Source organism: Thalia democratica, chromosome 5 (assembly GCF_965202585.1).
Source record: "Thalia democratica chromosome 5, ktThaDemo2.hap1.1, whole genome shotgun sequence".
Lineage (NCBI taxonomy): Eukaryota > Metazoa > Chordata > Thaliacea > Salpida > Salpidae > Thalia > Thalia democratica.
In genome coordinates, this window is record NC_139169.1 from 45646270 (window position 1) to 45707217 (window position 60948).

Below are 60948 nucleotides of genomic sequence, written 5' to 3' on the forward strand. Positions count from 1 at the left end.
TAATCTTTTGTTAACAAAAGATTAAATCTTTTGTTTGAACAGTTATATATATATATATATATATATACATAAATTACGATGTACAGTATAAATTTTTAACAAAAAAGTAATTAACACCTTTTCAAAAAATGAATATATCTAATAAACCTTGTTCTTTTCCTAAATTGCTTAAAATGTAAAAGTAATTTGTTGTATTTCCATTTTAGGTTTAGTTTAATTAAAAAAAACTTAATTATTTATTCTTAAGTGTTGTATATATTGGTTAAATTAATCTTAAAAAAGATAAAGTAAAACTATTTTAAACTTTTATGTTTAGTTTCTGCTTTTTAAATTTTATAATATCACTTAAATTTGAATAAGAAAAGAAATAAAGTAATAGAAAATCGTTTACTTAATTTTGTACTAATCGTTTATCAGTTTAAGATAATAACTAAACACATTTATAAAAACGGTTTTAGTAAAACTCTACAGTATTTTATTTACTAAATAACAATTTTTTTCTAATTTTTACATTTTAGAAAACTTGAAAATAAAATAAAATCAGTTAAACAAAATACTCTTCCTTTACAATGGTACTTAAGGTGAAGTTGAAAAACGCATTGGAATAATTCTACTAAAAATATATTTTAACAAATGTTTTACTTACTGTGCAGTTAGATAAAAGCAATGTAAAATTTACAGTTTTTAGAACGATAATTCAGCTAAGTCTATTAAAATATCTAGTTTTGTAAAATACAAGATAAGACTTGTTGTATAGTTCATAACAGGGGTCGGCTAACTACGCTTCGTATAGCAAAATTTTTGGCCTGCGATGTACATATTCGATAAAAGAATTCTGAAAAACATGAAAAATTTGTTTATTTTTTAGTAAAAATTAATAAAACTGCTATTGTTTTAACAGTAGGAAAACTGTAAATTCGCTTAATAATTTTACATTGCAAAATCGCTTATAAACAGTTTAGTTTTTATTATAAAGTGAAACTTTTCAAAGTTTTCAAAAAAGTATCTCACAAAAGACTTGTCCAATAAGTCAGGCTAATTACTTGTGAAACCTCTTTTATTTATAACAAATAGTTTGTAAATTTATATATACTTATTAAAACTAAAACAAATCTAAACAAATGAAAGCCAAAAATCTGTTATGAAATACTGAGTTTATGTTTAAATTGCATTTTTAAAAAACTATTGTATACTAACATAACGAAAAAAACAAATTTAAGCTTTACTTTTTTTATGAAATCACTCTAATTTGTACTGTTTGCAATATCAAATTTAATTTAGAGTTTTATAAGAAGTATACAAAACTTTTGTTTAACTTTTTGAGTTATACAACCTATTCATATTAAAAAACTAGAATTCAAAAGTTGTTTTGAACTATTAAAAAGGCAAAGATTTAGGAAAATTTAAAGGGAATAATTCAATTAGTTTTATTGTTATGTTTAGTTGAAATACACAATGACTAAAATGATAACAAAAGAATAAAAACTAGCGTTCTTAAAGCCTATTGTGTCATCTATATTTTATATGTTTTAATGCTAATAAACAAATCTGAAACAAAATTTTCTCTAAAAGCATATGTTCTTACTATTTCAATTTTTTAATTATTTACTTTAACATATAGTGTTTAAGTAATATATTTTTTAATTTAAATAAAAGAATTAACTAATTTTTTAAAGTATATTATTTTATAATAGGTTTATCAACTAAAAACAAAAAATATCAAAACTAAATGGTTTTAAATATAGCTTGAAGTTGAATAAAATTTTTAGAATTCAACATGGTTATGTAACTAAATATTTTCAATTAAAAATTTAGCATTATCAAACTTTATTATATACAAAACATTTGTTTAAATTACACATGAAGTTAAAGTAGCTAAAACATTTTGTTAAGAAAAAAAATCTCGTTAATTTTCGATTTATTTATTTTTTAATTACTTTTTTTGTTTTTTGGAATTTATCAAGTTTTAAATGAACTTAATTTATTTCAATTAACATTTCATAAGTGCGAAAATCTTTAGGTTTAAACATTTTAAGTTTTGTTTTGATTAAGCTTGTAAAGTATAAAAAAAATATTTTAAACCAATTTAATTAACAAAAAGGGTAAGCAGCAACACATATAAATTAAAGTAAAAGATATGTACTACGAATTAAAAAACAAACACAAAAAGTTTTTATGCAAAAATTAGCACTGTACAGAAAAAAAGTATTTTATAACTATTTACTACTTAAACTTCGAAGCTTATAAGTAAATTACAAAACATAATTTAAAAAGTTATTGTATAAAGTAAAAATAAAATAAAACAGTTGAAGAAAGCTGAAATAAATATTGAAGAAATTACTATTACACACAGCATAACTTAACCTTTGAGTAAACTTTCTTATCAGTTAGAGTATCTGCTCTGCTTTATTCAAAAATGTTAAAACTTAAACACGACTACGGTTTGAAAAAATTAAAAATAGAATGATTGGTTTAAATAGAATTTTGTGGTTTAAAGCTGTATGTAAAGCAACCTATTTATATACTCTAATTTGGTTTTCTTTCTATGTACAATTTTAATCGACTATCAAAAAATTGAATTGACAAATCTTTTAAAAGAATCGGATTCCATCAAAAACAGTATTTGGTTTTGTGCTTTATCAAAAATAGATGGATCATTGTCCTCAAAAAATTTTAGGATTTCCTTTTTTGTTGAATATGATACATTTACCTGTTTTGAAAAGTAAAAAAAATTGACACGAAATCTAACAAAAGATATAAAGATGTAAAAAAACTCAAATTTTTATTGTTTATAATCAGTTTTAAAACTACAGTTAAAGTTTATGAGAATATTTGATTTATAACAAATAACTCTCTACATTCACATGAGTTTGTTTAGTTAAACTTAAAAAACAGCTTTTAAATGCTATGTTTATTCAAATGTCACAGCACAGAACAATCTAATTCTCCTTCAAACGCTCCAACCTCAGCAGAAGTTTGTTGCATCGGTAAAAAGTTACAAAAAAAACAGCTAACCTCATTAGGCGCGTCTGCTCTAATGTACATGTTGTAAATTTCATTTCCCTTTCGCTGCCTTTTCTCATTGCATTTCAAAGTTCTGTAACCTTCAACTTCAGACCAGAAATCGATATTTTCATCGCTGAATTCTTTTTTCAAAAAGTGCTTGAAGGCTTCATGTGATTCTAAGAAAGAAATGCGTATTTATTTCGAGCCGTGTTGTTCGAGCTTGTAACAAATTTTCGAACAAAATATCAAAGCTTGTTAAAGTCGTGACAGATTTCACCAAAGTTTAACAGCTTGTCTTCGAAGAATAACAAAGTTTAAGCATAATCTTTTACAAAGTATTTAAAATTAGATGGATTTATTTTTGTGTTTAAAATAGTTCAAGTATAAAAACTTTATAATCCAAAAAATATGACTAAACATATTTAACCTAGTTTAATACTTAAATGAAAAAAAATTATTACCGTCTTTAAATTGAATAAAAAAGATTTTTTTTGAAAAACCTTACTTTGATCTCGAAGTACAATTTCTAGTTTTGGAGTTGATTCACCATCATCGGATAAAGATTTTAGGCTGTTTAAAAGAAAAAATAAAGTTATTTGATAGCTAAAACTCTTCCTTACAAGTCAACAATATATTAAAATTACTTAAAAATATAATACTAAACTGATTTTATAAAAAGATATGGTTATATTTACTTAACTTTACTTCAAAAATATGTGTTCAAAAAAAGTTAAAAACTTTTAAATACACTAAATAATTCCTGAATCTTTATCCATTTTTTATTATTAAAAAATATATTTTATTTATTTTTTTTTAAAGAATATTACTCACTGTTCTGCAATAAACGATTTGTCCAATGACATAGAAGTGTCAGGCCATGTGAGGCATCTGTTAATTGACTTATTTACTGAGCTTTTTTTAGAATTTTCCGAAAACGACTTCTGTTTTATTTTTTCTCCTCTAGTTATAAATTTTGAAAATCGACCGAATACTTTACTACTTTTGCATGCTGAATTTTTCTTTATTATATATTTAGTATCTAATTCATATATTTCTTCTTTGTCACTAATATGCTTTGATGAAGTACTTCCACCGGAAAGGCTGTTGTTTTCTTTTTTACATGGTAAGGAATTTCGAATTTTTGCCTAAAAAATATTTTTTCTAATACTATTTAAATACAGGTTAGTGCTAGTTTTTAAAGTACTGTAACTACTAACTAGAAGTATATATAGATTTAGTGATCGTGTATTTCTTATAGTAAAGGTTGTTTTTATAATTTTCCTTAGTGATCGTAGGTATTTGTAAAAAACACTACCAATGTTATTATGAAATTATATTTTTTAAATACCACATATAACTGTTTGATTTGAATTATTAAATATTTAAATTAGACATACCACAGTGTTATCGTATAATTCTAAGCTAACTCATACCAACCAGCTGTTTTCCAAACAATGATACGGCTGATGGCTCGGTGTGACTTGTGTTTGTTGGACAGGATGAAACCGTATCGTCTGCGATGTAAAACATTTTGCTACTCAGCTTGTTCGGATGCCACTTGAGTTTTTCTTCACTGCTGCTTTCTGGCAAGTTCCATGCGAAGTAGCTGCTCGAAACAGACGACATCTTGCTCGTATTAAAGACTAGATGTTTTTATTTCAGTTTATTTATTGTTTTGCTTAAAATTTGTTTACTATATTAGTTTTCAAAATATGAAAGAGTTTTATGAAAACTGAAATTAGCTTTGTCTATTTTCGCAGCAATAAAAAGAGTAATATTTTATATATCAGAGTTTTTCTTTTTTCCCTTTTTCTCTTCTACTTTCTAAAAGATTTTTCGCTGAATATTTTTGTTCTTATATTCTTCTGCGATGTTCTATTTATCGAAGAAAAAAAAAATTATATTCGATAAAACTTTATAAAAACATCAAACATCAACAAAATACATTTTTTCAATACTTTTTATGGTTAAAATTTTAGTAAAACTACTCTAAGAAAATTACTCGTTTTAAATTAAAACCGAATAACTTAGAACTACTAATTATGTATTTTTTGAATGCAAAAAATCGTAATTGCAGCTTATTGAAAATACAGCTAATAATTGAAGGGCTAAACATTATAACAGCAGTTAAATCTTTTTTTTAATTAATTTGAACTGTATACTTCTTTGCATTAAATAAACGGAGTTAACTTAATAATGTAGTTGTGCATTAAAAAACATATAATACGTAAAGTTACCAATTTGTAGTTTTTTGGATAGTAAGTGTTTTAATCAAAACGACATCATTAAAACTTATAAATTCAAGTATTTGTTTATAAAAGTAAAAACAGAATCATATCAGAGATTGCAGTAGAACAAAATTAATATAATCGTTACTTTATTTATTTGCTTTACTTATATTAGATACCTGCTAAACATATTTTGATAGTGTTACTTACACTAAAACAAAACACAGCACGGTTTCTTAAGTTATCAAAATGTATCTTATACAACCAGATTTTATCTATATGTACATTTTTTATACATTTTTAAAGAAGTAATCTGAAACGTATTCTTGTTGCAAAACGTATAAACATAAATACCAAATTAAAAAAAATTGTTTCTTTTTAAGCAACTTAACTTCTTAAATTAAATTATTACTTAAAAATAAAAAATAAATTTTGTTCAGTTTAACTTAATAATTATATTTGTTTAAAATACACTACATACTACATATGTGTTTAATTAAATTTTATAAACACATACAAAAATAAAACTTTGTCAAAACCTTAATATTATACTTTTGGTTATAACTCTAGCAATTTTAAGTTTTAAGTTATTAAAGGAACATTTTTTGAGTTTGTATTTATTTATACTTTATTATAAGATAGAGTTTCTTCCAGTCAGCTTGTCAGTTATAAACTAATTCAGAAAAAAAAAATTAAAGCTAACAATAAACAAAATGGAAAAGATCTTATTAAATAAAACAGCTTGGCTAATTAAACTTGTATCTAATAAATAAATTTTATAAACTCAATTATAAAAGTTATTATAATATTTAAAGCTACTATAAGATGAACGATAAAGTTAAATTACAATTATGATTTAACTTTTAATTCATGAACATTACTTTGTAAACTATAGATTTAAACGAAACAAAAGAACAAAATTTTAGTTAAACTTCGTTTTACAGCCAATACTTAGTTAAGCTATTAACTTAGTTGTTTTTTTCTTTATAGTATATTCTATCTATTAAGTTTATATGTAATTTTAATTAACTAATAACTGGCAAGATATACTGTAAAATATGCTTTTAATAAAATAGCGTTGAATAAATTCTTAAACACTTTATCATTAATCAGTTATAAAAATCAACTTATATTTTATAGCAAATAAACAACTAACTTACTACAAAGCATTTAATATTTCAAAAATATATCTTCTCGGTAGTTCTAAAAGAAATTTTTATACATAAAGTTTGATTTTGAGATATTTACTAGTTCGTAAAAGTTAAATAATCAAAAACAATTACAAATTAAAATAGTGTTTAATGAGCACAAGTTTTGTATAAAATAACCAAAGCACTATAGAAAAGTTTAAGTTTAAAATGCTTTATAACATTTATATTACAAAATCATTAAAGTTATGTTTCTTAAACTCCTACTAACCGAATAAGAACAAAAATACGTACTAATCCAGTTTTCATATTAAAAGCTAAAACCGAGATACACTTTATAAAATTTATAAATTTGAAAAAAGATTATTTAAAAGGTTAGCAAAACAACTATAATTATTTTTTAAAAAGGAAAAAAAATATTTCGTAATACTAACAAATTTATCGATCGATCGGTTCAAATAATTTAGCTTAAGTACTTAAATTATTTTGAAACTGCTTTATATTGAAAGACTGTTATTATTTTTTGAACCTAAATAGTTTGTTATAAACATTATTTAAAAATCAAGTCGTTTTAGATTCTGAAAACAAATTAAAACTACGTCTTAAATATAAATATTTATAATCTGTTGTAAATTAAATTACATTTGATTTGAAGTAACAAAAAGTGTTCTATAACTTTGTTATTAATTTTGATTTTTACAATAGTTAAAAAACTTCTTTAACCTTAAATATATTTTAATATGAGCAAGTTAAACTTCTGTTAGTTTAAGTTGCTTTTATTAGTCATAATAATTTTTCTGACTATAATAATTGATTTATTGTCTGTTTTTGTTAATAAAATAGAAAACAGATTAAGTTGAAACTATGAATAATTTTTACATGAAATAGTATAACAATAATGTTATTTTTAAGCAGGTTAGTGTTTTTAATAAACATACATTCGCTTAAAAAAACTGAACTGACATATTTAAGAGAAACAAAAACAAATTATAAAGTTAAAATAAAAAAATGATTTCAAGTACAGTTTTATGACATAATTATGTTATATTACCAATATCTAGTATTACATTTTTGTACGTTAATTTATACTTTAAATTAAAATTTTCAAGTAAGTTAGCTGTAATGTTATAATTCAAGGCAACCTTAATAAACCTTATAGTACCTTAAACTTTTTTGTAGTTTCTTAATAATTTTCTTTTAATAAAGCCTTAAATAAAAAAGAATAACTTTAACTTTTAATTATCTGCCTATAAAACAGGATCTCCAAACTTTTTTCAAAACTCCCCCATTAAAGAAATTAAAAAGCAATATCCACCTTCTAAAATATTTCTCAGAAAATACCATTAAAAACGCCTAAGACCTTTTTTTTTGTTTTTCATCATCAACTTCAGAATATCTAGTGTAAGTTTCAAATTATGACCTCATGACCCCCTGTTGCCCCTTTACTGCTCATGGCCTTAAAGGAAAATAACACTTTGGGAAACCCTGGTAAAAAACTTGTTATTTAGTAAAAATAAATCTCATATTCTGTTGAATAAAATGTATTATAACAGTCCATTTTAATAGGGAAAAAAGTTGATTTGTAATAAAATCTTGACTGTTAAAAAAAATTTTCAAGCAGAATGACGATTAAATACCTGTTGTAGAAACATAAGTTTTAATATATATATGTGTTTTATTTAGAATTTTAAATAGAACTAACAAGTTGAGTAAAAGTTTGATTTTGTTCTTAAATTCCAAACTGTTTAAGTTCAAATTGCAATTATGTTTTAAATTTAAACATTAAAGTAATTTTTCTCTCAAAATAATTGATATTAAAAGCAAATTTTAAACCAAAATCGATTATAGATATTGTAAAGTATTAAGAGTCAGTACAAAAGTTAAGACCATACCACACACACTGGACTGAAAACTAAAAGTAAGAACATTTATCATAAAGATATAAGACTATAAAAGTATATAACTGTGCAATATAAAAATGCTCAAACAATAATGTGAACGAGGGTAATAAGAAAATGTTCAGTTACCAAACGTTTATTAATACAACTAAAGTTTCGCTACGATATGGCAGATCTTCAGGTAAAAAGATTAAACGAGACGGTCTGAAGCTGTTTATACATATAAAAAGATAGAATGGTAATTAGAGGTGATTAGTAATACTTAAATACTGTATAAAATAAAATAATCTTAGTACTTATAATTGCTAGTAGGTATTATTAATACTTATTAACTTTTATTGCTTTAGATCGTGTCGTTTAATTACTTACCTGAAAATCTGCCATAGTGAAACTTTAGTTGTACCCATAAACATTTGGTAATTGACAACTTTTTAACTACAAAAAGTTTTTAGACTAAAAATAAATTGTTTGATATCCCTAGAATATTTTTGAAAAGTTTTTCAATACAAAGTTTTCTAACTTTATAAAATAAAAACGAGTACTGTTTTTATTACATTGTGTTGTCTAAAAATAGTTAGTAAAAAATAGTTTTTATTTTAATGCACCAAATACTGAATTTAAATTATTTTTAATTACTTCTGTTTTCTAACATCTTGTGAATACTAAATTGTTTTAAAATACAAAATAGCCCTGGTTTATAAGAAAAAATTTACAAAAAGAAAAGAAATAACATGTATATATACTGGATAATTTATTAAAACGTAAATTTTCAATGTTGAATAGCTATAACAAAAAAAAATCTGGCTTTAAAGTCAATGGTTTCTAAAATGTTTGAGGTCTTACTTTGATACTTAAAACAAATGTTAATTATCTTATCTGATACATCGGGAACCGTTCAGTTCCAACCCGCGCACAATTCTCACCCGCTTAATTCCAGCCAAAATCAAATCTAACCCGATCAAATCCAACCCGAATCAAATCCCACCCGATCAATTCCAACCCAAATCAAATCCCACCCGATCATTTCCCACCCGCACAATTTCCACCCAAATCAAATCCCACTCGATCAAATCCAACCCGAAACAAATCCCACCCGATCAAATCCCACCCAAATTAAATCCCACCCGATCAATTCCCACCTAAATCAAATCCCACCCGATCAATTCCCACCCAAATCAATTCCCATCCACAGAATTCCTACCCGTTCAATTCCCAGTATATTATCAAACCCGATTATATTTATTCTTGTATGAATTAAAAATTTTAATACGTTTGGAACTCACATTAAATTTTTTGTTTTTGTATTTTTAAAAATAATTTGAAATATGAAATTAGTAAGGTAAAAACGATTTTTTCTATTTAATCTAAAACTGTTACTGTTGCTTATTTTATCATGTTTTTAGTTTAATGTCATTTTTGTTTGTTAATAACTACGATAATTAAATAATTACGACTTGCGAGCAACAGAAAGTTTTACTGTTATTTGTAAAATGTTATCATTGTTACTAAAGTTTAATGCAGATCAGGTTTAAATAATAAATAAGTTTTAAGTATTGGAACCATTTTCTATCATGGTAACTAATTTATGTCCAATTATTTTTTTTGTACGAGTTGAAACAATTGACATTGATACTTAATTATATTTTAGTTAAAACAACAAAATAATATAGTACTGTACAACATATTTTTCTTTAATTAGAACTTTGGAATTTGAAAATTATATTAATGCTTATTTTATTAAACTCTAGACCTAAATTACTTTTGTTCGTTGATTAATAGATTTTTTTAAGTAATTACGGCCGGCAAGGAAAATTGACCTATCTTTTGTAAAATGCTTTTCCGGCTAATACAATTCAGTCCAAATCAGGTTCAAAGCAAATTCAAGTTTTTTTAGTATCCGAACTATTTTTTATAACAAAGTATTCTACAGTAACTGATTTATATCCAATTAAATCTACCTTTGTAACGCCTATAGAGATTAATATTGCTCGGCATAATTCTTTTTAAGTGCAATTTTTGGAAAATATTCTGTTTTATTAAGCTTAATGTTTCATATTTCTTTTTTAAAACAATACTTCCCAAGTTTAATTTAACAACAATTTAAAGTATTTGATGCCTTATAGAATAACTTATTATTCTATAAGGAAATTGTTATAGAAAATAACTTATTATAGAAAAATTGGTCTTTTTAAAAAAATATTTGTTATTTAAAAAAGTTTATTTCGGTTGTTATTCAATTTTTTCTTTAAGTCTTAGCTTTTTACCAACTAAATTAATTGTGTACTATATCTACCTAAAAATGAGCATACTTTGATTGTAACTATGAAGTTATTTCTAAAACATATGTTTTATTATTTATCTGGAATTAGATGAGTTAAAAAAAAATTTAAACAACTAATAAAAAATTACAGTTACACAAAGACTGATGTAAATGTTTAAAATAATACAGGGTAAAATACATTTGTCTTACTGTATAATTTAAAATCAAAATAATCTAAAACATGTTTAAATGCATATTTATCAACTGTCTTTTATGCTTTTTTTAAACACCTCCTAAAAAATATTATAACTTAATATCTACGGCTATAGGACTTTTAAATATTGGTTTTTAAACATGTATGTTAAAAGCACTTTCAATAAATTCATCTTCATTAAAAATGTAGTATGAGAATTAACCAATGATTTATAACTATAAATATTATAATCAATTTCAGAAATAAAATAATTTAATAACTTGATTTGGATGGGATTTGATTCGGGTTGGATTTGATCGGGTGGGAATTGATTTGGGTGGGAATTGATCGGGTGGGATTTGATCGGGTGGGATTTGATTCAGATGGGAAATGATCGGGTGGGATTTGATTCAGATGGGAAATGATCGGGTGGGATTTGATTTGGGTGGGAATTAATTCGGGTGGGATTTGATCGGGTGGGAATTGATTCAGGTGGGATTTGATTCGGGTGTGAATTGATCGGGTGGGAATTGATCGGGTTGGAATTGATTCGGGTGGGATTTGATTCGGGTGGGATTTGATCGGGTTGGAATCGTGTTGGTGGGAATTGAGCGCGGGTCGGAAATGTTAGTATACCGATACATTACAGATCAATGTTCATCAATACACACGGTAGCTTTGTGGAAAAACATAGAACTTGCTTTAACGTTAACTTTTTCAAGTTTCTGCAATTACGACTGCCTAAAAAGTTCCAGTAAAATAAATTCGCCACTTATACGACCCTAGAGCTTGTGATCTGATTATCCATGTATTACTTAAAACTAGTAAAAAATTGGAAATAGAATTAATAACAACACGCTTAAACAGATAAAAGAAAGTTTATTAATTTCATTTAAGGAGTAGAATTGACGAGGAATGAAAAAATAACAAAATGAAAAGTTCCTAAAATAATGTATAAAGGAAAATAAATTCTGTCTTTGCACTCCAAGTTGAGTATCTATCTTTCGACTGAATTTAAAGTGCGAACTTAAGCGGACGAATTTTGTATAAAGACTAAAAAAAGCCTTTAATACTTTTTTTTCTACTTAAGTTAAGTTAGTTTAACGTTTCTCCGTAGATAAAAAAATCTGTCAAAGAAACAGTCATGGCTCGTTAATTTTTTTTCACGGCATCAAGTACATAAAAAAATCAAATGACTATTTGAAAAGAATCTTATTGAAATAGAATCCTTAGCTAGAAACTTACTTAATTTTTTCTCTTCTAAATAATTAATAGTTTCATAGCATTTGTTAACTTTAAATTCAAAACTTGAAATGTCAACCACGTAAAAAAAACCTCCTTCGAAACGATCTAGACCAGGGGTCGGAAAATTGTGGCCCGCAAGCACTTTTTTTTTGAATGGAATGCGGCCTGCGAATATGTAAATGTGGCCCGCTGAGAAAAATACAACTTAAGTCAAGTTTTTTTCGGTAATTTGGTCTAATTTGATTAATTTCGTTATAAATCCGTGTATAAAAAAATTGCACGAAGGAACAAAATTGCACGAGTTAAAAAAATTGCACGAGTGCACAAAATTGCACAAAGACAATTTTGCACGGGTTAGATTTTTTTTTTATCTTTTTATTATTTTAATTATTTTATTTCGTTTTTTTTTTACTTTCACTGTTACCCCTAACCCTTACCCTCGGTCAGTACCTTTTTTTTAATTATTGTTATTATTTTTTTTTATTAGTTGTTTTTTAATTTTTACTATTACTGTTACTCCTAACCCTTACGCTAGGTCAGTAACTTTTTTTCTAATTTCTTTTATTTATTAATTTTTTAGTTTTTTTTTGGTGTATTTTTTTTCTGTATTTTTTCACTCTTGTGCAAAAATGTAACTCGTGCAAAATTGACCCTTCATGCAAAATCGTCTTCGTGAAATTTTGTTCCCTCGTGCAAATTTTGCTTCGTGCAATTTTGTGCACTCAAGTAATTTTGTTCTCGTGCAATTTAGTCCCCTCGTGCAATTTTGTCTTCGTGCAATTTAGACCCGTTCCCGAAAAAGACAGATTAGCATTCCACTAGGGTTTCGTTTCTAAGTTTTATAGTAACTTTCTTCTTACAACAGCATACTATTATTTGAAAAAAGAGTCTAAAGAGTGGTTGGATTTATTAAGTTAGTTATATAATACCTATTTAGTAAACAAACTAGATGCAAATGTTTTCCATCTTGTAAAAAATTATTGCACGGTAATTAAGTAAAATATCGTTTCTTTACGGTTTAGGCTTTCTTTAATATTTTTGATATCTAAGTTTCTTTTAAAGACTTTTTGATTTTTTACTCTTTGAAGTTTTCTTTGCACTTTAAATTAAGTCCTATGTACACTAATGTACAAAGATGGTCATATTTTAAACCACTTTTTATTCAGTATTTAAGTTAGATTAAGTTTAGTTTGTTAATTGATTTCTAACATTATTGTTTCTACATGTAATATCTAAGTGTGTACTGACACATTAAATTCAATATATATGAAATAAATTAAGATAGGTTTTGTTAGGTATACTTTTTCATTGTTTAAACAATGTTTTTTGGCAAGTTTAGTTAATTTTTATGCTTTGCATTAATATACACAGTTGCTGTTTTTCGCAACTACCTTTATATTACAAACTAGATTTAGGGATTGCAAACTTATTAAGTTTGTACATTGTTAATCAAATAGTTCAAATTCAAGGTAATAAACAGCTAAATATTGCCACACACCCAGACTATGACTGATTTAAGACTTCAAACTTCAGGCCTATTTAGTCATTTTTTCAGTTTTTGGCTTTAATTGCTTTTGTGTACTAAAACAGACTAGTTTTTAGTCACTCAGGTTGCTTTTTTTTCTTTAAAGAATGGCAAGTTAAACTTATGGTGTTCAATTCACAGTGTTTGTTTGAATTATAATATTTATTAAGTTTTAAGTCTTGCAGTTGATATAATGTGAAATACTCTTTATATTAATTGTATACATATAAGCGTGAACAATCAGTGTTGCCAAAAAACTTGAATCCCGGAAAAGCTTGGAAATTGACAACTTGTGCTTAAAAAGTCTGAAAAACCTTGAACTTTAGAAATTTTGAAAAAACTTGTAGTTTTAAACAATTCTTAAATCTAAAGTAATGAAATTTCGATTAAACACAAAAAATCTACCATATAAGTATTTTAATATTAAATAACACATTTAAAGTAGTTTAACAGTATTTTTTTAATATTTGTATACTTTTTAAGACAGTTTTTTTTACCGTTAGTTTTTATAACAATTTTCAGTTTTAGTTTTACTTTATATTAAAAATATAAGCAAAAATTGTACTTTCAAAAACTTTATATTGGTGCATTACACCTTTGTTTTTAAAATGTCTTTACCTGTTGTTGTGCTTTGCATTGGAACTAAACCTAAAAGTTCTTCTTAAATGTCAAAGTCACTAACAAATCTTTAATAAAAATTCTCAGATGAGCATTATTTGTTGTATCAGTGCTCTCATCTTAACAGGATTAATATCCTAATTTTATTTATGCGGCTTTATAATCTTCAGACGTTTCATAAACACAACTTCTTGTTGTCATTGAAGAAACAAACAAAAATGTTTTACTATCACCAACTTCTTTAAAACAGTTTAAAAATCTAAACGGTATCTTCTTTATAGTAATTGATTTTGATACTTTATAACTTGCTAAAACATTTTTTCGATCAGTCTGTAGTTACTAAAGACAATCATGTACTTTGTTAGAATTAATTTAAGCGATTTGTTTTTTGTTTTATTTTCGTTTCTCGCAATAAATCTTAACTAATGTTTTTTTTAATTCTTATGGCTCGTTTATATTTCAAATTTACTATTTTAAACTGCACTATTTTTATTGCAGATAAAAATTGTTATAATGCGCAATAAAAAATAAGTTTTTCTACTTAATTAATGGCTAAATAGATTTTTATACTTTTGTTAAGAATATTTAAGAACTTAATTGTCCATTTAAGCTGACATATAATATTTCTTTTTGCTTTATATTTATTTCACTGTTATCAAACTCGTTATATTTTTATTTTATGAACTTTGTTTTAAACAGGGTTCCGAAACAAACAGGCTAGTTTTAAATATGAATTCTCAGACTAGGTTTTAGACACTTTTTAAAAACTCAGGTGTCTGTGAAACTTTTATTTTAAACTCTTTGAATAAATCTTCGAATTCTGAGAATAGTTTTTATGATTGTAGAGTAGTTTACTTATTATAACTTTTTTTTGTCTACTTATATATTATGTACTTTTTTTAATGATGATATTTTAGTTAGGTATTTAAGCTTGATTAACAGCAATTTTTCGCTTTTTCAACTTTTAATAAACTTAGGCTGGTTTGATACAACTCAGACATTTTTGCTTTTACGGTGGCAACCATATAAAAAACTATTCAACTACTAATAAGGTATTTTATTAAAGTATTCAAGCATTAGTTATGTTAAAGAATTTGTTTTAGATTTTCTACGATACAAATAGGTATCAATTTTATTTAGTTAACTAATTACTGAGTTTTTTAAAGAGTGCAAACTATTTAAGAAGCAAAAAATATTTTCAAAAGTTAGTATGTACTTTTAAAAATGTGAAAAAGTGGTTAATAATATAAATAATGTATAAAAGAGACCTATAAGTAATTTTCAAGCTCGGTATTTATATAGATTTAGGTTGTAAGTAAAACAATATGGATATAAAGTTTAACTTATTAAGTGTTTAAGAAAGTACATAGTTTATTAAGGCTTAAGTATATTAATCAATGTAAGTTTTATTCCAACAAATATTGATAATTTGAATGGGCATTCTATGTGTAGCTAAAAATCATTTAAGATAATAAAAAACTAAAGTAAAACTTTCTCTAGTGTGACTTAAAATAAAACCATAAGTTTACTTAAATGTCACTAAAACTAAAACTGCGACCGGCGAAGCTTTTGGAAACTTGAAATTTGACCCGCGAGCACCTACTGCCTGCCGACTTCTGATCTAGTTTCAGGTAGTAAATCTAAAAAAAGTTATGTGTTGGAAACATCACTAATCTTAAAAAACATATCTAAGTTTTCCGCTATGTATAAAGTTGAAGAAAAATGAAATAGAACTTAAACAAGAGAATATAGCTACATTTTATTGCATGGTTGAGGATGAATTTTTCAAGTATTACGCTTCTTACAACGTTTCTTTTAATAAACTTTTTAAATAAACTAATTATATAAGCTTATTTAAAATATTATAATAAAAAACTAAAAACAACCATTTCCAGTATATGACAAAACAAGTTGCTATGAATGCAATCATACTGCCAGAAACAATATTGAAAAATTGCTTTTGGTTAGTTTCATAGTATCAACTTACTACAAGAAATTTAGAGTATTTTTTGCAATGAAAACTATCTGCTTGTTTAAAATACTAGTAGTTTTCTTTAATCTTTTTTAAATAGAGGTTGAGTTTTAAACTGTATGATATTCCAACAGATCAGTTGCAGCAGTTGTGAAAGTAACTACCATTTTACTTGTTTGGGATACAGATCGTACTATTTAGAAATAATTAAAAACAGCTCTTATTTTTTCGCTATTGTAACTATGTTAACCATTAACTTTTTAATTTTGTGTTTTGTTTTAATTCTGAATAATTTTAGTTAAGAATTTTTTTTATCATTTTAATTATGTAGCATAGTCATTAAAAATACATTTTTATTAAACTAAATACTTAACGTATGACCAAATAGAGTAATTTTTTGTTTGATTAGAGTTGTTATTAAATGTGAAATTTCGTTATTTTTTTGTTTTACTTCTTTGACTCATATATTTAATGTTTTAAACTAACATTTTGGTAAATAATTTGATTATACTCAACACATTTTTTACATAAATGTTTTAATCTTTGCATTTTTTAAAGTATCGACTATAGAGTTTTCGTTTTTTTTTTAAATTTAACTGTGTTACAATTTTAATTAATTTTTAAACTTGGTATTAGTAAATTAAAAAAAAAGTATTAAGCACTTCTCATGTTTTGAAAATGAAATAAATTTATTTTGTAACTGCCAAATCATCTAATGTTTAAATTTTTAATGCTGTATTCATTCAGTTGGTATTGTAATGTTAAGTTTATGAGCACTAAGTATGTAGGTTAAAACTATATGATAATTTTTTTGTGACGTCACTTATAAAATTTTTAAAATAAAAGACTGAATTGCAAAAAAAACAGACCTTGGTGAAGACGCCTATAAGATTTTTAAAGACCAATTTTGACTCTTTGTAGTAGAATTAGCTGATACAAGGTTTTTAAGGCGACAATTGACTTTTTTTGACGTCATTTAAGAAAAAAGTCTAAATTAATAGTTAAAAACTGAGTTGCAACACTAAAGACTTTTAGAAAGACACTTATAATATTTTTAATGACCATTGATGACTTTTTGTAGGAGAATTAGCCAATAAAAAATTACATCGAATACTTGGCAAATACTACACTACATGCTGCAACGTCTAAACATTAAGATTGATTTACAGAGTGGTCATTTGCATTACCGTAATCAACTTACAATGTTGTCGAAAATTTGTAAAAATGATTTTATACTATAATTACGTAACATTTAGTTTATTAATTTTTTTACTCGTGTTTATACCTTGTTCTTTTTTAATGAAAGCCTTGCTAAAGAAAGCATGTAAAGCGCCGAAATAGGAGAAAATTGTTTTATATTTAGAATTTAAAGTTATTTATAATAATGTTTTAAACTATATATAATCTATAAAAAGCGGTAAAACACACTGCAAAGCTAAAATAACTGCACAAAAACTGTAAAGTACTTTTATAAATAATTGGATTCGTACGAGATATGCTAATGTAAAATCAGAAAAATTAAAAAAAGTTTACTTTAGAAATATACTAAAAAAATTTGAAAAATATTTTAATTAAAAAAAAAATTAATGGCTACAAATGAGCAGGAGCTCATTTATTTTATTTATATTTTTTAATGCATAAACAACGGAGGTAGCTTTTTTTATACACATTGAATATCGGTTTCTTACTACTGACTGTTGAACGTGAGTATAATAAAAAAGACAAATAAAAAAAACTGGTAATTTCAGTTCCTGACAATGGCATGCTGCTTATTACAGCTCTTATAAAAGAAAAATTTATTTTATTTGGAAAAAGTTTTAGAAATTTTACGTAAACAAATATTACGATAAACGGTTTATAAACAAACTAGTTTAATTAAGTTGAACAAATCTATAATGTACAATATTCTAGTTATTTTGTGTTTTTTTTTTATTTGCTCTTTTTTATGTTATTGATTTTATTTTTGTTAATGTCTTCATTGTAGAGCCATAGTTTTTTCTTGTTATTTCATTCTTTGAAAATGTTTTTATCTTTTAAATTTATTAAGCTGCATAGTTAATAAACTTATTATTTTTTCGTCAAGCTTTAATTTGGCAAAGTATTTTCCATATCCCATACAAATAGTTTTTTTTTAAGCTTTTAACTCTTCTTTATAGTTTAATTATTTTATGTTGTATCGTTTTTTATTTTGTTACAGCTTATTTTATTGCTCTTTACTATTTATATTTAAATGTTGTGCTAGTTGAGCTAACGTAAAATTTTGTTGCGTTGTTTTTTTCTGTTGTGGATTTGAAAATAAAAGTAAGTAGTGAGCATTTACTACTTAATTTTTTATTATTAGTTTCTGAAATTGTTTTTTGTTTTTTGAAATTTAGATTGTTAAATAGTTTGTTGTTGTTTTTTAGTTTTTGTTAGATTTTTTTATACGTAATTTTAAAACTTTTTAAATGTATTTTTGTTAAATACTTTGTTATATGGATTGGTTACGTTGAAGTGTTTATTGACTCTTTATAATTTTTTTTTGTAATTTAATCGATTATATTCGTGGTTAGTAGACTGTAGGGCTGTTTGATAGTGTTGTTTTATACACTTGAAATATTTTTTGTTTCTTACAAATTTATTTAGTCTTTTGTATAGTTGTTTAGAGATTTGTCGCTGAATGGTTTGGTTAGTTGCTTACATAAAAAAAGTCTTGTTGTAATGTGACGGTGTTTCCTCTAATATTTGCTCAGTCAGTAAAATAAAAAACGTTTTTTACATAACTTTTTTTTTAGTCATTAAAACTTATTTATTGATATACTCTTATTATTGTTTGGTAAGTTGGGTTACAGATAAGAGTATAAATAAAAAGGAAAAAAATAACGTAAAAGTTGTACCGTAAATGGAATGACGCTCGTAAAAAAATAAGCTTTTAAAAAATTCTGCTTACTTAGCAAATATTAGGGGAAACACTGTTACATTACAATCGGACCCTATAAAAAATGTCAGAATTTGGTATCAAAAATAGAATACATGTTATATTTTAAGTGTATATAAGAGATGTCTAGAATATCAACTTGTATTAGTTCTTCTTCTACTGTTATTTCGAAATCTCAATTACTAAAGTTTTTCCCCAGTTCTATTGTTGTAATTTTTGCCTTTCATGGTAATATATTTTGTAAGAGTTTGATTAAGACACAAATGTTTAAGTAAAACAAAAACTTAATTTTCATAATTGTTTAAAAGAAATTAGACACCATTAGAATAAATATTTATCTGACACAATTTTTTAATTATTTTATAACGATTGTTAAAACGTAACTAGCATCTACACTATTTTTGAATGAAAATTTACATTTACTAAACGTAAAACGTAAATAAAAGTTTAACTCAATAACTTGAAAAAATACTTATCATTTTCTCTGCAAATTTACATTATAATACTTAGGGAAAAGTTTTATTTCTATTATTTTGGTATCAGTAGCTTGTTTTATATACCAAATCATTAATAAACCATAATCTTCACAAGGAAAGCAAAATGACATGGAGTTTGTTTTCATACAAAGTCAATAAAAAAAATGTAGTAATTTTGAATAGTCAACTATCTGAATCAATATTTTATACAATCTTACTCGTCCAACCTGAATAGTTTGGAAATATTAAAGCAGATAATCTTACTTTAGTGATATTTGAAGATTTTTGTTTAAAACATTAAAGTTTTTATAGGTAACCAAATGGCTGATAATGTATAATTTTTCACCATTTTATAGACCACAATACTGCTGTAGAAGCGTTTAAATCTTTTCTGTAAACGTGGCATAAAAATTGAAAACAATGTTGATTTATCTATTAAGATAACTTAATACTAATAAGGCTAAATTTGTAAAATTTTCAACTAGGGTTAATTAAGTTTTGACTCTAATTTGAAATTAATTACTTTAAAACTAGAGATATCTAAATGTTTAAAGAATACTCTAATAAAAATTTAGGTTAATTACCTAGGATGATGTTGCACCAATATCATGCTGAATTTATTTTATATTCGATGTCCATAATTTTAGACTAAAAATTTATATTTCTTAAATACATAAATAAAATTAAATTTATTTATCATAAACTATTAAAACTTAAATATTTTATCGATTTTGTTTTACAGTATAAAGCAAATATATCAAAACAATAATTTACATTGATTACAATATTGTAAAATAAAATTGATTTAATACTTTAATTTACAATTAATAAATTTAATTCTTACTATGTATTTATACAGCTTGTTTGAAACATAGTATCATTGTAGATTAAACACATTAGGCTTAAAACATTTATTTTTATCCTAAAATCATGGTTATAAGACATCCATTATATTATAGTTTTAGCTTGATATTGGTGCAACATATTCCTTGGTAATTACCAAATTTAGTACTATTCTTAAATTATAGTAATTAATAATAAATAGTAATTAAACATTAATAGTTCATTAAAATATATAAACAGTTTTTAAAATAATTATTTAAATTGAAAATGTCAAAATTAATTTATGAAAATTAAAGTATCATGCTGAAAATTGTGTAGGAATGCCCATAAAATAACTAATGTTTTTTTAATAGATTAACATCAGTTGGTGTTTTTGATTGAAATACAAAAAAAGGTTCTAAAAGTTAAGTTTTTAATAAGTTCAGCTGTATTTAAAAAAAAAAATCCTTAATTAAAATTTAAAAATTTTATCTCAATATTTATTAGTACATTAAGATATTTTAAGGTTACTTAGGACAGTTTTAGTCACTCAGTTTAGTTTTGCTTTAGACTTTCAAAATAGTGGCAACCCTAATTTTGCTAATTATAAAAGTATTTCAGTTATTTTTTTAAGTCTATATTTTTGTTTAATATCAGTGAACTAACATAAAATATTGACATAATTTATTGATGTTTTTCAAAAGATATTTTAAATAATTTGTTTGATACAGAACCATAATAATAAAAATTCCTGGTTGAATTTTGCCCTAAACGTTTTGATTTTTTTCTTTTTTACTGGTTTAAATGTTATATGAGTTTTTGCTATTTTAGATGCACAAGTATTGTAATTAAAAAAAAAACAAGGTGGCTGTTTAACCTAGAATTTGATAGTTTAAACAACCTGTAGTTTTTAAAAGTTTTTGCATGTAAGTTTATGAATTTTGTATGTAATAAGAAATAACTGTTACATTCAGAAAAAAAAAACTTTCTAGAATTTTGTGTTATAAAACATATTTAAAGTACCATTACAGTATGTTTTTAGAAACTTTTTTTTTAAATATAAAAAAAAATTTAAACCTTTTAAACCTTAAATTAAACTGAAATATTCTTACAGAAAAAAGTAACAAGAAAACTTAAACTTTCAAAAACATAGAAGTTTCTCAAAAAACAGTGGCCATTTTGAAAACAAAACTTTTAATACTTAAATGCTATAATAACTTTTTTCTTTTTCTGAATAAAAAGCAAAGTCATATAATGTATCTTTTGGATTGTTTTGGTGTCGTTTTTGTTTATAATCTATCATTGAGGAGGGCACTAAAATTTAGATAAAGACTCCTTTAGTAAAAGCATACATCTTTAAATGATATTTATGATACTTTTTCCTATTTTGTTATAATTTTGGTAATTGTTTTAACAAATAATAAATATAAATTAAAAACCACAAATGTATAAGATAGTATATTAGTTATGATTAATATTGTTTATTATAAGAAAAAAAAGCTGTAAAAAAAATTAGTCCATGTACCTTGTGTACTAAAAAACCTTTCGGTTATCAAGTTTAACACCAGGATACAGTTTAATGTCATGTCCAGGACAATAAACTTGAGGTAACTTACAAATGTTAAAAAAATGCTTTCTTTAACTATAGGAAAAAAATATAAATGGTTTTAATAAGTTGTTGGTTTTTAATTTTTGCTCATTTTAATATATAAGTAGTTTGGTTTAAGATTTTTTTAAACAAAAAAACTTAAAGTGTTTTTACAGCAAAGTTTGTAAAATTTGTTTGTTTAAACTAATAAAGAAATTGTAATGATAACAACTTTCACTTAACAAAAAAAAGTATGGCATCACGTAGAGTTAATGCAAACAGGAAGTACTTTGTTGGTAACATGGTTTGGGTTGAAGATTCACTTAATGTTTGGTCCCCAGCTCGAATAACGGAAATTGTGACAGAAAAAACAGTTAGACTGTACTACTTTGAATCATCAAAGATGTCCTCAATGGCAAACTTGAAAAAGATTCACAGTTTGATTACTACAGAATGTGGAGAAGTTGACATAAAAAGCAAAGATGTCCAGCGAAATCTAGTTAAGCTTAAGACTCTATCAACTCCTGTTATTTTATACACTGTTTCAAAAGCCTATCATGCTAGTATTTATTATCTTGGTCTTGGACCAGGAACAGTTTTGGCAATAAACCCTTTCAAAGAAGTTGAAGGTCTGTTTAATAGTATACAATCTGATTTGTACCATAAATCTTCCTTGTCTGAACTAAGTAAACTTCCACCTCACATATTTCTTGTTGCAGAAAGAGCGTTTAGACATATGAAGTCTGTGGAACCAAGCAGCAATCAGTCAATAATCATCAGTGGTGAAAGTGGTGCAGGAAAAACGTGGACTACTTGTAGTCTTATGAGATATTTTGCAAGAGTTTGCAACCCAGATCAAAAAAGACTTGACATTACAAGTTCTACTTGTCTGGAAAGAATTGAAGACAGAATTTTAAGTTCTAACCCAGTTTTAGAAGCATTTGGAAATGCTGCAACTAGGAGAAATCACAACAGTAGTCGTTTTGGTAAGTACATAAAGCTTCAGTACAATAGAAAAGGTTTAATTGTGGGAGCAACCCTTGATGTTTACATGTTAGAAAAGACACGGATATCTAATTATGATGTCAATGAATGCTCCTTTCACATATTTTACCAGCTTTTGACTGGGTGTACAGAAAAAGAAAAAATTAAATATATGCTACCTCAACATTCAGATTTTATTTTATCAGAGGACAGAGATCGTTACAATCAAAGTTATGCTAGTAATGCTGATGTAGTTTTTCAGTCTGGTTCTCCTGTAGTAGGCTTAGCTGGTGAAGGAGATTTTCGTAAAAGAATTGCTAATTCAATTTCAAAATGTTTAAATGATGGAGTTGATTTTGAAGTAACAAAAAAGTCTATGACTTCAGTTGGAATCACATTAAAAGACCAAGATGAAGTTTTTAGAATTTTGTCAGCAATTCTTCATCTAAAACAAATTAGTTTTGAAGAACCCTTGGAAGAAGATTGGGAGTCTGGGCAGCAACCACCTTGTAGTTTCACTTCAGAATGTTTAGAGAACATTCAAGCTGTTGTTGCGTTATTAAAGCTTCAAATTGATGATCTTAAAGAAACTCTTACAGTGCGAAAAATACAAGCTGGCAAAGGTGGAAAGTCTAGTCATAAAAAGAAAAGAAGAACTGTTTTTAAGCATGCATGTACTGTTCATGAATGTGCTATTAGAAGAGATGTTTTAGTTAAGCAACTGTACCAAAATCTATTTTTATGGATTGTCAAGCAAATTGGTAAAGATTTGTCAGTTGTAGATGACAGTCAAGTAACCAACTTCATTGGTTTACTAGATGTATATGGTTTTGAATCATTTAATACCAATAGTTTAGAACAACTTTGTATTAATTATGCAAATGAGAGGTTACAAAATTACTATGTAATAAATTTCCTAAAACTTCAAAAAGATGAGCTAGCTCAGCATGGAATAAAATGGGAGGGATTGAAACTAGATGAAAATGATAACTGTTTAGAAAGTCTTCAAAAACCTCACTTTAGCATATTTTCATTTTTAAATGAAGAATGTCGTTTAAATAGAGAGGATGGAGTAAATCATTTTCAAAACAGAATTGACGATGCTTTTAAATCAACTTCATTTATAAGCATTCCTAAACTACAGCAAAAAGGAAAAGTTCAGTTTGCTGTCAGGCATTTTGCTGGTTTAGTAAACTATTCAGTTGAAAACTTAGTATTTAAAAACAGAGATGATGTCCCAGCTGGTATATCTGAATTAATAAAATCTAGTAAAAACATCTTAATAAAAAAATTTACTCTAGATAGTAATTCTACAAATGTACACTTAAGTAAAGGTAAATCTTTTGATACAGTTTTATCACAGTTTAAAAGATCATTAGATAAGCTTTTGAGTAAAATGTCATCAACTAATTGTCACTACATTAGATGCATTAAACCTAACACTAGATCATTGCCTTTAATTTTTGAACCAAATTATGTAGTAGAGCAATTAAAAGCAAGTGGGATTGTTGAAACAGCCCAAATATGTAGCCTTGTTCACCCACATCAAGTAAGCGTAAGCAAATTCATCAATCAGTTTTCTTTTATCCTCCCACAAGACTTGCTGGTTTATGATTTTGTAAATAGAACGCCTCAAGAAAAAACTGAGATTATTTTAAACTTTTTCACTAAAAACATAATGTTCAAAAACACAATGATAAATAAAGATTTTGAGAGATGGAAAATTGGCAATAATCATTTATTTTTAGTGTCAGATTTGTATGAGCAAATGATACAATACAGGGCCAGAATTACACACAAAAGTGCATCTATAATTCAAAGAGTTTGGAAAAAATATTTGCATATTAAAAAATGTAAGGCTGAACTTCAGAAAAATATTGCAAAGCGAAACATGGCAGCTTGTGTTATTCAAAAATATTTCCGCATGTTCTTGATAAACAGACAATATAAGGCAATTTATACAATACAAAGAACTTGGCGGAAATATAGAGCACAGAAACAACGTACAATAATTTTAAAAGCCCGTTGCAATTTTAGAAACAAGTGTGCTTTAGTAATACAAACTGCATGGAAAGAATACATTCACAGAAAAATGGATAAACTACAAGAAGAAATGCTTGAACTTGTTAATTTAGATGAAAATAATAGTTTACTGAAGCAAATGGAAGAAAGCATAGTTTCAAATTCAAGTGAAAATTCTTCTAGCAGCTCTTTTGTTAAAGTTAACCTGCAGTCACTGACTTCTGACTTAAGTACACAAAGAATTTACTTCAATTCTCCCCATGCTAGAATGATGAGGCCTTTTTTGTTTTATTTTTTTAGTTCTTCTTCTGTTTCCCCAATGTTGAAGAAAATTGGATCACTTGAACAATCTAAAGAATGCAGTTTGCACTACAGCAAGCGAAACAAACAATGGTATTTGTCTTTTTCAAAAACTGAAAATGCAGTAACAGACAATAATAATATTTTGCCTTTTGCCAATTGTATACCTGTGAATAAACTAAACTTTTAAATATATTTTGCAGTTTAACAATTCGAAAATAACTAAGATCATGGACTTTCACAACTATTTTAAATATTTTTTTTAGTTTTAATACACTTCGTTGTATTAAATAGCCAAAAAGTTTATAATTTTTAAATCATTGTTAGTTAATTTTGTTAACTTATTGTTTGAACTATTTTACACGTGATTGGTACTTAAATAAAGCTCTAAAGAGTTTACTTTAGAAATAATTTAGAATGAAATAAGAATGGTGCTTCTTACATAAATTTGTTTAATTTTGCCAAAAATTTGTTGCATGGCTATATTATTGTTATTTTTACTAATTTCTAAGCCTCAGTTTTAGTTCTAAGAATGCACATTTGTTTTAAATGGTATACTTATAGTTTTTATTACTTATAAAAATACACACTACAACTTTTAAAAGTTTTAAAAATGGGTTAAAATATATTTTTTACAAAACATACGTAGCTTTAAACTATTCAAACACTTTTTCACTTTAAATTTTGTCTACAAGTTTCTTATATCTGAAGTTTAAACAATTGTTTTTATTACAGCTTCTTTTTTTCAACTTGTGTACTTATGAAAAATAGTGTTTATTTGAAGATAATACTAAAAGCATAATAAGCATTTATTAGTGCAATTTTTTAAAAGAAACATGATATGGGCTTCTATTTTTATAGCTTAAGTTATATAATGTTTTGAACTGCTTTATATTTTTAACAAATTAAAATTAAATAAAAGTTATAGCTTTTTAAAAGAAAATAGTATAAGAATGGGTATAAATACTTGGGAAGGTTAGTTGGAAAGTTTTGTGTTTAAACAACATAGTATTAATCAAAGTTAAAAAAATAAATTATTAAAACTACTAGTAAAATTTTATTTAAAGTTATATTTGTTTTATATTAAGAACTGATAATTTGCATTTTAATATTTATGTGATTTAGCTTCAAGTTGTTTTATAGTTTATGATTTTTAGGTTAAAATTAATTTTTTTTTTTAAATATAAACATTACTGATTTTTGTATTGTTATTTATTATTATAAGTTTTTATTAGTTGACTTGTGTTAATCGAGTTATGTTTTAAGAAAATATTACTTAAGATTATAAATTAAAGAGTATGTTATATGTTTTAACTATCTTTACTGATTTTATTCTATTGAATATTTGTTCACACATCCATTTTTCAGTTTTACAAAACTTTTATGTAACAACCTTATTTTATAATTTTTTTTTAACAATTTAAATATGTTTATTACGGTTTTTATTTAACAGATTTGCGCAGAAAGGCTCGTAGTTTGGAAAATGAACTAGACATGAAACTTGTTTCGTTCAGTAAATTAGGCTCCAAGAGATCAAACAACCATAATCGTCGGAATTACCATGCTGGTGGAAAAAATGATGAAACAGAGTCATTGCTTAATTCGAGCAATTCCAACCAACATATGATTGATACAATGGCTATGGAAATTGAACAACTTCTTACTAAAGTAAACCGAATTCTTAAATTTTTAAAACTATATTCTTTGAAAATGTGAGTTTTAATATAACTATAATAAATAAAAATGTTGATTATTTAAAACAAACTAAATAATACTTTACACCTTCAAAATACATAAGTATTAAATAAATTATCACGATTTTTATTTATTACTTAGGTATTTTGAAGGTGTAAAGTATTATTTAGTTTGTTTTAATATATTATTTTAAGAACATTTTTGTACAAAATCGAAAATCTGTTTAATTTAAAAAACAATTAGTTTTAGTTTTGGATTTGTATTTAAAATTTTGATATTATTTATGCAGTTTTTCATTAAAAAATGTTGTTGATTTTATATTTGTTAATGTTTCCTAATTTAATTAATTTTTAGTATGTGTACTCAGCTGTCTACAGTGTTCCCACTTCCCTATAAGTCTCTATAAATTTGCAATATTCTGAAAAATTCCTAGATTCCTAGAAATGATTGAAAATATGTGAAAACCCCTAGAAATTATGTTTACTTGATGATTGAAATTTGAAAGCCAAAACAGTGACACAGCATGGTGTAAATACACGTAAAAAATTAATTAACAATTTGACTATTATTTTTCAATTAAAATCTATGCAATCATAGTACAAAACTGTGGCTCCGTTGAGCGACCTAGCGTATAATTTTTTTTTTTTAATATTAAATACAATTTATCTAAAGTTTGCTTATTTAACTAAAATTAGAACTCAAAAACCCTCAAACTTTCGTAAATTTCTTATTAAGACTATGCTTATAAATGGTTAATGACATATTTTACTTAATGTACCTTAAAAGTATGTTCATAACGTTTAAAATTAATTGTTTTTTTTTGTTGATAATTTACCTATAAATTTGCTACATTTAATACATGTATGAACCCTGTGTCTATAAATTACTCACCTCGTGGTTACCTTTACTTAGATAAGCAGTTTGTCAATTATTTACTTTATTAATGAGTTCAAAGTAAATGCTTAAGTAATGAGTTTCTTTTAGTTATATCCAATGCAAATTAGTAGTGTTCTATTGGATCAAATCTGTATCTGGCCAGATCTAGCTATAGCTTGCTGAGATCCAGACCCAACTAGATTTTAACTTGATAAATATATTCTTTTCTGTGCTGGGGTGGACCTTAAAAAAAAAATGTCATATGTGTTTCTGGTTGGTTCGGAATTTCAATTAAAGTTCTAGTTATTGCCTAAAACTTCAAAACCAACCTCTTTTGCGCCCATACCAGTTATTACCCCGCAACTTACACCGAGTGCCTAAAAAGCAGCAGTATCAATGGTACCGTGGTTTGAACTATATTAAATGTGTTAAACAAAAAATAGTATATTCTACAATTATATTACATACTGTTGTTAGTTTTAAGATAGTTTAATTTTTGAACACAATTGAATTTTATATAATAATCATGTCAACAGCTAACTGGAACTAATGATGAAATGTCAGAAATATCAAAATCAGGAAACGTATCAGGACCCACCATTGTCCATACTTTGACAAGACATCGTGAAATTTTACAAGTAGTTATTTTTTTCAAATGCAACTTACATCATTCATAAGATAATTCTTAATCTTAAATTACTTAAATATTTTATAAATTCAAGGCTTGACATAGTGTGACTATTATTGCTTTACTGTTTTTGTATAACTTTGCAGTATAACATGTTTGTAGTTATTATTTATGTAATCAGGCTACACTTTTAGTAAACATAAATTTTTCGATGATGTAGACTAGTGGTCGGCACGGTGTACACTGGTGCACACTAGTGTACATGAAATTTGTTTTAGGGTGCACGAGACTTTTAGGGTGCATGAAACTTATTTTGGGGAACATGATTTTTTTTCGCGCAGAAACTAAATAAAAGCTTTTTTTTAATCTTCCTACATTTAAGACATATTCAACCTTTTATCTAATTGACCATTTTGTTGTTAATAAAACGACCATTTTTGTACTCTCCTAGTTCTATTCTGTTACCTTATGTAAAAATTCTTCCATCCTTAGCCGCCCAAAGAAAAACCGAAGTGAGCAAATCTCATAGATTCTTAAAACAAAATAAAACGGTTAGTATTCTTTAAATGTTTAATTTCAATAACTCTTATTGTTTAAAAGCGTTTAGCTACATAAAAAATCAGTATATTAATCAGCTTAATCAACTGATATTTGACAAAAAATTAGTTAGGCCAAAAAAAGTCAGTTATGTTTTACTTATAATAAAATTAAAGTATAGGAAGGGTCAATAATATCAGGGCTGTCACATACTTAGCTCTCTAAGAATAATTAAGTCCACTTTTAAATCATGAAAAACCTAGACTAACTGAGGCTAGTTTTAATATACTTACAAAAACTCAGCTTGACTGAGACTAGATATAAATTTATTAAAAATCTTGAGTTTAGTTTGATATCTTTTAAAAATTTTCAACTGTTGCTTTACTTGAATTTTTTGAATTTGTAATTAATTATTAATATTTAAATAATTCAAGATCTATAAATGTCTAATTTTCTTTGTAATTTAGATTAGTTTTTTGCTTATATATACCACTTTTTTAAGATTAGCTTGTGTACTAAGTCTAGTCTTTAGTCACTCAGGCTTATTTTCTGACTCAAAAAGTGGTTAACATGTAATAGTTTCAAACTTACTTGTTAAATTTTAAATACTAAAACTCTGGTTGTTGTAAAAATTATATCATCAATATTATAAGTTTATTGAAATGGATAGGGTAAACTGGTAATTTAAAGCTAGTGTGTAAAAATTAACTGGGTGTTACCAAATTATTAGTAAAAAAGTGTTTACATATTCTTAAACACTAGCGGCGCTAAAGAATGCAAATTGGGGTGCACAGAATTTTAATTTTGTGATTTAGGGTTCACGGATTCGAAATAGCGTGCCAACCACTGATGTAGACTACCATTTATTTAAACCTACTAGATATTGTGAGTAAACCTAGAAAAATTAAAATGTTTATACTTATTAACTTTATATTTGTACGCAAGGGTGGAGAAATGGAGCAAAACAAAAAAACAAAGAAAAAAACTTTTCATAATATTATAAAACTAAAAAAAACTCTTAATTTTTTTAAACAATTTTTTTACAAATGATTTGTTATAATTGTATTGGATTTATCTTACTAAAATGGTTATAAAAAGTATCAAACTAAGGGGTTATTAAATACTTGTAAATTCTCCGCGCCTCCTAAAAAAAACCACGCGTTACCACTGGTAGTATGGTATTTCATACATTTAAAAAAACATATACTTTTGTAGATTAAGTAACTACACTCATACCAAAGTAAGTAAAATTGTACATCTACTACAATTTTGTTTTACTTTAACCATCATTTATAATATTTAGATGTGAAAAACTAAGCTATATATAAAAAATATTGAATTCAAATTTGTTAACATTTGGGTTTTAATTAAATTAAGTGATGCCTTGTAAAAGTTTCGTCCAGTTAATATTAAAAAATATAATATAATTTAAGTACAGTTTCAACAGGAGTGCCACACATTCAGGACAACTCGGAATATTTTGAAAATCTCACGATAACACTATAACTCAGTTATTATGATTTTTTTGAAACTCATGCTGACTCAGGATAGTTTTGTTTTATTTTTTTAAACTTAATTTTATTTTCAGACTTAGAATGACATTAACTTAATCTGGTTTCAATATTTTGTTAATTTGTTAAATTAATTTTGTTCAAGAACTTGATTTTGAAATAATATTTTTTTTTACCGCAGCTAGCTTTTCACTACTCTTAGATATAACATTATGTTTACACCAAAGGCAAAAATTTTTAAATAATTAAAAGAACTCAGGATGGCTTAAGATAGTTTAAGGTCACTCAAACCAAGTTTTTATCACTCAAATAGTTTTTTGACTCAAAGAGTGGCAACCCTGTGTTAAACATAGTTGTATTCTTTACATATATAAATGACTTCTTATTGTTAATAAAAGTTTAATTAGTTAATAAAAACTGGTGAATTTTAAAAACTAAACGTTTTGTTCTCTTTTAGTCTTAAAAAGTAAATGATACCTATTTTTTATATTGTGCACATGACAAAGCGAAATTGAATGTGAAGATGCACTGTATAGCAATATTTCTAATTTTCCTTTTAACATTAACACTTTAATTTAACTATCATTTTTCTAAATAGGACTACAACAGAGAATTTAGAAAAGTTCAAAAAAATATTAACAACAACATAGAAAGAGAAAATTTACTTGGATCTGTAAGAAGGGATATTGAGTAAGTTTTTTTGTGTACTTGGTTATTTTTTTTTTAAATATAAAATTTTATTAAATTGCTTAAATTTATCTTTAAAGTAAGATGAGTTATCTAAAACGATACAAACAGTTTCCATTGCCAATTAGATTCTTTAAAATTGTGTAATTAAACTAATTATCTAGAAGAAAATGGGTATTTTTGAATTTGATGTTACTTGATAAAATCTATGAGTTTAAGAAAAATTTAGAATAGAATTTTGTCTATATTATCTAAAAAGATGTTAGTGTAGTTTATACAAAAGTATTTAAATTGATAGTCTTATAAAAACGTAAAAGCTAAGTAATTTTCAATAAGTTCTTTCTGATTACTTAACATGTTTCAATTCAAAGTTTAGATAGGGTTTGTCAACATTTTTTTTTTTGGATTTAATGCACAAATATTTTTCCTGGTATACTTATAATTTTCATTTAAGTTTAATTATTTTACTAATAATAAACACTGTATATGTTTGTTATCAAATTTCTATGAATAACTATAGCTGCAATCACAACATTGTATAGTTTACGTTAATTTTCCAGTTTAAGTTTTAACTTTTATATATACTAATTAAATTACTAAATACTAAAATATGCATAAGACTGTAGCAATAAATAAATAATCATTCAAAACAACAAAGTAAGTTGAAGTATTTGGAATTGTTTTGTTTTTATTAAACTATAAAAAAACCTATGTTTTGAGCTCAAAACTAGTTTTTTTTTATAAAATTCCCTATTTAACTGGTCAACGCTTTTAAAATCCTATTATTGGTAATTTTACAATTTTCAGCATTTCTTTTTTATTTTTTGCTTAAATGAGTTTGCATGAGTTCATTAAAGTCTGAGTTTCTCCTTTAGAAATATTGAATTGAAAATAAGCATGCACTTTCACATCATAGGAGTTAAATTACACATAAAGTTTATTTTAAAGCATAAATGTAACATACGGTATACATTAATTAATAAGTTTAATTTAAAATAAGCTTTATTATTGAAAACAGAAAAGCTGTTATTTACGCAATGTTTATTTATTCGACTAAAAATTTTTCGCTGCTTATGAATATGAACAACTCTGCGGAGTCTTAAAGGTTTAAAAGACATTATAAGAAAATTATTCAAAAATTGCGCAGAATAGGTATTTATGTGTTAGGTTTAAAGCCATAGGGGTCCATTTTGATTTTTATAAGTAAATCTTATTTTGTATAAGCTATCAGACATTTTTTATCCGCTTAACATAATTCAACCAATTTTGAGATATAAGCAATCAAAGTCAGTGAACTAATTAGGTTTGTTACAGTTGGCGCAAACTAAAAACACGAAAAAAAATAATTTCACTAATCTATCTTCTCATTTTTTAACCAATCTTCTTCAAATTTTTAGAGTTGATTTTCACTAATAATATATTATTTCCATTACATTTTTTTTGAAAAGTAAAGATATAACAAAAAAACAATTTGATTTTTTTAAATATATTTTTTACTTTTGTTTAAATCCATCCATTAAAAGTCTTTTAAACGTTAAAAAAGAAATGTTTCTTGAAGGTTTGAGTTTTATAGCTCAAAAAAAGAATAAGGAGATAAATTTTAATAAATTTTTAAATTTCCTAGAAAATTGACCCTAAAAAATTTGCGGTCTATACGTTTGTATTGGAATCTTTTTACAGAAACTTCTATTTCTCAAAAGTTTATGATCTTTTTTATATTCTATAAAAACTGGCTTGTAGTTTATACTTAAAGCTTTTGTATAAGAGCCAATCTTACTTTTTATAAAAAAAAACCCTCCTCCCTTTTTAGCCTAAACTACTATAATCATATATTTTTAATTACAAACATAATAATATTTTTTAAATTTATTTATCTTAAGTAAAACCTAAATTTGTTATTAAAAATAAAATTTTGGATTAAAAGTATGATTTGTAACGTTAAGTTGCTTAAAGTATAACTTATTAATGTAAGTATTAAAAATTAAGTCATAAAACTAGAAGTTGTAAAGCATACTAAAAAAGTTCTTAAAGTAACATACCTATAAACTATATTATATAAGTTTTTAAACAAATATGGATTTATTTTATCATTTTTTGGAAACATGTAAAATAACGCAACAGTATAATTATAGTAACTTTTAAATTCATAGTTCCTTTTCATCGACTTAACTTGAAGCTTACTTCGAAAATGTCTATTAAAACTACTATAATAGTTATTACTATTACTATACAGCTTTCATAGACCAGTCAGTTGTAAAAGATTTAAGTAAAAAATTCAAAAATTAGTATACTATATGTATACTATTTTTTTAATCTTAATGTAGTAGATTTTAAGAATCTTTTTAATTTCAATTTTATTTAATTTAACTTAAATCGTTTGTAATTTATAAACATTAAGTTTCACCTTGTATTTAAAAAGTATTGACTTTTTTTTCAGTGCATACAAGAGTGCTAATGGAGTTAATAACAGAAGAACTGAAATGTATTTGAAAGAACATGAGCATCTTAGAAAGTTTGTTTAAAAATTCTTACTAATCTAGCATATTTGAGGAATAATTTTACATTTTTTAAAATGCTTAATGTTTTATTCGTTTTCGTAAATTCCGTTGTCAAGTTATAAATTTTTTCAAGCATAATATTTAAAAACATTTTAAGTGTATAAAACTATTTTAGATTAACTCAATTCAGTTTTTATAATTAAATTATGAAGTTAAGGTAATAAGGATGTTTTAATCAGTTATCTAATATTTTTAGTCTTATATTGACATATAATGAACATATATACAGGGTTGCCAAAAAATCTGAAAACCTGTAAAAACCTAGAGTTTTTGACCAATTAAATATAATCAGTAATAAAATTTCGATATGACACAAAAAATATGTCATATATATAAAAAAAAAAGTTATCATCAAATTTTTTTTTTATTAAAAAACACATTTACAGTATCTTTTCAATGTTTTTATACTATTTAACACAGTTTGTTACCATAAACTTGACTTTAAACTTAAAATAGACCCAAAAATGTGTACTTATAAAAACCTGGAACAAATTTTGAAAACCTGGAGAAAATTTGCCAAAAATATTTGGCAACCCTGTATATATTGTTTTAGATTGTATAAACAAATTAATGCAAGGTAAATCTGGCATAACATGTTGCCTTGTTTGTAGACTATTTACATTATGTTTCTTATTACAATTTAAATTCTGTATTGTACTATTAAGCTACTATTTTTATTTGATTGTAATTTATTAAGCTATCTTTAGATACATTTGTTAATTTACATAATAATTTTTTTGTAATGTTTCTTAAACTAAGCAAATGAAATTTTTCAACTTAAGTAGCTTTAAAAGGATTAGTTATGTTTTGTTTTCACAGTTTATTATTAACAAAACAATGTTGCACTCTCTGATAAAGGTTGACTCAGGCTAGTTTATTCAAGTTAGTGGTAAGTTTAATTTTATTAAAGAATTAGTGGTAAATTTAATTTTATTAAAGAATTTAAAAACTGCTGTTTTAGTCCTCAAAGTTTTTCTAATCTTATAGAGTTTTACACGAGCTGTATTCTAAACTTTTCATTTTTTTAAATTTTTTTTTTCATATACCTTGCATTTATTTGTTCAAAAACGTTTTTCAGATTTATTTGAACAACTGATGATCTCTCGTATCTTAATATAAGAGTGAAACATTGTTTTATTTATAATAAACTGTAAACATAAAAAATATTTATTAGTAAATGTATGAGTTTAATTTTTTGAACAAGGTGTATATTTATGTTAAATTAAAAAAAAGTTTAAAATGTTAAAAGAATACAGATAGGGTCTACAATAAATTTAAAAAGAAAAAGATACTACTATATATGTTTCAATCTCTTTAACTTATATATGTTAAACGTTCAAACTGGTATAAATGATTAATAAATTACATCTCTAATGGTAAGTTAGTACTCAAATTAAATTGCAGTATCTGTTAATATTAAATGTTTTTCTCTTATGTTTTTATAGTTTTGAAAATTTTACATGTAGTAAAAAGTTTATAATTTGTATATCTACTTTTTTTTGGAAATTAAACAACATTTTTAGTAAACTATAAATAAGTTTAAATTTTTCTGCTGATGATTTATCTTGTAACAAAAAGAAATAGTATAAGTACTATTTAGTGCTTAATCGAGCTCAATAAACTCATATCCTGTGATACATAACATTTAAAGATGTAACGTCATTTAACGTAGTGCGTCAATCTGTTTTTAAAGATGAAAAAAATTTAAAGCAAGTTTTAAAATACGGGTGATTACATCCATTGAAATTTTGGTTGGTAAAGTAATCAACAATTTAATGAAATACTAGTTTAATATCTAACGTTAGATATGTTTAAATCTTTTATGTTATGATCTTTTAAATTAAAAGTCTAAGTTAAGGGGTCTTCAAAAATAAGTTTAAAACGACAAAACAATTATCTACCAGAAGGTCAAATTAATAAAGATTATGATTGTAAAAAAAATCAGAATAAATAAGAGATAATTCATAACAAAAGCCATATATTAGTAAGTTAAAAAAAAATTTTAACTATGTCTGACAGTATTTGGAAAATGATTAAAAATTTGTAACTACTAAACAGTTTATAATTCTGCATAATAATGTTGTGCAAGTAGATGTTAAATTAGTATGATGCAATTTACTAATTTATAGAACAGCTTAATTTTAATTGATCGTGTAAGTTAGGTTGACTCAGGCTAGTTTATTTAAATTAATGATAAATTTAGTTTTATTAAAAATAATTAAAAATCATTGTTTTATAAAGATAAAATAAAAACAAAAAATTAATGAAACTGATTTAGTCTAAAAAGTTTTTCTCATCTTATACAGTTTTACACGAGCTGTATTCTAAATTTTTACTTGGTAAATTGTTTAAATAATTATGTATAGTAAATTTTTTTACTAAAACATATTTTTGTGTTGATTCCTTAAATAATCTGATAAAAAAGCAAAAAAGATAACTAAAAATTTACTTTTTTTGCAGTTCAGATAGACTAGCAGATCAAGTTATTGAGTAAGTTTTGTTTGTGTTTTCTCAATGCTTTTTTGTTTCACAGAATTAAAAAACACAATGTTTTTGATAACTTTTATTGTAATTTTTAATAATGACATACTTAAAACTTTGCTTTGAATTTTTTTTTCTTTTAAAAAGCTATTTTTATTATTTTAAGTTACAGTTTATTTATATAAAATAGAATTGCTCAAGCAACAAAAGAAAACATTGGAAATCAAAGAAAACTGTTTAGAGGAATTACCAAAAGAATGAATTATCTGGCCAGTAAGTATTTTTTTTACTAATAAATAAGTTTAATTAATCTTTTAAATGTGTTTATTTATAACAATTCGTTCTTTGATTTTTATTAAAAATATTTTTTTTTGTTAAAAATGTCCCTATATTTATAAAACTATTACTATAAAACTTGTAATTTTTAGAGCTAAACTGTACCAACTCAGCTTTAACTACATTCTATCAGTCTTATATTTCTAGTTAATATAAGGGAAATTGATCTTTTGAAATTTATTGGCTTTAATAAATATTTTGTGGAACTCAAGTTTTTTGAGCTAATATATACAAAGTTGTAATTATAATTTTTTTGTTTTATTACATTTTTATTAATCGTGATTATCAAAATTTGAAACAAGCTTTAAATCAAGTATATGTAAAATATCCATTAACCATTTGTTACTATCTAAATAAGTTGAGTGAAAAGTTTCAATTATCAAAACTATCTTTATGACTTAAAAAACAAAAGTTATACAACCTTACAATACTAATTCCATTATTCACAATGTGCCATTAAAATGTTAAAAAAATTTTAACAACATCGGTTTTAAACAACATTTTAAAAAAAGAATCGGTTTAAAATAAAAAGTATAAAACAGACAGATTTCCAGCAATCAACAGCTTAGTGCAGAAAGTGAATTTGCGCAAAAGAAGAGACACGATCATATTAGCCGGGGTAATCAGCTTCTGCACAATATTGCTACTTCTCTACGCTCTACACTAACTTTTATCTCAAAATGTTAATATGGTTAACCTTTTATATACGCATTTCTGCTTATGTAAGTATTTTTGATTTAAGTCACTGAAAAACTATTTTTAGTAATGTATGTACTACACAGTTTTTATAAAACTCTTAGATTATACAAAGGTATTCAAATTCGCGTTTCTTGTTTATTATTCTTATATTTTTATTTAATTTCAAAAATATTTTGTAATTTTCTAGTTATTTTTAATAGTTGCAATAGTACCCTTATTTAACAATTCCTGCTTTTTAGAAATTTTTGTTGAGCAATTTATTAACACAAGTTCAAAATAAAACCTAAAAGTTATATATATAAATAATTTTTATGTCTGTTGTTATGTTAATTAACTGCAAGATTTGATTATAAATGTTTGTAATGACCTAATTTTAAATTAAGTTTATCACAAGTATAGCAGTTTTGTTTAAGCAGAATTACCACAAATTGAAAAAAAAAATTAAGGAAAATATATTCTTTTGATTTGCCTAAGGCATATAAACTAAGTTTCTTAATCTAATATACACTTTTCTTCGTTATGTAGTCGAGCTAAAAATATTGAATAAAATTGTTATGTATGTGTATTTGGTATAGCATTTACACTTAGTTTTGATTGAATGATCTAAAAAGTTTTATAAAAGATGAGTAATGCCATAGATTTACTTATACTTTCATGTTTTTAAGAGTCGTTTTATTTTTTCAATATCGCTACGCAATTTAATGTTTTGTAAGTTTTTTAGTTTACAAGATTCTACTATTAAACAATTCTTTATAAACTACTTAAGAAAATACAGATCAATATTTCAAAGTTTAAAGAGACAAATTGTTATATAGATATTTAGTTTGAAAAAACCTTCGTGTATGTACTAACAACTACAACACATATAATTTAAGTTAAAACAGGTTAATAAAAATAAAAAGTGTTTTAATTTAAAACAGTCATCTTTGTGTAAGTTAGAATTTACTAACATTTTTATTGATTTCTATTTGACAATATTTATTATTATTATTAAAAATAAATCAATCTAAGTATGAGAGATAAACACTTATTTGATTTTTTACGTTAACTTGCTTTTAATTAAACTAAAATAGGATTAACTTATAACTCAAGAGCAATCAGTACATGCTGTTACTAGTATTTAAACTATCTAAGTTTACAGTTCACATAATTTTTGTAACTATTGTAAATTTAATCAGAATGTTCGTTAGTTTTAAAGTAGTTCAATAAAGTTATGCAAATTAAATATTTTATTTACAACCAGGTTTTGGTGGCAAAAACTTGCGACCTTTTCAAAAATAATAAACTGCAGTTTAACATTATTTAAACAAGCTCTTTACATTTCAGTAAGGTTGAGCAATCTTTTTTAGTTAAGACAAATAACTATATGAGTATTTTGTCATTACGATATTTTCGAAAATTATAGGCTTATAAAAAATTAAATTAAAAGTTGCACTAACTTTAATCCATTACCACCATTTCAAAGTAACAGACAAAAATTTAAACGTGTTTTGGATAAGCTTCTTAAAAAATTTTAAAGTAATTCTTGGTATAATTTTTTAATGTAGGTCACGAATTGTTTATATTGTAATGTAGTTTGAAAATCTTGTACCAAAAACTATGTTTTCTTTTCTTTAACTAAAGTATTTTCAGCAGTACTTTTAGTTAACGTTATACTTAAAAATATATATCTTATGAAAACATTATTTATCTGCCTTACTTTGCATATCAACTCGGCTAGTTTTTTTAGTGTTATTCTTGAGAAATATATTAGTTTTTAGTATTATTTATTGAATGATAAAAGAAAAGCGCTCAAAAAACTTAGTCCAAGGACTTGGTGTATGAAAGAATTTTTCGGTTATCAAGTCGTACACAACAAGTAGTAAATCTACCGGATGTGAATCAAGGTTCGACCTTATTTGAATCAAGGTAGTTAAGGAATTTGTTAAATTAAAATAAACTTTTATTTTTTATTTGGTTTAAAACCTACAATAGTAATAAGAAAGTTTTTTAGTCGACGGGTTAGATTTACCATAAAACCTTTTGCAGGGCCGGAAATATTAAAAGAAACTTGAGCCTTGTTACTTTAAAAAGTTAATAATATTTTTTAGATCTTTAAATGCCTATCTTATTGAAAAAAAAAAGTAAAATCACTAAAGCAAAAAATACGTCGACGTTTATGCTAAGCGGGGCATGTCTAGTCCATGGACCGTAGGTATCTTGCATGCCCAAAACTATTAGTTGTAGCTAAAAGATAAATGAAATTAAATAAAAGTACTATGGTTTGTTTATTTTTAGTTTAATCAATTTATTAAAATATATGGTTTAGACAGTCTCAGTCTATAGGTATAATTCGGCGTACAACTAAATTTTTAGTGATATAAACTTAAACTAAAAATAAATACAAATATTTATAATTTCTAATAAATATTTGAAAGAATGATATATTTTTATTGATAGTAAACTATGGTAATAGCTTATATTTACTAATTTTAAAAAAGTTTTCAACCTATTTCAGTATTAATTAAAAAAAAAGGAAACAATGTAAATGTCCACACTTAGAGTTTATAAAATAACACAAAATTTAATGGACTAAAAAGTGTTCATAAATAATAAACGCTAAAAAACGCAATTGAAAAAACTACTGATACTATTATAATATTTTTTTTGTACGTAACAATGATTAGAAATTTAAACATTACTTAGTCATAAAGTTTATAAATAATGTCATTTTTTTGTTTAGAATTTTAGTAGATATGCTTACATCATTTAAAAAAAGTTTTGTTCCTAGGTTTATAAGTACTATAAAATATTCGATGCTTTAGAAAACATATTGTGCTACCCCATAAAAAAAGCCTAGTCACGTTTCTGCATTTTGTACTTATTTAGTTTTAATAATGTATTCTATTTGTATAATTAATTTTTTTCATTTGGTTTAAAGGTTTTACTGTTTGTGAAAGTCTAGACCGGACAAATCCGCTCTACTAGAAGTGGTCCCGCACCTTGCCCACCGGTTAGAGAAGTTACCCCTTTTATAGAATATAGAAAAAAATATATAAAAAAAAACTTTTGTGGCTAAGAAAATATTAAAATTCAAAACAAAACTTAAAAAAATATAGTAGTTTTTTGTATATCATGGAAAGAATGAATTAAAATAACTATTAATCAAATAATATACATTTTTTAGACTCAATTACGAGTTTTACAAAAAATTCCAAGTTCAAGATTAACCTTTTAATTTTTTTTTGTTAAATTTTTCTATTAATTTTTTAAGAGCTTGGAACGATTTAAATGAATTGGTAAGTTTACAAATTACATTAATTATATTTTATAAAAGTACAAAAACTGTGTATTTTTCATGCTTGATAGAGTACTTGTTTCTTTCCATGAACTCTTTGCTTTAAACTTAGTGAGGTACTTTATAAATACATACGTATTTTTAAGATAACTACCATTCATCGATATGCTGGATATTTTATAAAATCTGAATCCATTCAGATCCGAATCTATTTAAAAGAAATAACTGGCCGAAACCGAAACTAACTAAAAAATATTTTTAATTAAAACCCTTCAAGGAAATTAGCTAGATCACTAGATTTTTAATGTTTTTAAGTTACAAAATAATCTTTATAACTATTAAACTTATATTGTTAAACATTAAGACTGAAAGAGTATGGAATTATAGACGTTTAAGCTTAGACATAGTAAGGTTTTGTTTTGCAAAGTTAAAAACTTTCAAATTTTTTTCCTTGTTTTTTTTTGTATCTGATCGTATGTGTTATGCTTTTTACAAAGTTAAGTTTTTGTAAAATAAGTATTTTAGCATGTAAAATATACCTTATTAACAGATTTTTTTTGGTACTCTAGATGAAATAATGTTTTAAACGCGTATATGCTTGCTGTATTTACAGCTTAGAGTCGTAATACTCAATTAATAATAAAGCTTTGAACATATTAGGTAAATCACTTTAACGGATACTTGTTGAAGCAATGTATTACTACGCAGTAAATATTTAAATTGCAAAATTATAGTCCCAAATACTGAAACTATTTTTTTTTGACTGTAATTCTAATTAAAAACAGGTTTTAATAACATAGATAGTGTAAACAGTACAAAATAGAATTTTATTTGATTATTGGAAGTTTAGCTGAGAAGTTAAAAGTAAAAAACAAGAACGATAAATATTATTACAGAAAACTATTTTATAAATATATGTACTTAATAAAATAACTTTATTTAGAAAAAAAAAAATTTCTAAACATATGCTAGATTTTATCATAAAATCTTCTTTCTACAATAGTTTAATTACAACATTAGGTAGTTTTCATTTTTTGCTTAGCTATATATTTATATGTCCTGGACAAGACATTAAAAGGTATCCGTGGTGTACGACTCGATAAGCATAAGGTTTTTTGTGCACCATGTCCTAAGATCAAATATTTTGACCGTTTTTTATCGTTCAATAAACTATAGTATAAAATAAATATTACATAAGCCTTGCCATTTAAAAAAAAACCAGCATAGTATTTTGACCGTAATATCAAATTTTTTGGTAATAATTATAATACTGTTTTGTCAGGTTTTATAAATAAATAAACTGTTGTTATGTATCAGTAAAGTATAAGTTTTAAGTAATGAACGTTTTTATTTTTATTTCTATACCGTTAAAAAAGTCTAAGTACAGTGTTGTACTTAAATTTATTTTAATAAAAAGCATTTTAAAATTTTCATTTATGAAAAACAACTGGTTATTCAAAAATAATGATTGAAATAGAAAAAGTCGAAACTTGTAACACTCAGTATTCATTCAACAAAATGTCAAAAACAACTTCAAAATACTCTATTTAAAGTAAAATAGGTGGTTTTATAAAAAAAATTAACATTATTTCAGTCTATGTATACAAAACAGAGCTAGTAAACATTTATAAAAATAAAATAATTATTTGCTTTTATTGTTAATTAGAAGCAGCAGTCCAAGTTCTCTCCATTTGTAAATGTTGTAAGCTACGATTGCATGCCAAAAATTGTGAGAGTTTCCAATGTAGTCAAACTGTCCAGGTAAAATGTTCTCGGGAAACTTGTAGAGGTACAAGAGAGTAGCAAAAATAAACCACAAAAAGTTGCGTGTCATGAAAGGTAAGACCAAGTAAAGTTCGTTTTTATCTGCAATGAACAACCAGCAAGCGACTGGAACGAGACAAACTAAAGCGATGATGGAAAAAACTGCGTTTCTAACATTTGGACTGCTAGTCATTGTTTTCCTAAAGACAGTCACGGTCATAAGGTACAATGTGAGCGCAGTGGAAACTGTAAGTTTGTAGAAAAATAAATGCTCGTGAAGCATGTAATAGAGTAGTAAAGCAGTACTGCATAGCATAGAAATATAAATTCCATTCAAGTCTGCAAAAAAGCAGTTGCAGTGAACTTTGTGGTCCATGTGACAGCTGAAAGAATGAAAGACAATTGAAGTAGCCAAGCAAACAAGGGCTCCAAAGTAATATACAGTAAACACTAAGTTGTCCTCAAAAGAGCCTCCAAGGCTTGGTATTAAGGAAAAATTATCGGATACAGCTAAAACTGATAAATAAAAAAACGGCAAAACATGCGTCCAAATATTCATTAGCTCATTAGAGACACAAAAAAGAGTTGTAAAACATTGTTTAGTGGTCTGACGTGCAAGATAACCAGACAAAATGTACTTTTTTTGCTGAAACCAAGGTACTTCGTTTATACTGTACAAGTTTCTCTTATTCATCGGCTTAACTTCTTATGTCTTTGCATGTATTTGATAGGTTATTAAAAATCAAGAAAAGCAATTCTGTAAAAAATCAAAAAATCAACCAATCAGTTTGTTATTTAAATAAAAAAAACCTCGTAAGATATACTTAAAATCCTACTCAGAATAAACCTTTTATTTAAAATATTTACGACTAGTCTTTTAGCTAAATGTTTTATACTTTATATGAACAAGTCGAACTATTTTGTATGTGCTGTAGTTCGTAAAAATCTAAATACAATTTTTGCATACTAAAATAGTAGCTTTAAAATTCAATGAAAAAATTAACTTACAATTGTAATAAAACATTTCATGAAAAATTTCCATGTAGATTTTTATATTATAGACTTATTCAGTTTTGTTTTGAATGTGCTAACTATTATTTTTGAATAAATTGTTGCTTCTTTTTCTGTAAAACGTAAAGCTTAAAAAAATTTACACTGTAACAAAAATAAAACTTTATTACGTAAGAATTAACTTATTATAAAACATTACCGTAGGTTTAAAAATTCGCTAATTTTTTGAAGTAGCATATCTGAGCTGCTAAGAATACTAATAAAAACATATAATAAACCAACCTATATAATTAAGATTTAATAATCAAGCTAATATATTACCCAGTAACAAGATTTTTTCTTGTTAAACCTCGTGAAAAAAGTTTTGATAACAATTTGTTTAAATAAACCTTATGAAGTAATATTTATTAAGAAATTGTTAATAGCATAGTTTAATAAATATACAATTACCAAGAAAAAGAGTTTAATTTACGATTTGAAAACAAAATTTTGTGTTAAAGTAATATTCATTTTCTAAAGTTTTAAATTACAATTGACTTAATTAGTTTTAAAGTTAAAGAAGTGTATAGCGCAATTTTTAATCAAACTCCAGAGCCGATCTTATATAAACAGTTTACTTTGTTTCAAGATAAAATAACTATAAAAAGTAATACGTAATGATTAAAATAAAGACTTGAAACTTCTGTAAGCTAGTTTAAAGATTAAGTCATTACTTTTATATTGTCTCTATGCATACATTGCAATGATTTATTATAAACAAGAGTATTGTGTACTTTTTACTTTAGAAATTACAATAAACGTTCTTGACTTAATAATAAGGAGATTAATCAACTCAAGTTTTTTATTATATTTTTTTTAAATTTCAGTTGATAAACAAGAGTCTTACAAAAGAAGTTTGAAAAAAGTATCAAATTATAGATAATGTATTTAAATTCTTAAATGCATTGTTTTTGTTACATAACTTTTTTATAGCAACAATTAGGTTAATATTTGTCTTGTATTATATAAGTATCGTATCAGAAAGTTTAATTTGCAAACTTGTTTTTATAACAAAGTTTCTTTAAAATAAATTAATAATGAATAGCTCAAAGCAGTAAAAAATATTAAACTTAGTTTTGTATGTTTTTAGAATCGTAGCATCTAGTTCATATCTTAATTAATTTTTTAGTATGTGCTAACATTTTATACTTAATGCTTAAAGTGATTTTTATTAGCTTATACAAAAGTTGTATCACTAAAAATGATGATAAGCATATCTATTTATAGGCTCATTTTCTTGTAGTGCTAAATTTTAAGTTATAGATACAAAAGCTCCAGATGAAAACATACATATAATGAAAGACATTAAATAAATAAAAATTGATATAAAAAAAGTTACTATGCTAACTTACAAACAAAAAGTTGCTTCTTGTGTTAATTTTTTTTTTTTTTAAACAAAAGTCTTAATAACTTACCTCTATATATGTCATAATTTAAACTTTCTAAAAAAACCTAAAGCTGGTATAAAATATTTTAGATTTAAACTTAAACTTTTTCTTAAGCTAGTAAAAAGACTAAGATAAACTTTTCAAAAAATAAAAACACATAAACCAAGTAGTTTGTTAGCAAGTTTTGGTCGTATTACGTATTTAAAATTTTCAAGTTTTACATTTAAGTGTTAAACAACAACACAACTAACTTTTAGAAAACTAGTTCAGAAAAAAAAACTTTTGACAAAATAACTTTTAATATAAAAATATCTAATAGTGAGCTTTACTATGTAAAATAAACTGCTTACTAAACTTTTTGTTGTGTGTAAATACTTTGTCACACTTAAAAACATAATTGTCATAATTTAGAGTAGTTTTGTGAATAAGCATGTAATTTGCATAAGCACATTCTTTAGTTAAGAAAGAAGTTCATAAAAAAATATGTAACTAACGCGTTTATGCAATAAATTCTTTTCTTTTTCGTGATTATTGATTGTATTTTATTAATTTTATAGCACAAAGTGCTCAAACTTAATCAAAACATCGCAAACGATAAGTATTTAAATTTTAAAAATGTTGTTATATTTTACCAGCTTAAATGTGTTTCAATGCTAGTGTAGCTAATTACTACTTTTATAAGCTGTAATAGTAGCTACTGACAAACTATAGTCAATAGTTATATTAGTTATTTAAATTTAAGTATTTTGTATACATAAAATTAAAGTTTTAGTTTATATTAGTGGTCTACTGAAACCACAAATTCAAATAATTCTTATAAACCAAGATTCGGAGGGATATTTTAAATATGAAGGTTTGGCCGGATTCGGATAATTTAAAATGTTTTGAAAAATTAATGTTAACTCACAATACAAATCTAACTTTGTTATTTGTATATTTCCTATTATTATAATCTAGCTCAAAGATGTCCATTATGTTGTCCTTTATCTGCCCAGTATTCAAATATAAAAACGTATAACTAGTATTAATATTTCATTAGTAATTTTTTATTAGCTATTAAAATATTTCAAATGTTTAACAATAAAGACTTAATTTACATTATTTTTTCTTTAATGGATTTACCTAAATTAAAATCGATTAAAAGAAGTTTTTGTGACCCGCATAATTAATATGTTAAAAGTATGCCGTGTCACTTATTTGTTAAGAAATTGAAAAATTGAATTCGGATTTCAAACTTTATAGAAATAAAAACGAAAATTAGTGTATTGTGAAGATGAGGAATCAAATGACTTAGAATCTATCATTATATCTTTATTCATCCAACTAAGGAATACATATGACAGTAGTCACAGTTAAAAATTTACTTTTGGATATTTCATTAAACACTTTTGTAACTTCTACAGTAAAGAGAAAATGTTTTAAATGTGTGCAAACTTATACAGTGTGTAAAATTTAAATCACTATTCAAAAATATGCGAATTTGTTTGAACTTGAAAGTTTGTTAGGGCTTGTGTCTTTTCAGAGCATTTTGTTTTAATTTTAGAGTGACTATTTTTTAAATTGTAAAAGTTTTTTTTCTAAAAAAAACATATGCTTGTTTTGATTAACTGGATCCAGAACATTTTTTGAATTCAAGATTTGCATTGCTATTTTAAATCAGGGTTCGATAGATCACTACATTAATTTTTTTTTAAATAAATATATGCTTTTATATGACAATTTAGATCAATTTTTACCGAACAAAATATATACAAGGTTGATAATTAAACAACTTTCTTAATATAATTTATAAAAAAGTTAAAGTGCATCTATTAGATGAAATATGAAAAATAAAATAAAATCTTAACTTTCTCAAAAATAAAAGAATAAAGAGTTTTTAAGCAATCGAAAAAAAAGTTAATTATTTTCAGAACTTGTATGAGTCTTAATATAGCTAGAAAGTTCTTTTAATTTTTGACAGACTATATTAGTCTGAATATCACAGAACTTTTTTGTCGATTCTGCTGTCACTGACATATATTGTTTATTGAACGAAAAAAAAGGGCTCAAATATTTGGTCCAAGGACCTGGTGTACGAAAAACCTTTCGGTTATCGAGTCATACACCAGGATTAAGTTTAAAGTCATGTCCAGGACAATATATTTTACTTATTTTATTAAATGTAAAAAGGTAAAATATTCTAAGTCTCAACAAGCTATTAACTTAGAAGTTATCTTAAATTCTACTAAAGCATAATTAGATAATTAAAAGATGACTGATAGTTTTTTTAAACAAAGTCTAAGGTTGTATAGTAAATGCTTTTTTAGTAGCGTTTTGTAGTAAAGCTACGAATTGAAAAAAGATTGAGTTTAAAACTAGTCTTGACTTAAATGGTAGATTTTGACTTTAATTTTGATTAAAACTGTTTACTAAATGATATTGCAAACTTTACATAACTATCAGTGGCGACGCGTAGTATTTGTTTTAGGGGGTGCAGACAAAGTACAAGTATTTAAAAACCCTTAGTTTATTTTAATTTTTTTAATTATTTTAAAAAAGAAAAAAAAAACTACTACAATTCCGTTTTTGTTTTGAATTAAAAGTTTTGTTTGGAATTAAAACTTTATTGAAAAAAGTTTTAAGTGTTTTATAGTACTATAATAAGGTTTAAGTGTTTTTAGCTGTAGCTCAGTCTGCTCTAATGCTCCACACAACGAAGATAACTATCGTAAAAGAGGTAACAGAAAAAGAATTTTTTAAATTTCTAAATAATGTTTTAGATTTATTGTTGATGACTTATTGTAATAGTTAATTACATAAAAACTGAAAATTTCTTAAAAGCAATTAAAAAAAAAAGATGATAAAATTATAAGAACCTTAAAAACGTTAAGCTAAAAAATATCTTATGAATTAACCAAACAGCTCTAACATAAATCAACATTTGCGAAAAATTATATCAAAGGTGCACAATGAAGTAGATTCAAAACCTAGACGTTTTTTTTTATTGCAGCAATCATAAAATTTCAAAACTTTATGGCTGTTGTTTTATTTATGAAAATAAACAGTTTTTAAAACCTAGAAATTTATTATATCAAAAATTTGGCCTAAAAATTGAAGTTGAAAACATGAAAAACTGAATTACTTATAAAATCCATTATAGCTGATGTTGATTACATTAGACAGTTATAAAAAGACTAGAAGTGCTGACTTTGTTTTATATAACCCAATGTTGCCATTTTCTTGTTAAAAACACCTTTAATACTTACAGTTTTTTATAACTAAAAAAAATATGGATTTTTATATCAAACTTTAAAATTTGCTAAAAGTTTAAAGCATTAAAGGTTCACATTAAAATAAAATATAAAAATTATAAAGTATCTTATATAAAATATAAAATAAGTCTAATTTCATTTTTTTTTTTAAACAAGATTTTGTGATTAAAACCTTGCTTTTTAAAATCATTAAATTTTAGCTCGATACAAAAAAAAATACAGCAGTTTACTACAAACCTTAAAATAAAATACTTTAAGTTTGTTTACAAGCTTGGATAAAAATATTTTACTTCCACCACAATTAAGTTATAAATTCATCTTCTAACATTTATAAACAAACTTTGTTTTTGCAGAACTTATTGATTTTTCTTTAAAAAATTCTTTCATTTATTAACTTAGTTTACCACTATTTATGAGTATGTACTGTATAGTTTATATATTAAATCAACCTTAAACTATAAATCAGTCTCAAAAAAACTCAAGTTTAACAAGATAACTCTACTTCTAAAAATAAACTACAATTTATATAATAATTGTTGAGTAATATTACTAATGTATATCAAAGTAGCTTGACGCAGCTTACAAAATCAAAAACAATGTTTGCATATCAAACAAAGAAGGACTATTTACTTAGTAACTATGCATTTTCAGTAAAAACAGAATTCCGATTAAAGTTTGTAGGGGTACAATGTACAATTAGATTGTATAAACTTACGAGTCTAAACGGAAATAAAGCGTAAATGAGTAAACCAATAGAAATTTTTTATACTGTTTTCAAATACTTTGAAAATTTGATATAAACTATTTAAATCGTTAAAAATTATAAATTGTTTAATTTAACTAAAAATATTCTAAAAATACATTTAATTGTTTCAAATAATATTTCCTTATGTTTACTGACAGCAGCATACTCTACTAACTTTTGTATTCATAAAAATTAGATGTTTGACGGAACAAATAACAAAAGTTTTTAGTTGTTTTAAAAACTAATTATACTTGAATAAAATTTAAGCTTATTTTTTGAAAATTATAACTAGCACTAACCATGATATAGAAAATTTAATACAATTAACTTTAGTACGTTGAAAAAAAAATTAACAGATATATTAATCTGTATGTGTGTATTAAAAATGTTTTTTGCTGCTTCTTATTGTTCGTTTGAAAACTGTTGAAATTTTTTTTTAATATTATTAGTATTAATAATTGAAATATGTTATCTAGCATTTATTAGAGTATCTTATTTATTTACTCTTAATAATTTTTGTATAGCTGATTATTTTAAAATGAGAATGAGTAGGTTAATAAACTTACTTGATTTAAATAAAAATAAGAATTAGTGAAAAAGGATCTATAATCAAAATTTTGTTTCAGTTTGAAAACTTTTTGTAAATATGCAGAAAAATATTTAAAAATAGTAAATGAAAACAAATTAGAGAAAAAAAATTAATTAAAACCCTAAAATTTTTGTTTTAATGTTTTTGTTTAATATACATATTTTGAAAAGTATAAGAACATCAATTTTTCTACATTAACTGACAAATTACTCTCTGTTTTAAACAAATAATACAGTTTCACAGAGTTCTGTAGAAAATGAGTAATGCAAAGTAGAATAGAATAGAAAGAAGATAAATGTATGTACTTTAAAATAAAGGCATAATCATGTTAAATTAATATTATATGTTCGTTTAAATTAAATTGTCATATTTCAATTGTATTTTTTTCTATTGAAAACATTTGTAAATACATAAATAAGTAAAACTGCATCATTTGTAGCTGTTCAATCAAACATGTTTGCTTTTAAAGTTTTTATTTAATTGTTTTAAAGCTCAATTATCTTTTCGAGAAATATTTTACAACGAATAAAGTCAACTCGTTTTTTATGCTAAAAAGTCTATAATATAAGTTAACACAAGCAAAGTGTTTTGATTCAATCATATGTTTTTACTTTTTTCTATTATGCAATGTTTTATTTTGCGTTTGCTTGTAACTTTGTTTTATGTACTCTGTTTGTAACTTTATGTTTGTAGTTTAATAACAAATGCTAACGACATAAACTAAGAACTTTTTAAATACAGATTTTTCTGCAATATTTGTAATAAAAAAAATATGAGGTAGTTTATACAATATATACTCCTTCAAACTATTAGTTTAATTGTTTTTATTAGAAAATATATTATTAAACAATAAGTAATATGATTTGGAATAGATTTTCTAAATTTATGAAATCAAAAGGTTCTTATATTAAAAAAAAACTAATGTAATTAATTTCTTTTAGTGAAAAATTGTTTGCAAATAACTAGTAGACATGCAGAACAATAGTCATACTTATTTCAGTAAATTGCCACATAATTGCTCGAGCATGACGTTTTTAATCAAAACAATCAAAGTTTTTTTCAGTATTCTTAATTGTTTATTTCTATTATTCTGACAATTCTGCTATATAGCCACTTTACTTGAATAGTTTGTACTATGTAGATCAGGGTTTCCCAAAATTATTTTTCAAATTGCCCCCTTTGAAAAAACTAAAAAGGCTTTTGTCCCTCCAACAAGACTACCATTTAAAAGACCAAGGACTTTTTTATTTATTTGCTCTTCATCTGCAAGACTGGAACTCAAGAATATCTAGTGTAAGTTTCAAAGTTTTAAAATCGCCCCCCCCCCCCCTTTCGCCCCTTTTCCTATTATTGTCCCCTAACTTATTAAAATCGCCCCCAGGGGGCGGTAAGGCCCACTTTGGGAAACTCTGATGTAGATTGTAGGTTTTTAAAAACATAACAATATAAACTAAACTTAAGACTGCTAAAGTCCAATTTTGCACTATTAAACAATGCTTCTAATAGTAACATAGTTTTGTCATATTTTCGATAGAAAAATACATTAAATTTTGTGATTTTATAATAATGCTATATTCATAAAAAAAAAGTTATTATTAAAAGAGCAATCAAATATAAGGTAGAACTATAAGTAAAGTTTATCATAACTTATTGGTGTAGAAGTAGTTTAAACCCTGTTTATAAATAATATTTAATCATTAATTTTGACCAATAAGTTAAGTTAAATTACTGTTTTTAATAAAATTAAATATAAGTATAAAAATATTTTACAAAATATAATTATATTATTCAAAAAAAAAATTATTCAAGGAATTGTAATGTAAAGTATTTTAAAAGTATAACAAAAAAAAACTTGAACCAATACTGGACCAAAGCAATATGAATCAGTATTCATAATCAATAATGTTTTGTCTCATAGACAAAGTAATTATAAACAATGTCCTAAAAACATAGAACAATATTCTCATGCTACTTATTAATGTAATTCTTTACTGAATATTTCTATACAAATTTTTTACTTAAGTTATAATTGTCAAAAATGACCCATGTATTATAAAAAAACAGTATTTATTTTAGTCCATAGTTCATTAGTTAAATTAGCAGCCAGTGGTAAAAGACAATATTGTTTATAAAGTTTTGGTTTGAATAATATGTACTTAAAATTGTTTTATATGATTATATTCTTTACTTATAATTCTACTGAGTTGCCACACCCTCAGACTAATCAAGATGAATCAGTATAGTTTGACATTTAGAATAAATCAAGCTGACACAATCTAGTTTAAATATTTTTTTCCAATTTTTAGGCTCTTTTTTTGACTTTTTACTTCCTTTTTCTTTATTTTCTTTTATACTTTGTTATTGTTTAAGTATTTGCATATATTCAAGCTTTATTAACTGTTTTTTCATTGGCTCATCTTGTTCTTTTTTTATAATTTTATAAAAAACTCAGGCCAATTACGGCTAGCTTGATGTAAGTAAGCTAGTTTGTTGTTGCTAAGGCTGGCTCTTTTGCCTCAAAGAGTTTCAATCATTTTTCTAAAATAATACTTATAATTATCTAGAGTGAATTTATTTTTTTTTAAACCCAACTTGTATAAAACGAGTTCAAAAATTTAATATACTTTTATGTTATTTCAATGTACTTACGCTTTTGTTATGTATTTGTTAATTAATGTATCTAAGTATTTAAATTTAAAACTATTTCATCCTTGTCTCTTACTAGTTTTTTAAACTTTTTAATAAACTCATGCTAGTTTATGCTTATCTAAGCCAACTTTTTCCCGTCAACCCTTCACATTTATTGCAGTTTTATTTTTGTTCAATCAATGTTTATAATTGTCCTAGAGTTTTTTTTAAACTAAGATGTACAAAGATAAACAAATACACATGATTACTCCAATTCTGCATAAATGCTATTCAAAATACTCAATGTTTATGTTTTTAAAGAATCTTTAGAAATGGTATAGTAGCTGTATAGAAGTAGCTACTTGGTGTTTAAAAGTATTTAATAGAATTACCTTTTTTAGAGTGTTAAAAACTATAGTTAGTAAATAATAGAACAGGGTACCCGATCAGTAAACCAGTGTTTCCACAAAAAATCCTGGAAAAACCTTGAACTTGACAACTCAGGCTAAAAAACCTGGAATTTGAGAAATTTTGAATAAAAAAACCTGGAATTTTGAACAAAAACCTATAAAAAACCTGGAATTTTAAACAATTTACATGTTATCAATTATTTACATGTATTTAATTTGAAATTCAGAAAACCTGAAAGAATTTTTTTTAAACCAATAGCAACCCTGGTAAACTCTCTTAGGGAAATAAGAATCTTTATAAAAGTACTAGCTAACTTTGCAAAACTAGCCTAGTCTTAAAAGTATTGCTCAACCTGATAATTAAGCTGTTTTTATTGCCCTAGGGAATGAATTTCTTGTTAAAATTTGAGTTTTAAAAGTGAAGAATTTTATTTTTTTGCAAAGAAACATACTAAACTACTTTTTATTAGCCTTAGTATAACTAATAACATGGATCGTGAATTTACTAGCCAGCTTAACCAATTTAAGAAAGAATGTGAGGTATTCGTAGAAACTGTTCACATTCAACCATTACAAGAAAAGCTAATAAAAATCATAGTTAATAAAATAGACAATGATGATTGTAAGCTTGACTTTTGGTATTATGGTGAGTTACTTTTTGTGATATATACTACAAAATTATACTTCAATAGATTATTTATAAAATTAATGTAATAAATCATTTTATTTTTTAACATAACATCAGGGTTGCCACACATTCTGGCTACTAAATATAACTCAGGCTATTTTGAACTTTTATAAAAAACTTCTATTTTATTTTATTTATTTTTACAAAACTCAAGCTAGTTGAATACTTTTTTTCTAAAATTCAATTTATTAGAAGTTTTTTGTAACTGATGATCACTGGTATTGTTACCACTGTAAAAATGTAGTTTTGCAATAAATTTAAATCACTAATAAATCGTTTATTTGAAGCTCTTTAATTTTCAAATTTAGCTAAGTTTTATTAGCTTCATTGAAATGATTTTAAAAAATATAAAACCCAATTTATTTTTCATAACTTTGTATACTTTTTTTTTAATTATATTTTTACTAAGTCATTGTTTTAATGTGTTGGTATTAGTTTGTATTTAAGCTTGATTATAGTAATTTGTTTTACTTTGTGTCTAATAAATTCTTTTTTTTTTTATAAACTCAGGCTGGCTTTTTTTTCTGCAATAAATATTAGGTCTGTAATTTATTTTTAGTATTAAAAAGTTTTGTATTAAGTAATATGTTTTTTTTTAATAAACTAAGAGTTTTTGTCTTAGGCATAGAAGACAGGTTAGAGTACACCTTCCCAAAAATTTATGAGTTAAGTAAAAAAATAGAGGAAGATGTTAGTAAAAGAGAAAATGAAAAGTTATCTACAATAAATCAGATGAAGTACATTTGGAATTCCTTCTATGATGCTTACAGCATCTTACTTTCAAATGGTGTAATTAAAAAGGGTAAGTATTGTGATAATTAGTAATTTGTAGAACTATCTTGATCTTTTTAAACTTTAAGGACACACTTCTGTATGGAAAAAATGAATCTTTATTCTCGTTTTTATTTATAAATTGTATATTTTTTGAGTTTTTTTTTTTTAATTGTAAAAAAATAAAAATTATAAGAGTATCTTTAAATCAATTTAGTCAGGCACTACTAAAGTACTAATATTGAGTCGTACAAAGTTAAACATTTGTTATATTTAATTTTTTGTAATATAAATAGCCAAAACTACAAAAATTTATGTATTTTTTTATTTTAAGTAATTGTCAAACTTATACAACAGAAAAATTTTATTAGACATTTTTATTTTAAATTTTATTGTTGTCTAAACTATAACTTTATAAGTAACATTATTGTTTGTAAAAACAGAAAGAAAAAGTGTTTCATCGAATTCAGTAAAGAGTAAAATGAAAACTGCCCGTGATGTTATTAAAAGGTTAGTTGACTCTATCCATAGTTCTTGATTGATTTTTAATTATTGTTAACATATAGGTAGCATTAAACTTTTAAATATTTGTAGTTTAGATCAGTTATGTTTTTTAAGGGGTCATTTCTTTTTTTTTCAAATACATATAGGTGAAATGAATTAAATGAAAACTTTCTATATGTTTTGAAATTTTTTTTAGGATAATCTAAGTGAATATATTTTGAGATTATGTAATTTTGTTAAAGCTTACCATATAAACCTATATACAGCATTTTTTTGTGAACTTTGTAACAAGCTTTAAATTAGTTCTAAATCTATCTAAACATGTATTTTTTAAGCTAGAGAGATAAAATTTTGAGAAAGTGTTCCTTTAAGTAGTTAAAAAGGTATTTAAATATAATGAAAATTGTTTTTAAAAAAAAGTAGAAAGAGGTAGATTGTTTAAAAAAAGTCTTTTTTTCCTGTTTATTTGCACCTTTAATAAGGAACCTACAAAACTATCAATTTTGATCGTTTATATTTCAAGAATTACTATGAATTTCCAAACTCTGTAAAATACATGGTTGCTTATCTATTGAGGTCAAAGTAAGAGAAAACTTGTTTGTCTTTTTTTAAATTTAATAACGTTCTTGCTTATTTATACCCTTTTTTAAACTTCAAAGTATATTTTGAGATAAAAGCAATCAAATTTAGTGAGTTTCATAGATTTTTAATGGAGGTGCAAACTAATAAGACAAAAAAAAACTATTTCAATAAAATTTTACTTCTCCTTGAAACATTTTAAAGCAACTGTTTTAAAAACTTATTAATCTAGTCTTTTTAAAATTAAAAGAACAGAGTTGCTAAAAAACCTCGAAACCTGGAAAAACCTGAAATTGGAATATTTAGGCTAAAAAGCTGAAAACCTGGAATTTAAACAATAAAAACATGTTAAGTAAAAAAATTTCGATTTGACACAAAAATCTATCATATAGATGAAAATTTTTTCTAATCATCAAAAATGTTTTTCATTAAAAAACACATTTAAAGTAGATTTACAGTATTTTTTCAATGTTTTTATACTATTTAACACAGTTTCTTACTTACCTTAAACTTAAATTTGAACTAAAAATAGACCCAAAAGTTTGTAATATTGAAAATCTGGAGGAAACTTTTAAAATCTTGAGAAAATTTAGCAACCCTGAAGGAATATGTTGAATGGATTTTTTTTATATTAAACTAAAAGTTTTTTTTTTTCCAAAAAGAAACAAAGAATAAAAACTTGTTTCTTTTAAAGGTCATAAAGTTTTTATCTTTCAAACTTAAAGTTTTTTTTAAAAATTGAGCCAACTGAATTTTCTCAATTTGTAAGGTATATTTCCTAAAGCTTTGAGGTGTTTATTACAAAAAATGTAGGAGGGGATATATTTTTATGCTTTTTCTATATGTACTCTTTTATTTTTCTCCTACCATAAAGAACCTTATTTAGCCTGAAAATTAAATGGAAAAGTAACGATTTTTGAAACCTACTTATTTTTATTACCTTAAACGCTTAGATTTAATGAAATATTTATTTTGTAAACAAGTATATTATATATTTTTTATTGTGTAGTAACATTTTTTAACAGAACACTTTTTTTTAAATAAAACCAAAAAGTGTATTGAACTTATAACATATTAAGTTTCACCACTAAGCTATTTTAAAAAGAATAGTTTAGCAATTAGCATAAAATTGAGCTCTTTTTACTTGTATTGTTTAATGTTTCTGTAGTTTTTTCGATACATAGTTTGATTAATCTATCTTTAATAGTTACTTATAGTGTTTTGAAATTCTTTAAAAATATGTTAAGTAATCTAAAAAAATTATAAGTTTTATTACAACAAGTAAAAACTATCACTTTCTAGTTAGTCAAAAATGTATTATTAAGAACACATGTATCAAACTAATTATGTAAATAATTCTAATGGTTCATTGGGAATTAATGTTTAACACATTCTTTAATAAAGTTTTTGGTTGTCGCTTAACTGTTTATTGAAAATAATTTTGACTCAGTCAAATGAAAAATTGTATACATTTTTTAAATTAAAGTGTATATTTTTAAGATGAAAAGCTATAATTAAAAAAGAAAACTTGATTAAAAAAGAAGTTTGTGTATATTTGTAAACAAAATGTTCACTCTGTTTTTAATCAAGTTTATAAAGAGATTAAAATTTTCTTTCATTCAAATTGAAAACTCATAATTCGAAAATTAGCTATATAATAAAATTAAGCTTTGTATGTGAAATGTGTCATTTAAAAGCTGTTTATTTTATGTTTAAGAATCAAATGGGATACCAAGATTGACCCAGAATTGATGTCAGTTGGGTATCTTGACCGATTTATTGGAACTGTAGAATCAGATTTTAATAGGTTTGACTGGGACTCTGACCTTGCTTCTGTTGGTCCGAAAACTTTAGCTATACCAGAACATCGCATTAAGTATTTTAAGTATTGTGATGATATTGTTTGGGATAAAGCAAAAAGATTTGATGCTGTTTTTGGCTCTTCTGGCACAAAAAATACTATACATGAGTTAATAATGCAACAAAAAAACTTAAGTTTGCTTGATGATACATGTTCTCAAAATTCAAGTAAGTATTATTAGAAAGTTTTCTTGCTTTGTGATTTTTACTCTTATTTTATATTTTTCTTAGATCAAGATGAGAAAGAAGTGAAAACTATGTGAGTTTATTGTTTTTTGACATAAGAGTGGCTTTTATTAAAAAAGTTTTCTTTTTTTATGATTTTAATTTTTTTAATCTGAGAATTTAATATAGTTTTTATTATTTTCATTGTGTAAAATCAGGTTTTAAAAATATATATCGTTTTCGTTGTACGTACAAATTTAAAATAAACTTTTTATAGGTATTGTTTATTTTGGTTTCTATTCAGTAAATATTTTAAAAACTAAAACTCATAACCTAAAAATATAATATTTTTTATATTTCTATTTAAAATTAGTTTTTTAATTAAGCTTTAATTAAGGCTTACTTTTTAATTAAAAGTTTATATGAAAATATTATTTTATTAACTGTAAAATTTATACCTAGTTAGACCAGGGGTCGGCAGACGGCGGGTGGCAATTATCTTTTAATTTAATGTAGATCTTTTAAATGCGGCCCGCTCGCATGTAAAACTGGCCCGCCAAACTAGACGCTAATGAAACTTAAAAATATATTCTTGGGTGTGAAATTTTCAAAACTTACACTATATATTATCGGTAAAAGTAAAATAAAAGGTCAGGTTATAACTAAAACTAACTGCGGCCCGCGGAGATTTTTATTTTCTAAATTAAATCACCAAATGTCTGCCAACACTGCACTAGACTAAGGATTCGTATGTATAATCCTGTACAAAAGTACCTTGCAGAGGTCTGGATTTGAGCAGATTTCGATTTGAAAAACATTTAAACCTGGTTCTGGCTGGACTTTGATTAAAAAAGGTCTTATCTGGTTCTAGTGGGATTTCAATTTAGACTAAAGATAAGTATCAAGCCGAACATAATTTGAAATTGAGCTGTGCAGGATTTTTTTTTTGAATTTGAGATCTGGAAAAACCTTTTTTTTTTTCAAATTGCGACCTGGTCAAACCCAAATGTTGGCAAGCAGGTCCTGCAGGATCCAGTATTTGGATTTAGTAGACAACTAATTATCACTGTTGTATTCATCTAAACTTGGAGTTATTTAATTTAGTTATAAAAACAAAATCAAAATTTTGCTGTTTTTTGAAAACAAAAATGAACATTTAATACTTTTTAAACAACATCAAAAACATATTTGTTTAAATTAATTCAATTAAAAACAGCAAATTTGGTTTAAGTTTTAAGTTTAAAAGAAGCTTTTTATTTATAATGTAATATGGTATATTTATTTCTTTTGACAATGATTAAAAAATTCTACCTGCCAATTATAAAGGTATACTAACAATTCTTCGCTCAATTAAATACAACCCGCGCACAACTCCTACCTAAAAAGTATTTTATTTTCTATCTATCTTTATTTATTTTTATGTTTTTGGGTATTTTTTCTTAATTTTATCTTATTTTTTACTATCACTGATACCCCTTACCCTTGGCCGGTAAGCAGATCTCGGGTTTGATTGGGTAAGAGTTGTGCGGGTTGGAACTGAGCGGCTCCTAAATATAACATAGTAGCAAAACTAAAACTATTTAGATATGACTGTACTTTTCATCAATGTTTTTACAGGAGTAGTAACTTATATTTAATGTATTAATCAAATAATACTGAATGTTCTAAGAACTTTTTTAAACTTAGGTCTAATTCATCTTCAATCAAAGCTGAATTTAAACATACAGTGAACCCAAAAGAACAGTCAGACTTTTCTGAAATGTCTCATAAAAACGAAGTTCAAATTTCAAAAGCTTTATCTGCTGTTTTGAGACACAATAAAATGGGTTTTAAAGTTGACTCTAGTATGTTTTTTTTTACTTTTATTTATAACCTATGTATTTTTTATTTTACTCATTTTCAAATGAAAAGTAGCTTCTGTTTTTATACAATGTTATTCTTTATATCTTTTTTTCAAGAACCAAGCTTTATACATAATGGCTGTTAAAGAAATATAAAGTCTTTATTTTTTCTTAGTTAATATTTGTATAGGTTATTATTTTTCTCTTGAAATATGTATAATATAAACTATATATATATAATAAATCTATCATTTTTTTTATGCAGGAGGGTTTCTAAGTATTGATGAAATACTAGAACATAATCATTTCAAGTATAAGCTTAACGCCACGAAAGACAAAATATATAAAGTTGTTAAGAATAATGATAAAAAGCGATTTGAAATTTTCAATGAAAATGGAATTGAAAAGATAAAAGCTGTTCAAGGACACAGTGTTCAAGTTTGTTAAATTTTAAATTCATAACTCTTGTATAAATTTAATTTAAAAACATTTTTAACATGTTTGTAATAATCTTACTCCACTAAAGTTTTATATTTGTATATATCCTTAAAAGTATACTAGTTTAATATTTTAAGTTTTTGTATGTTTTGTAGAAACAAAAATACATTTTTCGAATAACACTATAGAAAAAATTTGATTCTCTAAGTTAAATAGGTAAAGGAACTAGAACTAAAAGAAATAAAAAATCATGAAAATTTTCCTCAAGTAGTTCATGGAACTTATACAAAAAACCTTGATAATATAAAAATTCAAGGACTTTCTGTTATGAATGTTAGTTTGTTGTATAAAAAGATATGTAGTCTTTAAAACTAATTTAAATTTTTGTTTACTTTTTCTATTTTTTCGTAAAACTTGAACATAAAGTTCTGAGTTATTCTATAATATTTGCTTTTAAGTTACAAGTATACACCCAAAAAACATTAAATATTATTTCAATCATTACAATATCCATAATTTTTATATGGATATGGAAGAGACTTTTCATATTTTTATGTTTATTACAAAAATTATATGTTTTAAAGTGACCATTGCTAGAATTTTAGAAATAGTCTCAGCCAGTATATATTTCGGCAATCATCAACAAAGTTGAGATGTGTTTAGCCATCGATAATAAACAATGAACTTCACCGCACGATCAACAACAACAGCCTACCTGATGAGTCCTAATTAGGACGAAACCGGTCGTAGGATTGTCTCTGATGATGTTGTTGTTGTTGATCGTGCGGTGAAGTTCATTGTTTATTGTAGAAATAGTCTCAGAAAGTTTTGATATGTAGTAGTCTATTGTATATTAAACGTAATGTTGTATATGTGTTTATATATTATATGAAATTAAGCTTATATATTTAACTGATTATGTAACTCAAAGCGAAATCATATTCATATGACTACTGGCCTCCCAAATAAAAACAAAGTGATTAGTGGAATGAGGAAAAGTTGTGACGTTGTTATTCACATTGATGTTGAGCGTGCATTGAAAGGTACAAGATGTAGAAAAAATTTCTACTTAAATTGAAATATTAGTTGAAAAACTTATATAAGATACATTATGTTCTACTATAAAAAAGTCTTAAAAACTATGTATACTGACTTGTATGTTTTAATTTTTTTTTTCTTTTATTGATATTTAATGACCAAGTTAGTTAAACTTTGTGCAAATAATTCATAAAAGTTGTTTGAAAATAATTTTAAAGCATCATTCCTCTATGTTTAAAATTGTTTTAAATCTGATTACCTTAAACTTTATATCCAGATGGAATAAAGTTTTTTCAATCAAAGAATGGAGTTATATTATCACCTGGAAATTCTAAAGGTTGCATTCCTTCAGAGTATTTTAAGACAATAGAAGTCATTTAGTTTTAATAAACTTACTCCACTAAAGTTTTATATTTGTATATATACTTAAAAGTATACTAGTCTAATACTTTAAGTTTTTGTATCTTTTGTAGAAATAGAAATGCATCATTATTTATAATATATATATTTATTTATTGCAAAACAGCCTTTAAATCATAAATTGTTATATCTTCTTTAAACTAAGTTCCTATCTAAAGTTTGTAAATGATCGTACTTTATTGTCAGCTTGTAAATTAGATCATGTGTATATGTATAAATTACAATGCAAAACATAAAAAATATTAACAAAACTTTTTTTTTTCTAATTAATTCATGATTAAAAAGTTTACAATAAAAATCCTAATGCTAATGTTTGATTGCTTTTAATAGGT

At 24.7% G+C, this 60948-nt stretch overlaps 3 protein-coding genes across 3 annotated transcripts; all 3 read left to right on the plus strand.

Annotated features, from left to right (window-relative positions):
- The first annotated feature begins 21986 nt into the window (after nucleotides 1-21986).
- On the plus strand, nucleotides 21987-25810 carry LOC145837204 (unconventional myosin-XIX-like). Its single transcript, XM_082944976.1, has one exon. The coding sequence runs from the start codon at nucleotides 22150-22152 to the stop codon at nucleotides 25390-25392; it is 3243 nt and encodes a 1080-aa protein (XP_082801102.1). The 5' UTR covers nucleotides 21987-22149; the 3' UTR covers nucleotides 25393-25810.
- A 271-nt stretch (nucleotides 25811-26081) lies between these two features.
- Nucleotides 26082-38065, plus strand: LOC145835399 (Golgi SNAP receptor complex member 1-like). Its single transcript, XM_082942970.1, has 8 exons — nucleotides 26082-26177; nucleotides 26656-26870; nucleotides 28310-28411; nucleotides 31048-31139; nucleotides 33574-33648; nucleotides 36155-36184; nucleotides 36366-36448; nucleotides 37054-38065. The coding sequence occupies exons 1-8, from the start codon at nucleotides 26156-26158 to the stop codon at nucleotides 37176-37178; spliced, it is 744 nt and encodes a 247-aa protein (XP_082799096.1). The 5' UTR covers nucleotides 26082-26155; the 3' UTR covers nucleotides 37179-38065.
- Nucleotides 38066-52801: 14736 nt separating this feature from the next.
- On the plus strand, nucleotides 52802-60703 carry LOC145836592 (uncharacterized). The gene is made up of 10 exons (XM_082944384.1): nucleotides 52802-52958; nucleotides 53623-53802; nucleotides 54215-54281; nucleotides 56572-56882; nucleotides 56946-56973; nucleotides 58566-58723; nucleotides 58986-59158; nucleotides 59375-59491; nucleotides 60090-60201; nucleotides 60474-60703. The coding sequence occupies exons 1-10, from the start codon at nucleotides 52802-52804 to the stop codon at nucleotides 60575-60577; spliced, it is 1407 nt and encodes a 468-aa protein (XP_082800510.1). The 3' UTR covers nucleotides 60578-60703.
- Nucleotides 60704-60948: the final 245 nt, after the last annotated feature.

Coding starts and splice junctions, on each gene's coding strand:
- LOC145837204 (XM_082944976.1), top strand. CDS start 22,150: ATGGCATCACGTAGAGTTAATGCAAACAGGAAGTACTTTGTTGGTAAC.
- LOC145835399 (XM_082942970.1), top strand. CDS start 26,156: ATGGGTATAAATACTTGGGAAG. Junction 28,412..31,047: donor GACATCGTGAAATTTTACAA/GTAGTTATTTTT, acceptor TTTTCTAAATAG/GACTACAACAGAGAATTTAG. Junction 36,449..37,053: donor AAGAATGAATTATCTGGCCA/GTAAGTATTTTT, acceptor AGTATAAAACAG/ACAGATTTCCAGCAATCAAC.
- LOC145836592 (XM_082944384.1), top strand. CDS start 52,802: ATGGATCGTGAATTTACTAGCCAGCTTAACCAATTTAAGAAAGAATGT. Junction 53,803..54,214: donor AAATGGTGTAATTAAAAAGG/GTAAGTATTGTG, acceptor TTGTAAAAACAG/AAAGAAAAAGTGTTTCATCG. Junction 59,492..60,089: donor AAGGACTTTCTGTTATGAAT/GTTAGTTTGTTG, acceptor TGTAACTCAAAG/CGAAATCATATTCATATGAC.